Source organism: Dendrobates tinctorius, unplaced genomic scaffold (assembly GCF_039654945.1).
Source record: "Dendrobates tinctorius isolate UK_male_01 unplaced genomic scaffold, ASM3965494v1 ptg000347l, whole genome shotgun sequence".
NCBI classification, from domain to species: domain Eukaryota; kingdom Metazoa; phylum Chordata; class Amphibia; order Anura; family Dendrobatidae; genus Dendrobates; species Dendrobates tinctorius.
This window is the reverse complement of record NW_027362013.1, coordinates 792429-864517: the sequence shown is the minus strand read 5'-3', so window position 1 is coordinate 864517 and position 72089 is coordinate 792429. Positions and strand designations below refer to the sequence as shown.

Here is a 72089-nt window from a genome sequence, read left to right as displayed (position 1 = left end):
CCTTTCGGTGACAGCCCAGACTATGGCAAGGAACTCCAGCTTGAAATAATAATCTTAATAATAATCTTTATTTTTATATAGCGCTAACATATTCCGCAGCGCTTTACAGTTTGCACACATTTTCATCACTGTCCCCGATGGGGCTCACAATCTAAATTCCCTATCAGTATGTCTTTAGAATGTGGGAGGAAACCGGAGTGCCCGGAGGAAACCCATGCAAACACGGGGAGAACATACAAACTCCTTGCAGATGTTGTCCTTGGTGGGAAGAACTGAACTGTAGCTGTCAGGGTTCCTCTCGGTGGGACGCAGCTTCTTGCTGGCGCAGGAGATCACTCTTTCTTTTCCGTTCTGTACCTGCGACAGTACTGCTCCTACTCCCACATTGCTGGCATCAATGTACAGCACACAGGGTTTGTCATAATCTGGGTAGGCCAGAACTTCGTCACCTGTGAGAGGCATCTTCAATCTGGTGAAGTACCTCTCCAACTCCTCCGACCTTTCAAAGGTGGAATTCTTCTGTTTGGTTTTCTTGAACTGCCCCACCAGGAGATTTTGCATAGGGGTGGCTATTTCAGTAAAGCCTTTGATGAATCTTCGGTAGTAACCTACCAGTCCAAGGAATTGGCGTACTTCATGGAGGCTGCTGGGCTTTGGCCAGTCCCGGATGACTGTGACCTTGTCAGGATCTGGTGCCACACCTTCTGCACTGACCACATGACCGAGGTACTGTACCTTGGGCTTCAGGAGGTGGCATTTGGAAGGCTTCACCTTCCAAATGGACTCCAGTCACAGAACATCTTTCTTGCCAGTAGAGAAACAGAAATCGTTGAGGAGCAGAATGAGAGAGCTCCTGAAAGGTCACGTTTCCATCAGATCCGCAATGAGAGTTTTGGGCCTCATGATGACTTGTATCCCCTGTGTTCTTTGGGCATAGTTTCACTCGAGCCCTGCAGAGAGAGGTCCTGTCAGCCTGGGATCGACGACAGTCTACCCTTGACAGAAGAATATCCTTATCCCCGGCAGAAAGGAGGTCACTACTTTGGTGGATTCAGCCAGGAAACCTAAAAGTGGGCATTCATTGGATTGCCTCTTCATGGGTGGTAATTACCACGAACTCCAGCAAGTAGCGATGCGGAGCGCACCTGGTAGGAAGTATTCTCCAGGTAGAATGGCCATCGGACATGCGTTCCAGGTCTTCCAACTACAGAGAACTCTACGCTGTGTCGGAAGCCCTAAGATTTAATCGAGCACTGTTAAGGGGCCGGCACGTCAAGATTCTGTCGGACAATGTGACGGCGGTGTCCTTCCTGTGTCTCCAAGGGGGTCCCAGACATTGAATGCTCCAGGATCTGGCAAAAGATATTTTTTTCATGGGCATAGAAGACAGTCCGACAGCAGTTCATCTCGAAGGGTCTCAAAATGTTGTGGCGGACTACCTGAGCAGACGAAAGGTTTGGCAACGAAATGGGAGCTAAATGAGGTGTTCCAGTACTTCTGTCATCTCTGGGGAAGGCTTCAGAGAGATCTGTTCGTGACCAGGAAAAATGCAAAGACAGACGGATTATACTCGCTGAACTCATCATACAATCCAGAAGCCGTCGGCTCATTAAGTCAGAGATGGAGACGGTACCTGTCCTACGCTTTCCCACCCATAGCACTCATTCCAGCCATCCTCAAGAAGATACAGGAGGATCAGGCGAAGATACTTCTGATCACTACGTACTGGCCAAAAAGAAGTTGGTTTTTGCTGCTGCTAACTATGGCATTAGAAGACTTGGTTCTGCTTCCATGGAGTAAAGACCTCATCCATCCGAGCCCAGTCTTCCATCAGGATCCGGAAAGGCTTCATTTTTCAGCTTGGATCCTGAGCAGGACATCCTGAGAGCTTGGAGGCTGTCAGACCAGGTTATAACCACAATCCAGGCCAGTAGGAAGCCAGTTACTTCTGCAATATATTAGAAGATCTGGAAGAAGATCTGTTTTTAGAGTGGCAGTTCTGACTTTATTGCGGGAAGCCCGATATCCCAAGCGTCTTAGACTTCCTTCAGGCTGGTTTTAATAAGGGGCTTAGACCCAGTACCTTAAAAGTCGAGATAGCGATGTTAGGCCAGGGTCAGACTTGCGAGAAACTCGCACGAGTCTCGCATCTCAATACCCGGCACTGCTACCGGCACGTGGGACCAGAGTGCTCAGTTGCATGGAAATACATGCAGCTGAGCGCTCCGGTCCCGAGTACTGGTGGCAGTGCCGGATATTGAGATGTGAGACTCATGCAAGTTTCTCACAAGTCTGACCCCGACCTTAAGCACTTTCTTTGCCTACTCTCTGGCCACTCACCCATGGGTAATAAGGTTTGTCAGGGCAATCCAGTGTCTGTGCCCCACAATCAGGTGGTCAGTTCCCTCCTGGGATCTTGATTTGGTCCTTAGGTCCCCATGTTGAAAGCCTTATGTCCCTGGGGAAAAGATGTCCATTTCACAGCATACCGTAAAAACAGCATTTTTGGTAGCTGGTACTACAGGAAAACATGTAGGGGAGATTCAGGCCTTGTCCATTCCGGGACCCATATCTTCAGATTTGGGATGACCGTATAATCCTAAAATTAGAACGCCTTTTGTACCAACCAAGAAATTCTTCTACCCTCATTCTGCGAAAACCCCTCAAATGAGAAGGAGCGGGCCCTTCACAAGTTATATGTCAAACAGGTTGTCATCGATTATTATTATTTTTTTATTATTATTATTTATTTATATAGCACCATTGATTCCATAGTGCTGTACATGAGAAGGGGTTACATACAAATTAGAGATATCACTTACAGTAAACAAACTAACAATGACAGACTGATACAGAGGACCCTGCCCTTTCGGGCTTACATGCTACAGGATGGTGGGGAAGGAGACAGTAGGTTGGTGGGTTGCAGCAGTTTCGGTGTTGGTTGAGGTGAGATCACTGGTAGTGGTGAGAGAGAAGGAGGTAGCGGGGTCATTGCAGGCTGTAGGCTTTCTTGAAGAGGTGGGTTTTCAGGTTCCGTCTGAAGGATCCAAATGTGGTTGATAGTCGGACTTGTTGGGGCAAAGAATTCCAGAGAATAGGGGCTATTCGGGAGAAGTCTTGGAGGCGGTTGGGTGAGGAGCGAATAACTGTGGAGGAGAGAAGGAGGTCTTGGGAGGACTGGAGATTACATGAGGGAAGGTATTGGGAGATTAGTTCAGAGACATATGGGGGAGACAGGTTATAGATGGCCTTGTAGGTCAGTATTAGTAATTTGAACTGGATACGCTGAGGGAATGGGAGCCAGTGAAGAGATTTGCAGAGGGGAGAAGCGGAGGAGTAGTGAGGAGAGAGATGAATTAGTCGGGCGGCAGAGTTAAGGATAGACTGGAGAGGTGCGAGGGTGTTAGCAGGGAGACCACAGAAAAGGATGTTGCAGTAGTCGAGGAGGGAGATGATGAGGGCATGCACAAGCATTTTAGGAGACTGAGGGTTGAGGAAAGGACGGATTCTGGAAATATTTTTGAGCTGGAGGCGACAGGAGGTAGAAAGAGCTTGGATGTGCGGTTTGAAGGACAGGGCAGAGTCAAAGGTTACTCCGAGGCAGCGGACTTCTGGTATTGGGGAAAGTGTGATGTCATTAATTTTTATAGCTAGGTCAGGTAAGGAAGATCTGAGAGATGGAGGAAAGATGATGAGTTCAGATTTGTCCACATTGAGCTTGAGGAAGCGAGAGGAGAAGAAGGAGGATATGGCTGATAGACACTCTGGGATTCTGGACAGCAGAGAGGTGACGTCTGGGCCAGAGAGGTAAATCTGGGTGTCATCAGCATAAAGATGGTAGTGGAATCTGTGGGACTTTATGAGTTGCCCCAGACCAAGTGTATAGACTGAGAAGAGTAGGGGTCCTAAAACAGAGCCTTGGGGGACTCCAACAGAGAGAGGATGGGATGAGGAGGTGGTGTGGGAGTGGGAGACACTGAATGTGCGATTGGAAAGGTATGAGGAGATCCAGGATAGGGAAAGGCCTTTGATGCCAAAGGAGGAGAGGATCTGTATTAGGAGGCAGTGGTCAACTGTGTCAAATGCAGAGGACAGGTCTAGAAGCAGGAGTATAGAGTATTGTCCATTTGATTTGGCTGTAAGTAGGTCGTTAGTAATTTTGGTCAGGGCTGTCTCAGTGCAGTGATGGGGCGGAAACCAGATTGTAGATTGTCAAAGAGCAAGTTAGATGATAGGTGGGAGGAAAGTTCAGCATGGACGTGCTGCTCCAGGAATTTGGAAGCGAATGGGAGCAACGATATTGGGCGATAGCTGGACATAGCGGTTGGGTATAGGGTTGGCTTTTTAACCCCTTTCTGCCATAAGACGTACTATCCCATCCATGTGCCCTATGACTTTATTCCCAGGGACGGGATAGTACGTCTAGCGCGATCAGCAGCGCCCACGTGGTGAGCGCCGCTGATCGCGGCCGGGTGTCAGCTGATTATCACAGCTGACACCCGGCACAATGTGTCAGGGGCAGCCACGGACCGCCCCCAACACGTTAACCCCTTGTACACCGCGATCAAACACGATCGCGGTGTACCGGGGGTTAAAGGGAAGCATCGGCAGGGAGGGGGCTCCCTCCGTGCTTCCCTGAGCCCCCCACGGCAGCACAATGTGCAGCGCTGCTGCGGGGGGCTCTTTCCCTACAGGTCCCCGGATCCAAGATGGCGACGGGGACCTTCGGGGGCCTGTAGGGAGCTGACTTCCTCACTGCCTGCAAAGCGCAGGCATGAGGAAGTCTGCAGCAGTGCCTGTGACAGATCGCTGATCTGTCACAGTGATCTGTGATGTGACAGATCAGCGATCTGTCACACGACAGTGATGTCCCACCTGGGACAATGTAATAAAGTTAAAAAAAAAAGTGTAAAAATAATTTTAAAAAAATCGCTAAATAAATTAGTAAAAAAAAATATTCCCCAATAAATTCATTTTTTGAAAATAAAAAAAAAAACAATAAAAGTATACATATTTGGTATCGCCGCGTCCGTAACGACCCGCCCTATAAAACTGTCCCATTATTTAACCCCTTTAGTGAACCCCTTAAAAAATAAAAAAAAAAAATAATGATTTATTATCATACCGCCAAACAAAAAGTGCAATAACGCACGATCAAAATGATGCATATAAATATCCATGGTACCGCTGAAAACGTTATCTTGTCCCACAAAAAACGAGCCACCATACAGCATCATTAGCGAAAAAATAAAAAAGTTATAGCTCGCAGAATAAAGCGATGCAAAAATAATTATTTTTTATATAAAATTGTTTTCATTGCATAAAACCGCCAAAACATGAAAAAAGACCTAAATGAGGTATCGCTGTAATCGTACTGTCCCGAAGAATAAAACTGCTTTATCAATTTTACCGCACGCGGAACGGTGTAAACGCACCCCCCCAAAAGAAATTCATGAAACGCTGGTTTTTGTTCATTCTGCGTCCCAAAAATCGGAATAAAAAGCGATCAAAAAATGTCACATTCCCGAAAATGGTACCAATAAAAACGTCAACTCGTCCCGCAAAGAATATGACCTCACATGACTCGGTGGGTCAAAATACGGAAAAATTATAGCTCTCAATATATGGTGATGCAAAAACTATTTTTACAATAAAAAGCGTCTTTTAGCGTGTGACAGCTGCCAAACATAAAAACCACCATAAATAGTAAATCAAACCCCCCGTTATCACCCCCTTAGTAAGGGAAAAATAATAAAATAAAAAAAATGTATTTATTTCCATTTTCCCATTAGGGTTGGGGTTAGTGCTAGGGTTAGGGTTAGGGCTAGGGTTAGGGCTAGGGTTAGGGCTAGGGTTAGGGCTAGGGCTGAGATTAGGGTTAGGGGTGTGTTGGTGTTAGGGTTGGAGTTATAATTGGGGGGTTTCCACTGTTTGGGCACATCAGGGGCTCTCAAAATGCAACATGGCGTCTGATCTCAATTCCTGCCAATTCTGCGTTGAAAAAGTCAAATAGTGCTCCTACCCTTCCAAGCTCTGCCATGCACCCAAACAGTGTTTTACCCCCACATAGAGGGTATCAGCATACTCAGGACAAATTGCAAAACAACTTTTGGGGTCCAATTTCTCCTGTTACCCTTAGGAAAATAAAAAATTGGGGGCAAAAATATCATTTTTGCGGAAAAAAATGATTTTTTTATTTTCACGACCAGGCGTTATAAACTTCTGTGAAGCACTTGGGGGTTCAAAGTGCTCACCACAAATCTAGATAAGTTCCGTGGGGGGTCTAGTTTCCAAAATGGGGTCACTTGTGGGGAGTTTCAATAGTTTAGGTACATCAGGGGCTCTCCAAACGCGACATGGCATCCGATCTGAATTCCAGCCAATTTTGCATTGAAAAAGTCAAATGGCGCTCCTTCCATTCTGAGGTCTGCCATGCGCCGAAACAGTGGTTCCCCTCCACATATCAGGTATCAGCGTACTCGGGACAAATTTCACAATAGCTTTTGCAGCCCAATTTCTCCTGTTACCCTTGGTAAAATAAAAAAAATTGAACCTGAAGTATTTTTTCTGTGAAAAAAAGTTAAATGTTCATTTTTTTTTAAATATTCAAAAAATTCCTGTGACGCACCTAAAGGGTTAATAAACTTCTTGAATGTGGTTTTGAGCACCTTTAGGGGTGCAGTTTTTAGAATGGTGTCACTTTTGGGTATTTTCTATCATATAGACCCCTCAAAGTGGCTTCAAATGTGATGTGGTCCTAAAAATAAAATGGCGTTGTAAAAATGAGAAATCGCTGGTCAACTTTTAACCCTTATAACTTCTTAACAAAAAAAAATTTTGGTTCCAAAATTGTGCTGATGTAAAGTAAACATGTGGGAAATGTTACTTATCAAGTTTTTTGTGTGCCGTATCTCTGTCATTTAAGGGCATAAAAATTCAAAGTTGGAAAATTGCAAAATTTTCAAAATGTTCGCCAAATTTCCGTTTTTCTCACAAATAAACACAAGTTATTTGAATGAAATTTTACCACTAACATGAAGTACAATATGTCACGAGAAAACAATGTCAGAATCACCGGGATCCATGGAAGCGTTCCAGAGTTATGACCTCATAAAGGTACAGTGGTCAGAATTGTAAAAATTGGCCCGGTCATGAACGTGCAAACCACCCTTGGGGGTGAAGGGGTTAAACAAACTGCACAGTCTCTCTTTAAATTCACTCAGGGTATGTAACTCACCCGAGTACTGCGGTAGCCAGTCCGCTCCCGGTGTGTAGGGCATTGACAGCGGCATTATGGGGACCGCTGCGGCAGGCGCTCCTCCTTGCGGTGCTGCGGGGTTGGCAACGGCGTCCACCGCTGCATTGCCATCTGGTGCGGACATTCTCTTCCCCCCCTAGTTAACATTAGCCAGGGCCGAGGGTTGTGTGAGCTCACCGGCGGCCACTTCGCAGGCCCGACGCTCCGGGCTGTAGGCCTCAGCTCCCACTCTTCTTGCACCCTGTCCTCTCTTCCCGCGCGGCACTTCACTTCTTTGCACTCTGTGGCAGGCTCCGCCCACGAAGGCCTGCTCCTTTTTCTTCCCGCGCGCACCAAGCAGCGCGGCAATGGCGGCAATTGGCGCCAATTTCACACACAGGCTTTTTCTATGGCACACAGGACCCGGGGGGTACCGGGCTCCGTAATCCTGTTCATGAAGCCAAAATGGGTCGCCCTCCCAGGGCTGTGGTGTACTCGGTACCGGGCTGGTGTCAGCGGGATGAGTCACATCAGCGGTGACCCGGTCCATGGCCCTGGGCTCCCATGTAACAGGGGAGATTGAATGGTGGAATGTAGTTAGATGAATAGTTCATGACGCCACCTGTGGTACTCGGCAAGGGAGGTGTTGAGCTGACGCTGCATGCAGATCCGCTGGGACTGATGGTATGGTGCAGCAAAGATGTAAAAGCTCCTCACAGGTGAAGCTGTAGTCCCAGGGCAGTGTAGATGTGGTTGGCACGGGGATGTAGCGGTGCCCGAAAGGTAGGAAGCAGACAAGACACAGCGGGGTGCATTTTCTGTACCTTTACTTGATAACTGCAGTCCAGGGTCCTGATTACAGATGGTAACGGAGCAGGCTAGCCTGGAAGCAACTCAAGGATTCTCTTTCAGCAGGAGGGCTGTGCAGTCTCCTTTCCTAGCGCTTACTTAAGGGATCTCCAGTACTGAGTTACACTGAAGTTCCTCCTGTCAGATGTTCTCAAGAACCTTACTTGCATGGCAGACAGCTGTAGCCTATCTCGGGGACTCCTTTCTCCTGAGTCCCGGCTCACTATCCAAGCTGCTGTTGTGCCCTCAAGTCTTAGATGGGTATAGGGCATTTACAGCCTCCTACTCCTCTGGTGTCTGTTACAGGACTGTTAGTATCCATACAACCGTGGAGACCAGGCTCCAGTTCATGCGCTCACTCGAGATGAGCTCTTCCTCTCAGCTCTATCTCAGCGCTCCTTCCACACGTCTGCACACTTCACCCTCCACAGACTAACTGACTCCTCCTTCCTCTTGGCCCTCAGAGAGCACTCCCCTTAATTCCGGTTCAGAGTCCCCCCTGCTGGCCTAGAGTGGAAATGTGTTGCATGCATAGATTGCCGTCATTGCCTCCAAGCCTGGCATTACCCTCCCCTGGAAGAAGGCAAAGCCAGTGTGGCGGCCATACTCCTGAGGGTGCCACACAACCATCTGTCTCTTCACCACCTGCCAAATTGCCCAGGCAGTCAGAGAGCCCTGGACAGGAGCCATCTCATTCTCTACTTCTGTTCTCTGAATCTGTTGGCTTGGAAAGAGGGGGTAGAAATACAGCACAAAAGTGGATTAAATACCCACAAATTCTCACGATACAAAGTAGCAAATCAGCAATAGAGAAATAACATAAAACATAACTTTTAATAATAGATGTAAAAGCTACCAAAGATAGTAGTGCAAGTAAATCACTAAATCAAATGCCACAAATCATAATGGAGGTAACTGTATAAGTCTCTGTAACAGATTACTACCAATATATACATGTGGCTATTCCAAGTCCAAAATTTTGAGAGATTGGACCAAAAAGGTACTTGCACTAAACCAGTGCAAAAAAGTCCAAGTAAAAAATGAACAGTTTCCTTATCAGAGGAACTAAAGAGACCTCTACCCTGTAAAGGTTATCAAGGAATATGCCTATTCATGTATATAACAAAGACATCATAATAATAAGGCCATCAACATAATGTGAAAAGGAAAGATCTCACCACATGAAGATGGAGGATGTCCAGGATCAGATGTCCCATCAGAGTCATATCAGGTCAGGAAGAAAAGGGGGTTCACCCTATACAAGCCCTGTTTGAGCTACAAATACTGACACCCATGACTCCCGCCCTAACAAGGGCAGTCCACATCTAATCCCTATAAACCATAGCCCTACAAAGTCCCTGTGCATCCCGACGCGTTTCATCACTTAATGACTCTTCAGGGGACCTATTAGCACAAATTGGGCATCATCACAGAGTATACAGGCTGCCTCCTAAGATGACAATGGAGTGAGGCAGACTGATGAGGAGGGCACTTAAATGAACTGCCAATCAAATAGAACACATCCACCTGAGATGACTTGGAACGCACGCCGTCCACCATTACCCCTTGTGGGACGCAGGCACATGATGAGTGTGTTAATAAGAAACGCCCATCTCCTATACCAAGCAATAGTGTGTAAACGCCGGCGTATCCCGCGGCAAAGGCCGCCCTATTTCCGGTTGCGTCATACTGCCCAAAAGCAAAATGGCCGCCGCACTTCCGGTCATGCGCACTCATCGGTGCCAGCAAGAAAAATGGCCGCCACACTTCCGGTCATGCGCACTCATGTTTAAGCAGTGCCAGCAGGGCGGAAGTAAAGCATGCGACAAAGGTCGCAATACTGCTAGAAGGCAATATCGTCATACGCGCTTTAATCAGTCCGTGAGCCGATATTAAACAAGCGGATAGACAGATCATGCATCTCTAAAAGGCCTCAACCACCAAAATGATTGCGAAAAATAGTACCCAACAACCTAAAACATGGGATGGATATTGTCCCAATCAGAAGGCCTCAAGAGAGCATTGCCAGAATCAAAATAAATAAAAAGGTGGAAAATAACAAAAATTCAAACTCAGAATATAAAGGTAGCAAACACATATATAAAAAAGGGGGTATTTTACAGTATATACAAAGGAAATAATAAACAGCACACATATCAAACCCTAGATATAGCAGCCAAAATTGAGTTGGTCATTAAGCCCTCTTGGGGTCATGGTGTTCAAACAAAAGATCCACTTAGTCTCTTTTTGTAGAATGATGCGATCCCAATTACCACCCCTTGGTGGTTTTTTTACCCTTTCAATCCCCAGAAATTGGATGGAATTAACATTCCCTCCTTGACACTGATTAATGTGGCGTGAAATAGGGGTATCTCTCTTATGGATAATGTCTCCAATATGTTCCCCAATCCTACGTTTGAATTCCCTAATGGTTTTACCCACATATTCTTTGCCACATGTACATGAGGCCTTATAAATGACTCCCTTGCTGCTACAGTTAATAAATTCCCTAATTTGATATGCCTGTCCAGTAACATTACTGACAAAGCCAGCACCAGGGGAAATGTGGGAACAAGCAACGCAGTGGCCACATCTAAAGCAACCATTCACATTGGTGGGCAACCAAGTTGTACGGGAAGGTCTGGTGAAATGACTGTTGACCAGCCGATCTTTCAATGAACGGCCTTTCTTGTACGTTATTAGAGGTCGTATCGAAAGTTCTCCTCCAACATCCTTATCCATTAATAACACAGGCCAATGTTTGGCCAGGATAGCACGTACATCACTTGCTCCATTATCAAAAGTGGTAATCAACCTCATTTCACCTTTATTTTCAACTCTGGGTCTGGGTTTAAGGAGTTCCATTCTGTTTTTACCCTTAGCATGTTTGTAGGCACGTTTCAAAACATCAAGAGGATAACCCCTATCCAAAAATCTGTCTCTGAGTTCTCTCGCCTGTCTCTCAAAAGATTCATCTGTAGAGCAATTTCTACGTATCCTGAGGTATTGACCCTTGGGTACTCCACGTTTAAGATGTATAGGGTGACTGCTGTCCCACCTCAACAAAGAGTTAGTAGCCGTGGGTTTCCTGTAAGTGCAGGTGGTAATAGTGCCATCATTTTTCCTCTCAATCAATATATCAAGAAAGGACAACGAAAACGGGTCAATCACAGAAGTAAAAAATAGACCACACTCATTGTGATTCAGTGTATCTACAAATACAGAAAAACTATCCTTAGAACCCTTCCACAAAATCAGGATGTCATCAATATATCGAACCCACAGCTCGATTCGTCCCATGACATCCAAGCCACTCCTGAAGACCTGGGTCTCCTCCCACCAGCCCAGGAACAAATTTGCATATGCCGGGGCACATGGACTCCCCATAGCGGTGCCCCTGAGCTGGTGGTAGATCTTATGATCAAACAAGAAGAAATTCTTAGTGAGACAGAAACGAAGTAGTTTGATGACAAACTCGCTGTGGGCACGGTATTGACATCCTCTGGTGTTCAGGAAATATAACACAGCTTCAAGCCCCTTATCGTGCGGTATGGAAGTGTAAAGCGCCTCCACATCAATACTACCCAGATTAACCTCAGGATCAACACATAATCCCTCTATTCTCCGAAGAAGATCAGGGGTATCCTGCACGAAGGATCGTAAAGAGGCGACGAAGGGTTTCAGGACACGATCTAAATAAATGCCAATGTTGTGGCTAATACTGCCCATTCCTGACACAATAGGTCTCCCCTTTAAAGGGGAAAGACCCTTGTGTAATTTCGGTAGGCAGTAAAAGGTAGCAACTATTGAATCTTTAGGCATTAAAAAATCAAATTCAGATTTGTCAATAACTCTCATGGATAGACCTTCACCCAAGATGCTTTTAAGTTCAAACAAATAATCAGAGGTAGGGTTATGATCTAAAATCTCATAGCTCACTCTGTCCTCAAGGAGGGTCTCACACATTTTGGAATATTGTGTAGAGTCAAGGATGACCACATTGCCACCCTTATCTGAGGGTTTAATGACAATGCGGTCATCCTGCTCAAGCTTATTGATAACTGCCATTTCTGTTTTCGTACAATTATACCTGGAAAAGATCTTCTTTCCTTGTAAGGATTTCAAATCTTCTGTAACCAAGTTTTCAAAAATATCTATAGCAGACACATCTCCAATGGGAGGGGGCATTTTGGTGCTCCTGTTTTTTAAATCAGTAAAGGGACCCCTTCCAAGATCGTTGGGGTTCACTACACCAATACTAGATAACAGGCGTACGTCTGGCAACAAATCAACAGGAATCCCCATATCTATACAGGTACGGTTATCCTGTTGAAGAAAAAACTTTCTCCAACGTACCTTACGTAAAAACAAATTAAGATCTTTTATAGACCGAAACAGATCAAAGTCTGTACTGGGGACAAATGTAAGACCCTTTTGCAAGACCTGTAGTTCTTCACGGTTGAGCATCCTGGAGGACAGATTAACTACTTGTATACCGTTAGCGACCGATGAGGATGCTGAATTAGGGACACGACTGATAGGTAAAGTAATATTAGAATAGTTATCCTCAGGAATGATTCTTATTTCCGTACCGGATGTTGACGGTTCCTTAGAGGATAACTCTGATCTAAAAAATGCGATCCCGCAGTAGTGTCGGATCTATCCAGGGGACCACGATGACCACGGCCTCTAACTCTACCTCTATTCCTCCCCCTATTGCTTCTACCCCTTCCCTCAGTATCAGAGAAGTCAGTATCCGTAGAAGACAAATCAGTTTCAAGATCAATATTGTTAATACGATTACTAATAACTAGAGTTGAGCGACTTTTGGTTTTTTAGGGTCGCGTTTCGTTTCGTGAAACCCGACTTTTCCAAAAGTCGGGTCGAGCAAGATCGTCCGATTATAGGGAAAAGTCGGGGTCGTCCCGAAACACGAAACCCAATGTAAGTCAATGGGGAATAAAAGTCGGCAGTGAGAGGAGGACAGGAAACACACCTACAGTGCCCATTTGAATGCCAAAAGCATCAATTCTTCTTTCTTAAGCTTGTCAACCTTAATTAACTTCATAATACAAGTTACGCACTGAAAAATGGGGGTTATTTGGCTACAAACTGGGGGGGGGGAGGGCTGGCTCCAGGTTTTCATGTGCCCTGGGCGAAAGAGCGCCTCTTTAACACATACCACAACTCATCATGCTCCGATACGGCAGAGAAATAGCGGTATAGTACAATGAAAAATACCTCACTTTTTACATCTCATGACGAGGCCCATCTATTTCTCCATACAGAATCATTGGTCCCATATAATGTTTGAAACAGTATATGATGAGCTCCACATAATGCTACAGTATATGTTGGTCCCCATGGATGAAGCTCCACTGTCTTATGGGCCCAAATAATGCTCCAAACATAATGGGCCCCATTTCTAATGCTCTAGTGTATAATGGGCCCTGTAAATGCTGCTCCAGTGTCTGATGTCCACCTTTGGAATGTTCCAGTGTATGGTGGGCCCCATCTATCATTCTCCAGAGTATAGTGCTCCCCAAAAATTGCTGTCCCAACATTGAAAACAATCAAATAAGTCTCCTCGCTAGGGAATCCCTGTACTTGTCTGGACAGGTGCTGTAGCTTGCTTAACAGCTCGCCAGCCGTTCTCACGCCCAGTATGGATTACACGTGATTGCACAAAGGTGAGAAAGGGTACCGTATCCCCAGATAACATGTATGGATAGCGTACACATTCAAAATATATGTCTCAGGAGGCAGGCTCAGACGGTGTTAGGCCCAGTATGGATTGCACGTGATTGCACAAAGGTTAGAAAGGGTACCGTATCCCCGGATAACATGTATGGATAGCGTACACATTCAAAATATATGTCTATACAGCATGAGGCAGGCTCAGACGGTGTTAGGCCCAGTATGGATTGCACGTGATTGCACAAAGGTTAGAAAGGGTACCGTATCCCTGGATAACATGTATGGATAGCGTACACATTCAAAATATATGTCTATACAGCATGAGGCAGGCTCAGACGGTGTTAGGCCCAGTATGGATTGCACGTGATTGCACAAAGGTTAGAAAGGGTACCGTATCCCTGGATAACATGTATGGATAGCGTACACATTCAAAATATATGTCTCAGGAGGCAGGCTCAGACGGTGTCAGGCACAGTATGGATTTGACGGCCCAGATTACACAGCGGAGGAGCAGGGAGAGGTAAAGATTGCAAATGCTGGGGCCCTGCCCAAGCAAGGGGGGCCCACTCGTGGGCGTCGGTACTGGCACTGGGCCCCTCATAGTACAGCGGTGTGTCTGACGGCGGGTGTGCACCACCACCATCAGAGACACTTGATTGCACTATGAGGGACCCTGTGCCAGTGCCCGCGCCCAAGAGTTGGCCTACCCACCTGTCCAGGGCAACGGCACTCGCACGGTGTCATGCGGTAGGTGGTGACCCTGGCCATGGGGGGGGAGGCAGCACAGTTAGGGAGTTTTAGAAAGTGGCATATGTTGATGTTGGACATTCAGCTGATGCAAAAGGCGAAATAGGTGAAGTACCAGGAAGAGGTGGACCAAAGCAAGCCATTTTTCTGTCACCCTATGTGTCATCAGGGGAAGGTGGGACAAAATCCTTGGAAACCCATGCGTGGTTCATTTTAATGAAGGTTAGATCATCCACATTTTGGGTTGACAGACGGGTCCTTTTTTCTGTCAGGATTGATCCAGCTGCACTGAAGACTCTTTCCGATAGCACACTTGCAGCTGGGCAAGCGAGCTCCTGTAAGGCATATTGTGCCAATTCAGGCCAGGTGTCCAGTTTAGCGGCCCAATAGTCAAAGGGGAATGACCTGTGTGGGAGAACATCGATATGGGAGGAAAAGTAGTTTGTTACCATAGTTGACAACTGCTGTCTCCTGTCACTTTCCATCGATGCAGTATTACCAGTTGTGTGAGCGGTATTTGAAAAATCAGTCCACAACATTGTCATGAAACCCCTGTCTCCAACGCCACTTCTGCTGTGTGCACCACGAACACCTCTGCCAAGCTGCCCCCGGCCCGTACGGCTCGTGTGAGAACCATCACCGCTGCTGTGTGCTGGGAATGCCTCAAGCAACCGATTTACCAGAGTTGCTTGTTTATTAGCCAATATTAGGTCAAGGTTCTCCTGTGGCATGATGTTTTGTAATTTGCCTTTATAGCGTGGATCCAGGATGCTGGCCAACCAGTAGTCGTCATCGTTCATCATTTTGGCAATGCGGGGGTCCCTTTTTAGGATCTGCAAGGCATAATCTGACATGTGGGCCAATGTTCCCGGTGTCAATGATGCACTGCGAGTGCTGGGTGGAGGAGCACTTTCTGGCAAATCCACATCCCTCCAGTCACGCACAAACCCTGTACCAGACCTTGCCACGCCAACATTTTCACTTGCCCCACGAGATGCATCCTCCTCCCCTAAGTAATCATCCCCATCATCCTCCTCCTCCTCCTCTTCTTCCTCCACCTCGTCCAGGAGAGGTCCCTGAGCAGACAATGGCTGAATGTCATCAAGGATTCCCTCCTCCTCTTCCTCCTCATCAACATTGGCTGCAGACGCCTGCTCCTTAAGGTGCGTCAAAGTTTGCATGAGCAGACGCATAAGTGGGATGCTCATGCTTAGGATGGCGTTGTCTGCGCTTACCAGCCGTGTGCATTCCTCAAAACACTGAAGGACTTTACAAAGGTCTTTCAGCTTCGACCACTGCACACCTGTCAACTCCATGTCTGCTCTCAAAGTGCCTGGCTGTGTATCCTCCCACAAATGCATTATGGCCTGCCTCTGCTCGCACAGCCGCTCCACCATGTGCAGGGTGGAGTTCCACCTTGTTGCAATGTCGATAATGAGGCGGTGGTTGGGAAGGTGGAGCAATCGCTGCAGCTTCTGCATACGAACGGAGTGTACAGGCGACCGGCGGATGTGCGCGCACAGTCTTCGCACCTTCTGGAGCAGGGCTGTTAACTCTGGATAATTTTTGAGGAAGCACTGCACCACCAGGTTCAAGGTGTGAGCCAAGCAAGGTATGTGCCTGAGTTTTGAAAGGGCTATGGCTGCCACAAAATTACGGCTGTTATCACTAACTACCTTGCCTGCCTCAAGATGTACACTGCCCAGCCATGACTCAGTTTGTCGCTTCAAGTACTCGGCCAGCACCTCGGCGGTGTGTCTGTCGCCCAAACACATCATCTGCAACACAGCCTGCTGACGCTTTCCACTAGCTGCTCAATAGGGGGACACATCGTGTGCAACAGTGGCAGCTGCAGATGGAGTGCTCGTACGACTGCGCTCTGTGGACGAGCTTTCGCTTCTGGAGGAGGTGGAGGAGGAGGAGGGTCGAACGCCTACAGCCAACTGTTTCCTATACCGTGGGCTAGGCAGCACTGTCCCACCACCGCTGTCCCCTGTGGACCCTGCATCCACCACATTAACCCAGTGCGCAGTGATGGACACGTAACGGCCCTGGCCATGCCGACTGGACCATGCATCAGTTGTGAGGTGCACCTTTCCGCTCACTGACTGCTTGAGTGCATGGACAATGCGGTCTTTCACATGATGGTGGAGGGCTGGGATGGCTTTGCGAGAGAAGAAGTGGCGACTGGGTAGGTCATAGCGTGGTACTGCATAGGCCATGAGTTCGCGGAAAGCTGTGCTTTCCACCAACCGAAAGGGCATCATCTCAAACGAGATTAGTTTGGCAATGTGGGCGTTCAAACCCAGTGTACGCGGATGAGAGACTGAGTACTTTCTTGACCTACTCATAGTGTCTGGGAGGGTGAGCTGGACTTGAGAGCTGCATATGGTGGAAGTAGCGGTGGACAGGGCGGACTGAGAGAGGGTTGATGATGGTGATGGAGTTGGTGTTCTTTCTGATGGCCTAGAATCAGTCTTTCGTTGATATAACAGTGGGATTCCCTGACTGCTGTGGCCTTGCAACGACACCTCAACATTTGCTGCTGTGCTAACCGGTGGGCTTACAGTGGGGGAAACAATGTAGCGTTGCTGACTACCTTCGTTGTGATCAGTTGCACATGTGGCACTTGAGGTTTGGTGTTGTGTCCACGCTTGCAAGTGCATGCTGGTTAAATGTCTAAGCATGCAACTGGTATTCAAATTTTTCAGATTTTTCCGTCGGCTAAAGGTCTTTGCGCACTTCTTACAGATAACCTTGGCCTGATCATGAGGATTTTGTTCAAAAAAGTGCCACACTGCACTCTTCCTACTTTGGCAGACATTTTGCGGCCTAGCACGCTGTGATCTTTTGACCCTCTGGACAAGCTGTCCAGCAACTCTTTTGATGTTTGGAACCTGTCTTTGGAGTGCTCCGGGCCTGCCAGATAACAGCTGTTGCGATGTCGATGTCTGCTGTGGATGCTCCTCATCTGAGCTATTGGAAGCAGCACCCTCTTCCCCCAATGGATGCCAATCTGGGTCAACAACTGGGTCATCCATCACCTCCTCTTCTATGTCATGTGCACCTTCCTCTGTGTCACCGTGTATGGTGGTATAGTGTGCGGGAAGGGGCACCTGAGTCTCATCAGGGTCAGAATCTGGCTCTGTACACTGCGAGGACAATGTAGTGCTCTGAGTGAATGTACCAGCAGAATCATCCATCAGCGGCTGTGCATCAGTGCACTCCATGTCAGATTCATCTTGGCCTGGGTAATTCACCATTTCACTTGATAATCCAGGCATGGTATGTGAAAACAGCTCCATGGAGTAATCAGTAGTATGGCCTGCGTCATCCTTCAATCTTGGTTGGGGTGAAGGACACAAGGAAAGGTGTGGTTCATGAACATGAGCCTCCAATGACGACTCAGTGCTTTTACTTTTTACAATTGAAGAAGAGGAGGCGATAGAGCTGGAGGCTGAGTCAGCAATGTAAGACAAAACTTTTTCCTGATGCTCTGGCTTTAAAAGCGGTTTGCCAACTCCTAGAAAACTAAGCGTTCGAGGCCTTATGTAGCCAGACGATGACGCAGGCTCAACACCTCCTGCATTCGGTCCTATTTTGCTCTTGCCACTACCATCAGATCCACCACCAACACCATCATTACCAGCTGCCAACCCCCGCCCAATTCCACGGCCTCTTCCACCAGCCTTCCTCATTTTTGGTAGAAATGTAGACAAAATCCAACAAACTATATAGTATGTAAAACAAGGTGTCTATATGACAGGGGAGATTTTGAATTTCTGCACACACTTTTGGACACTGGACACTTTTGGATTGTGTGAGGCCCACTGATATCTGAGCGCTATGTGACAGGCTCGATGGCACAGCTGTGACCTAAGTGACTAGAGAATAAGTGAGATTTTGAATCTCTGCACACACTTTTGGACACTGGACACTTTTGGATTGTGTGAGGCCCACTGATATCTGAGCGCTATGTGACAGGCTCGATGGCACAGCTGTGACCTAAGTGACTAGAGAATAAGTGAGATTTTGAATCTCTGCACACACTTTTGGACACTGGACACTTTTGGATTGTGTGAGGCCCACTGATATCTGAGCGCTATGTGACAGGCTCGATGGCACAGCTGTGACCTAAGTGATTAGAGAATAAGTGAGATTTTGAATCTCTGCACACACTTTTGGACACTGGACACTTTTGGATTGTGTGAGGCCCAATGAATATCTGAGCGCTATGTGACAAGCTCGATGGCACAGCTGTGACCTAAGTGACTAGAGGATAAGTGAGAGTTTGAATCTCTGCACACACTTTTGGACACTGGACACTTTTGGATTGTGTGAGACCCAATGAATATCTGAGCGCTATGTGACAAGCTCGATGGCACAGCTGTGACCTAAGTGACTAGAGGATAAGTGAGAGTTTGAATCTCTGCACACACTTTTGGACACTGGACACTTTTGGATTGTGTGAGGCCCAATGAATATCTGAGCGCTATGTGACAAGCTCGATGGCACAGCTGTGACCTAAGTGACTAGAGAATAAGTGAGATTTTGAATCTCTGCACACACTTTTGGACACTGGACACTTTTGGATTGTGTGAGGCCCACTGATATCTGAGCGCTATGTGACAGGCTCGATGGCACAGCTGTGACCTAAGTGACTAGAGAATAAGTGAGATTTTGAATCTCTGCACACACTTTTGGACACTGGACACTTTTGGATTGTGTGAGGCCCAATGAATATCTGAGCGCTATGTGACAAGCTCGATGGCACAGCTGTGACCAAAGTGACTAGAGGATAAGTGAGAGTTTGAATCTCTGCACACACTTTTGGACACTGGACACTTTTGGATTGTGTGAGGCCCAATGAATATCTGAGCGCTATGTGACAAGCTCGATGGCACAGCTGTGACCTAAGTGACTAGAGGATAAGTGAGAGTTTGAATCTCTGCACACACTTTTGGACACTGGACACTTTTGGATTGTGTGAGGCCCAATGAATATCTGAGCGCTATGTGACAAGCTCGATGGCACAGCTGTGACCTAAGTGACTAGAGGATAAGTGAGAGTTTGAATCTCTGCACACACTTTTGGACACTGGACACTTTTGGATTGTGTGAGGCCCAATGAATATCTGAGCGCTATGTGACAAGCTCGATGGCACAGCTGTGACCTAAGTGACTAGAGGATAAGTGAGAGTTTGAATCTCTGCACACACTTTTGGACACTGGACACTTTTGGATTGTGTGAGGCCCAATGAATATCTGAGCGCTATGTGACAAGCTCGATGGCACAGCTGTGACCTAAGTGACTAGAGGATAAGTGAGAGTTTGAATCTCTGCACACACTTTTGGACACTGGACACTTTTGGATTGTGTGAGGCCCAATGAATATCTGAGCGCTATGTGACAAGCTCGATGGCACAGCTGTGACCTAAGTGACTAGAGTATAAGTGAGATTTTGAATCTCTGCACACACTTTTGGACACTGGACACTTTTGGATTGTGTGAGGCCCAATGAATATCTGAGCGCTATGTGACAAGCTCGATGGCACAGCTGTGACCTAAGTGACTAGAGAATAAGTGAGATTTTGAATCTCTGCACACACTTTTGGACACTGGACACTTTTGGATTGTGTGAGGCCCACTGATATCTGAGCGCTATGTGACAGGCTCGATGGCACTGCTGTGACAAAAGTGACTAGAGGATAAGGGAGATTTTGAATATCTGCACACACTTTTGGACACTGGACACTTTTGGATTGTGTGAGGCCCACTGATATCTGAGCGCTATGTGACAGGCTCGATGGCACTGCTGTGACAAAAGTGACTAGAGGATAAGGGAGATTTTGAATATCTGCACACACTTTTGGACACTGGACACTTTTGGATTGTATGAGGCCCACTGATATCTGAGCGCTATGTGACAGGCTCGATGGCACTGCTGTGACAAAAGTGACTAGAGGATAAGGGAGATTTTGAATATCTGCACACACTTTTGGACACTGGACACTTTTGGATTGTGTGAGGCCCACTGATATCTGAGCGCTATGTGACAGGCTCGATGGCACTGCTGTGACAAAAGTGACTAGAGGATAAGGGAGATTTTGAATATCTGCACACACTTTTGGACACTGGACACTTTTGGATTGTATGAGGCCCACTGATATCTGAGCGCTATGTGACAGGCTCGATGGCACTGCTGTGACAAAAGTGACTAGAGGATAAGGGAGATTTTGAATATCTGCACACACTTTTGGACACTGGACACTTTTGGATTGTGTGAGGCCCACTGATATCTGAGCGCTATGTGACAGGCTCGATGGCACTGCTGTGACAAAAGTGACTAGAGGATAAGGGAGATTTTGAATATCTGCACACACTTTTGGACACTGGACACTTTTGGATTGTGTGAGGCCCACTGATATCTGAGCGCTATGTGACAGGCTCGATGGCACTGCTGTGACAAAAGTGACTAGAGGATAAGGGAGATTTTGAATTTCTGCACACACTTGTGGACAGTGGACACTTTTGGATTGTGTGAGGCCCACTGATATCTGAGCGCTATGTGACAGGCTCGATGGCACAGCTGTGACAAAAGTGACTAGAGGATAAGGGAGATTTTGAATCTCTGCACACACTTTTGGACACTGGACACTTTTGGATTGTGTGAGGCCCAATGAATATCTGAGCGCTATGTGACAGGCTCGATGGCACAGCTGTGACAAAAGTGACTAGAGGATAAGGGAGATTGGATTGCTTTTAAAAAAGCAGTTTGCGGAGCAGTGGGTAAACAGCAATGCAGGAATGTCAGGAAGCCTTAGAAGGCAGCCCAACAACCAACACCACTGATACACCACTATATAGCCTCCCCTTGCACTGCACACACAGTGACTGGTGTGTTGTGCAGGCCAAATTGCTAGCAGCAGAAGCAGTTTTTTTTTCTTCTCAGCAGGACAAAAAAAAAAATTGGGATTGCTTTTAAAAAAGCAGTTTGCGAAGCAGTGGGTAAACAGCAATGCCAGCCTGTCAGGAAACCTTAAAAGGCAGCCCAACAACCAACACCACTGATACACCACTATATAGCCTCCCCTTGCACTGCACACACAGTGACTGGTGTGTTGTGCAGGCCAAATCGCTAGCAGCAGAAGCAGTTTTTTTGTCTTCTTCCCTGCCTAACGCTCTCCCTACAGAATCAGCAGCAACCTCTCCCTATACTAAGATCGGCAGAAGTAAGATGGCGGTCGGTGTGCACGCCCTTTTATACCCCCTGTGACGCCCACCAAAGCAAGCCAATCACTTGCATGCCCTTCTGAAAGATGGTGGTGACCCGTGCCTATGTCATCACGTTACCCACAGTGTCCGTGGATCCTGATTGGCTGAAAAAGAGCGCAAAACAAACTTTTGAAACGCGACTTTGGCGCGTAAGTCGCCGACCTCGTGGCCGACCTCATCCTAGGGTCGGGTTTCGTTTCATGAAACCCGACTTTGCCAAAAGTCGGCGACTTTTGAATTTTTTCGACCCGTTTCGCTCAACTCTAGTCTTTAGTGCCGCAGGTGGTGTACTAACAGACCGTCGCACGCGACTATCCTCCGATAACATTGACCGGCTTACTTTTCTGAAAATGAACAAGGCCTGGATCTCGCCGGAATTTGCCAGTCCTCTTCCAGAATAAATAATTGGTTGGCAACAGTATCCAGGTCTGCTGTTGTGTTCATGTTTCTGCCACCTGAACTGTAATCCCTGGGCTCCAACACCACCAGTTGCTGCTCAGAAGTGCCGTCTGCACAGAGAAAAACACACGCTCCAGTGTTAGTGGGGTTCAGTAACGCCAGCTGCTCCCCTGCTGTGTGTCCGGCAATGTCTCCTGCTCCCTCCACATTCACACTACATCAGATTTTACACTTGCTCCAAGTAGGCCTCAGCCTACTCCATGATTGATCCTGGGCTCCAACACCGCCAGTTGCCAGTTTTTTTGTTTTTTACATATCATGAAATCTAAATTCTGATGGAGCTTTTTAAGGACGTCAAAAACAACAAATTTTTCAAGTGGAACCGCTTCAGGAAAAACTCCTTTTTTGGGGAGGTTTTTATTATCCAGTATAGTGTGTGTATATATATATATATTATAATATGAAATGTTTTTTTTCAGCTGTTTTACTTGATGTGTAAAATTCGGAGTGGATTCCAGAAGATATTCGCCTCAGAGAGGTGACATGTAGCCGAAGAGGAAGAAAATGCTCAAAAACAAGATTTGAACAGCAGGGTGGCTTAACATTGATGGGTAAGCTCTGACCCAGTACAGTGATGGAGAGCGGTCTGCTTTTATTGTTTTTTATTCTTCACATATGAGAAAGGAAACAGACGTGAGACTGAGACCTCAGAACAGTTTGTAGATCTTCTTAGAGCCTTGCAGTATGATGTACCGCCACAAGGTGGCACCCATGAGCTGTGATAGGTTTCTGCTGCCTGTGGCTGACGTCAATGCAGGGAGGCCGGGCGTCGTGGCTCCGTGTGATGACGTCATCATCCTGGGTCTCTGTGCACATGTGCGGGGCACCAGCTGAGCCTCAGTGACAGCTACTGCCACTCCAGAGCGGAGATCATGCTGCAGCCCCTCAGAGCGGCGCTCCACAGCAGTGTGCACAAAAGCTGCTGCAGAGCGTTCTCCGTGTCTGCACGTTCCTACAACTCTGGGCGCAAGGTAAAACCCCGCTATAACGCGAGCCGCCCTCATCTCGCCCCTTGCTATCGGTTCCTTTAACCTGTTCACGTCTGCACACATCTGTGTCATGCCCTGGCTGTATCTGTGCTGTTCCTCTGTGCAGTATACGGTGGAGGATGGCGCTGCGGCTGGCGTATTAGGGCGCTCCGACTGCCGGCAGCTTTTTTTTTTTGCCCTCTTGATCTGACTGATCAAACTCAACCGTGGGTCTGTTATAAAAACACGAAAAACCTCTCGGCTGCCCCCCGACCATAGGTAATAATGGCAACAGAATTTATTTCCCATGGCTCATAAATGGCTGAGAATTGGATCCAATACACTGGTTACATTTTTGGCTCCCCGGATTTGCTGCTAGCGCCATGTTCTGAAGCCGTGTGCATGACCCACCGCACCTTCCACCATTTGTTACCTCTGTGATATAGATGTTTCCTTTCCCTCCCAGAAGCCGTGGTGGTGGGGGAGCATGAAGAAGCCTCGGAGTGGTATGGGGGCCATTATGGCGCCATATTACACATCGCGGAGCCGTACTGCGGCCTCAGCTATTTCCATCTTTCTGCTTTAGGGCCTTGTTCTCGGTGTATATGATAAGAATGAGGATGAAAGTCTCCCCCTGAGCCGGGCCGCAGACAGGTTCGACAATGCTGTTTCAGGAAAACTGCGACTTCAGCTGACAAGGTAGAAATCCAATGTTATCCGTGTATAACGCAGACTGTTCCCACCCCATCGCCCCCATAGTAATCCATGGTCTTCCTTTACAGGTCCGGGCCTGCACTGAAGAAGGGGAAGACGCGAGTGTTTTATGGTTTGCATGAGGCACGTTCTCATTATTACTATGTGATGTGTAATTATCTGGTAATATAGCGGGAAAGATGAATGAGTATTATGAGGGTCCCGCTGTTTTGTGTATAAAGCCTTTATGCAGCCCTATGTGTCGCCATGGCTACACCCTGTCCTATAGTTGTGTATTACCCCTGTCCATCTGCTGCCATTTTTTGTATATAGGTCAGGGGAAGGATGGGGTGTAGACAGCACTTATATGTGGGTTTACATTCTGCCGTATCATTACTATGTCAGGGTTGAGCAGGGTGGATTTGATTTAAATCTAACTGATTTAAATCACGATTTAAATCACTAGTCAGTAAGGCTTGATTTAAATCAGTGATTTAAATCAAAGTTTCTACCTAAACTAGTTCTTGCTACTTTAACATGCAAGTAGATGAAGATTTTTAGAATCACTTTTTATATTACTTTTTTCTCCCCAGTTTAATGGGTTAATCATTCATATTTGGACACCACTGTTCTGTTGTACTTAGGAAGGAGAAAAATAATCCTGACCTTAATAACAATTTAAATAGATTTATTCAACTGAAACAATAACAACATTACAGCATAAGTTATTTGCTTACACAAACATCCATGTTTGTTAACTAATTTGGCTAAACAAAATATATATATATTTTAAGAAACTTAGACTGTCAGCCCAGCTGACACATGAAAAACTTAAATACTACTGTCCCTGCTGTCCTCTGTAGCTCACTTGTCGTCATCTTCATCATCATCTTCTTCTTTGTTCCTATTCATAATCTGGAAAAGAAAAACAAGCTTTCCTGCTTTATTGGGTCCCAACTGATTTCTCAATTTAGAATGAATGAGTCCAAAGGAAGAGAATATTCTTTCAACGCCTGCAGAAGAAGCTACTGCTGTTAAAAGTGAAATCATTACTTGAACAGTCTCTAAATCCAAGCGCTTAAGTGACTTCCACCAGTTTACTGGTGTGACCTTCCTTAAAATATCTTCAGCAAACATATATTTCTTGAATGGTTCCCCCTTAGCTTTGAAGTTTATTATAGTTGGCATTAAAGATGGATGATTGCTGGATACCCATGTCATAGCTAACTCCTCTTCCTCAGCACTTAGGTTTTGACCCTGATATTGGATATTGACAATATTTGCCAAAAAATGAGCTGGAGTCAGTGCTTGTCCCATTCGTTTGTTTACTGCTTGTAATTTAATTCTGTCCATGTGTAGTTCTGTTTTTAAGTGTTCACTCAGTTCCTTCCAAATTTCAACAGCATCCGCAATAAAACAGCTATTTTTCTGTATTTTGTTTAAAGCTTGAGAGATGGGTTTCAGGAAGCTCAGCATATGTTCAACATTTCTCTTAAGCCCAATGTTGAGGATTTTGGCCGTGACAGTGCCATCTATTTTATCTCGATTTTCTTCACAAAGTGTCATCAGAATAGGCCAGTTTTTGATATACTGCTCAAAACAGTCCACCACAGAGTTCCATCTAACATCTTGTGGGAGCGTTAGCTTGGTTCCACCCATCCTTTTCAGAGCTGCTGCAGCAAAATGATTATTACGGAAGTATTTAGCAATTTCAACAACATTAGCCTTTATTTCTGGAACACTTAAGTCTTTGGCTAAGAGGTGCAGCAAATGAGCACTGCAACCATATGTTATTAGCAGCTTTGTATTCCCTCCCTGCTCTTCTAAATCTCTTCTCATCTTGGATACGTTTGCAGCATTGTCAGTGACCAAACTGCGTACTAGACATTTGAATTTTTGTTCACATGTCGTTATAGCTTTTACTGCCACTTCGTGTAAGTATTCTGCTGTGTGTGCATTTCCTGACTTATCAGTTGTTTGTGTAAGGAAGACTTTACCTTCTTCTGTTGTTATACAAGCACATACAATAGGATCATTGTGGACATTACTCCACCCATCAATACTTAGGTTAACAATTTTACCCTCCAGAGCTGTTGCACATTGCTCCATTTCTCTGTCATGCACTTGATCCAGCAGTTTCCCTGCAACATCAGCTCTGCTGGGTGGACTGTATCCTGGTCTCAGTGACTGAACCATATTAATGAAATGTGGGTTCTCAGTCAGACGGAAAGAAGAGTTCGTTGCATAAATAAACTGGGCAATTTTTTCATCAATCAACTCTTTTTCTAATCTGCTAGTTCTTATCACAAACCTATCTATGGTGGTTCCAGGAGGTAAAGGTTTTGTCTTCCTTTTGGGTGATGGTGATATGTGGCTGTGGGTGTCTGATGATGCTGCTGCTAATGAAGCACTATCCTGGATGGATAACTCTGAAACTGTAGAACAGGATGATGGTGATCTTGGAGGTGGATAGTTTCCAGAATCCATGAATTCCCCTAAACAAAAAAAGTCAATGCTGTTATTTTATTGTTTATACAATTTCTGCTTATTGTACACAACACATCACTGCCCCTGCCCCAAAAGGAATATTTGTTTTTCTTCATAACTGTACCAAATGACAGTAACATGCAGTAATAATAAGAAATATAATTTTTCTCACACATGACAGTTCAGTCTTTAGAAATAGGATTCAATAAAAATGTTTACCAACCTGAAGATCCTGTCTGTTCAGAAGTGTTTCTTTGGTCATCTTCATCACCGCACTTCTCATGATGTTGCCTCATTCGCGCCACCAGGCCTTGCATCTCTTTGTTGCATCGTTTGCATTTTGCACGCTTGCCTGCCTTACCGATTAAAATATTCCCAAACTGGGTCTCTTTTACGGCCTGCTGCCATTATAAGGAAAGAATGTAATAAACCTCAGATCGTACACACAAACAGTGGCTATGCTGCAGTATTGTGCTCAAAGTTTCACTTTCATTTTCTTGTCTGCTTGCCCTTCCTCCTCCTCACACTTAGATTCACATTCTTCTTGTGTTGTGCAGATCTATTCCACTCCAAACAATCAGAAACATATTGTCTAACTTCTTGGACTTGGCACTGAAGGGGTTGATTCTGTATTCATAGGTTTGTAGAACAATAGGATTAAGGTCTTTTTCTCAACTCTGTTCATGTTGTAACATTTTTGCCGTGAAGAAGAGGCTGGGACCTCTGCGGAGTCAAATTCAGTTTTGAGAACTGCGTAAGTAAAGCGAGCGTCTGTGATAATATAGGAGAGAAACTGCCCACTAATCCTACAGAAACCTCTGGAAGAGCATGGCATTGTGAATGTTACACATATACAGCCTTTATTCTACTGAGTTAAACAATTCAGCTTTATCTCATGATGGAAGAACCTTTGGATGGTAAAATATTTTCCTCAAAAAGCAGTTTATTGAAAAAAATCCGATTTAAATAAAAAAAAAATCCGATTTTTTTTTTTTATTTTTTTTTTAAATAAACATTGATTTTTATCCACCCTGGGGTTGAGTAACTTATCCCAAGCGGTGACATGAGACTGGCTGAGTAGGGCCGAACCAATAGACTAAAACTAATTCTGTTCAGTGTTAATATATTTTTGTTAATTTTATCATTTAATATTGAGCAGAATTAAGTATGTCTGGCTGTTACTGCTATTACATGTTAGGATTGGGATTACTGTAAGGTTTACGCTTATCAGTAACCACTAATCAAAACCATATACATCACTGTTTTCTATTATCATACATATCCGATTCAGCTTTTGTGCCATGATCAATAGCAACCCCCCGACGCTCAGTATGATGTGCCCCTCGCCACCATGCCCAACGCTCAGTATGATGTGCCCCTCGCCACCATGCCCAACGCTCAGTATGATGTGCCCCTCGCCACCATGCCCAACGCTCAGTATGATGTGCCCATCGCCACCATGCCCAACGCTCAGTATGATGTGCCCCTCGCCACCATGCCCAACGCTCAGTATGATGTGCCCCTCGCCACCATGCCCAACACTCAGTATGATGTGCCCCTCGCCACCATGCCCAACGCTCAGTATGATGTGCCCCTCGCCACCATGCCCAACGCTCAGTATGATGTGCCCCTCGCCACCATGCCCAACGCTCAGTATGATGTGCCCCTCGCCACCATGCCCGACGCTCAGTATGATGTGCCCCTCGCCACCATGCCCGACGCTCAGTATGATGTGCCCCTCGCCACCATGCCCGACGCTCAGTATGATGTGCCCCTCACCAACACGCTCAGTATGATGTGCCCCTCACCAACACGCTCAGTATGATGTGCCCCTCACCAACACGCTCAGTATGATGTGCCCCTCACCAACACGCTCAGTATGATGTGCCCCTCGCCACCATGCCCAACACGCTCAGTATGATGTGCCCCTCGCCACCATGCCCCTCTCCAACACGCACAGTATGATGTGCCCCTCACAGCTCTCCCCGACGCAGAGCATATGGGACCCCACAGCCCTTCCCCCCACAAGCAGTTTGATGGCCTCACACAGCATGATGGAGCCCTCCCTCCCACAGCATGGGGGATCCCACAAACCTTTTCAACACACAGCGAGAGGGACCCTAAAGCACTGTCCTCCAAACACCGTGTGATGGCTTCCTCATAGTACAGCATGATGGATCCCCCAACCCTCCCCCACACAAAGTATGATGCCTCCCAGACTTCCCTCACTCACAAGTGAATGACTACTCGCCTCGCCTTGTTTCTCCGATGTGCTTTGCTGTAAGTACTGAGGCTCAGTAACAGACATCTAGTAATGTCATCTTGCCCGCTGCGCTGTCTCATTCTGACTGGTGGAGGAGGGAGCTGACTCTTGCCTGTTCGACCGTTGTGTTCAGCAGTATCTACACTCTGAGGATGCAGATAGTGTTATACTGTACTTGTGATGCTATGCCATACCAGGCCCCTCACCCTGCCACCCCCAACTCCTGGGCGGTACTCCGCTGATTCCATGCCTTTGGCTGTTCCAGTCCACACGAAACCGCCAAAGGGCTGCATGTGACCCACAGGCCGGCCACAGTTTGTCCTAAGTGAACACTATGGCGGTGTCCTGACCACATTTTATCTCGGCATTTGATGGGTCTGACCTATTTCTACGTACAATTGTACCCATGAGCTGTGAACAGAATTTCACCCCGTCATTAACAGGTCTCTTTCAATGGCAGGATTTCCACAGTGTGGTGACGGTGGGGTTGGGGAAGCAGTCGCCAGGTGTCCACCAGCAGGAGCTCTGGAATGAAAGCAAGGAGAACATTAGGGCTGCGGTATCAGGTAACTTAGTGTGACCGGTCGTGGCTGTGGTTACCGCTGACCTTTGTATTTTTGGCAGTGATTCTCTTAATACTTCAGTAGTGAACTAAAAGGAAAATGTACATCAGCTTATTAGTTAAAGGGAATGGCTAGACTTAGTCTTGTCACATTCTTGACACGTTTTTTTTTTTTTTGGAAGTGCATTGAGCAGCAAGGTGGTGTGCTGGTAAAAGGGGGGGGGGGAAATCTTTTAAATCTTCTGCCTGAGCGAGTGTGAACGAGCAGAGTGTGACCTGAGCGTATGTGCGAACTGTGGTAAGTGTGTGACTTGAGATTCAGTGAAGAGGTGTTTGGAAAACCTATAACAAATACCTGTGTGAGTTGCTGAATTGTAGGTTGCTGAGTGCTTTCTACCTGTCCCAATTTTTGGGGGGCTTGGGGGCTTGTTTAACCTATTTTTTTTTTTTCTCTCTCTAATCTTTAATCTCTTATTTTACTATCTGTGTTTTTAAGGGTTAACTATATTGAATTTAAATCTTGAGGTGTAACTATATTCACAAGGGGTTAATTAAGAGTGGGAGTTCATACAGTAATTAAGGGTTTATAAGGGGCAGCTGGTTGGGGCTTAACTCCTTTTGGAAGTGCATTGAGCAGCAAGGTGGTGTGCTGGTAAAAGGGGGGAAAAAAAAAATTCTTTTAAATCTTCTGCCTGAGCGAGTGTGAACGAGCTGAGTGTGACATGAGCGTAAGTGCGAACTGTGGTAAGTGTGTGACTTGAGATTCAGTGACTTTGGATTCAGGGAGTTTCCAAGGGAGGTATTACTGAATTGCTGTTATATTTTATTAATACTTTTTATTTATTTTTGCTTATCGTATTGTCTTTTGCAATCCCCATTAGGATGTGCTCCACTATTGCCAATGCCATCCAGTGCACGTCTTGCCGCATGTATGAAATCCTTGAACAGCCGGTCGAGGGTGCATACTGCTGTGCGAGATGTGAGCACGTTGTGCATTTGGAAGCCCAGATTCTGGATCTAAATGTGCAGCTGGCAACACTGAGATCCATAGACAATATGGAAAGGAGTCTTCTGCTCACTGAGCAGACGCTCAATGGGATAGATGAGGGGGGATGCTAGGTTGGAGCTACAGGACAATGAAGCAGCTAGCTGGGTGACAGTTAGAAGGCAGGGTAGAGGGAAGAGCACCAGGGAGGCTAGTCCTGATCTGGCACACCCCAATAAGTTTGCTAAGTTGGCAGATGAGGGGAGTGTTAGTGCAGGAGTAGCACTGCTGCAGCAAGGCATGTCCTCTGAAAGCCGGAGGAGTGTCTGCTCCAGTAAGGGGGGAAATAGGAGAGCAGGGCAGGCCAGACAGGTTCTGGTAGTGGGAGACTCAATTATTAGGGGAACAGATAGGGCAATCTGTCACAAAGACAGGGATCGTCGAACGGTGTGCTGCCTACCTGGCGCTCGAGTCCGACACATCGCTGATCGGGTTGACAGATTACTGGGAGGGGCTGGTGAGGATCCAGCGGTCATGGTGCACATTGGCACAAATGACAAAGTTAGAGGTAGGTGGAAGGTCCTTAAAGATGATTTCAGGGAATTAGGCTGTAAGCTTAAAGCAAGGACCTCCAAGGTGGTATTTTCGGAAATACTTCCTGTACCACGTGCCACACCAGAGAGGCAACGGGAGATTAGGGAGGTTAATAAGTGGCTCAGGAATTGGTGTAGGAAGGAGGGGTTTGGGTTCCTGCAGAACTGGGCCGACTTCTCCGTTGGCTACAGGTTCTATGCTAGGGACGGGCTGCACCTCAATGGGGAGGGTGCAGCTGTGCTGGGGGAGAAAATGGCTAGAAGGTTGGAGGAGTGTTTAAACTATGGACGGGGGTGGAGGGTATTCCTTTTATAGGAGGGGAAGACAGTGCAGATAGAGACCTGGGCACAAATAATGAAATTGGGGGTGGGGGTGGCATGGGGGGTGGGGTTAGAACAGTTAATAATTTAAGAGAGAATAGAGGTACATAGAGATACATAAAGTGCATGTATACTAATGCCAGAAGCCTCGCCAACAAGATGGAGGAATTGGAGTTAATGTTGTTGGAGCATAATTATGACATGGCTGGATGAGAGCCATGACTGGGCGGTTAATGTACAGGGCTATAGTCTGTTCAGAAATGACCGTACTAATAAACGAGGGGGAGGCGTGTGTTTATATGTAAAATCATCCTTAAAACCCATCCTGCGTGATAATATATATGAATCTAATGAAAATGTAGAGTCCCTGTGGGTAGAGATAAGGGGAGGGGGGAAAAATAATAAATTACTCATAGGGGTTTGTTATAAGTCTCCAAAAATAATGGAAGCAACAGAGAATATCCTCATAAAGCAAATAGATGAAGCTGCGACTCAAGGAGAAGTCATTATTATGGGGGACTTCAACTACCCTGAAATACATTGGGGAACCGAAACCTGCAGTTCCAGCAAAGGGAATAGGTGTCTGATAACTATGAGAGACAATTACCTTTCACAACTGGTTCAGGACCCAACAAGAGGGGGGGCACTGCTAGACCTAATATTAACCAACAGGCCAGACCGCATATCAAATGTAAGGGTTGGGGGTCACTTGGGTAATAGTGATCACAAATTAATAAGTTTTCATGTATCCTTTAATAAGATGTGTAGTAGAGGGGTTACAAGGACACTAAACTTCAGGAAGGCAAATTTCCAACGGATGAGAGATGATCTTGGTGCAATTAACTGGGACGATATCCTGAGACATAAAAATACACCAAGAAAATGGGAGACGTTTATTAGCATCCTGAATAGGACCTGTGCACAATATATACCGTATGGGAATAAATATGCGAGAAATAGGAGGAAACCGCTATGGCTAAATAGAGCTGTAAGGGGCGCAATAAGAGATAAAAATAAAGCATTTAAAGAATTAAAGCAAATAGGTAGTGATAAGGCATTAAATAAATACAGAAGATTAAAAAAATTCTGTAAAAAGCAAATCAAAACAGCAAAGATTGAGACAGAGAGACTCATTGCCAGAGAAAGTATAAATAATCCCAAAATATTCTTTAACTACATAAATAGTAAGAAGCTAAAAAATGATAGTGTTGGTCCCCTTAAAAATAGTCTGGGTGAAATGGTGGATGAGGATGAGGAAAAAGCCAATATGCTAAATAACTTTTTTTCGACAGTGTTTACACAAGAAAATCCCATGACGGATAACATGATCAGGGATAAAAATTCTCCATTAAATGTCACCTGCTTAACCCAGCAGGAAGTACGGCGGCGTCTAAAAATCACTAAAATTGACAAATCCCCGGGCCCGGATGGGATACACCCCCGAGTACTGCAGGAATTAAGCACAGTCATAGACAGACCATTATTTTTAATCTTTAAAGATTCCATAATAACAGGGTCTGTACCACAGGACTGCCAATATTCAAAAAGGGGACAAAAACTGAACTTGGAGATTATAGGCCAGTAAGTTTAACCTCAACTGTGGGTAAAATCCTGGAGGGTTTTCTAAGAGATACTATACTGGAGTATCTGGAGAAGAATAAACTTATGACCCAATATCAACATGGGTTTACAAGGGACCGTTCCTGTCAGACTAATCTGATAAGCTTTTATGAAGAGGTAAGTTCCGGACTGGACCAAGGGAATGCAGTGGACGTGGTGTACATGGACTTTTCAAAAGCTTTTGATACGGTGACACACAAAAGGTTGATACATAAAATGAGAACAATGGGGATAGGGGAAAATATGTGTAGGTGGGTTAAGAGCTGGCTCAGGGATAGGAAACAAAGGGTGGTTATTAATGGAGCACACTCGGACTGGGTCACGGTTAGCAGTGGGGTACCACAGGGGTCAGTTTTGGGCCCGCTTCTTTTTAACATATTTATTAATGACCTTGTAAGGGGCATAGAGAGTAGAATTTCAATATTTGCAGATGACACTAAACTCTGCAGGGTAATCAATACAGAGGAGGACAATTTTATATTACAGGAGGATTTATGTAAACTAGAAGCTTGGGCTGATAAATGGCAAATGAGCTTTAATGGGGATAAATGTAAGGTCATGCACTTGGGTAGAACGAACAAGATGTATAATTATGTGCTTAATTGTAAAACACTGGGTAAAACAGTCACTGAAAAAGACCTAGGTGTATGGGTGGACGACAAACTCACATTTAGTGGCCAGTGTCAGGCAGCTGCTGCAAAGGCAAATAAAATAATGGGATGCATTAAAAGAGGCATAGATGCTCATGAGGAGAACATAATTGTACCTCTATATAAGTCACTAGTGCGACCACACTTAGAATACTGTGTACAATTCTGGTCTCCGGTGTATAAGAAAGACATAGCTGAACTGGAGCGGGTGCAGAGAAGAGCGACCAAGGTTATTAGGGAACTGGGGGGTCTGCAATACCAAGACAGGTTATTACACTTGGGGTTATTTAGTTTGGAGAATCGAAGGCTTAGGGGTGATCTTATTACAATGTATAAATATATGCGGGGACAATACTAAGACCTTTCTAATGATCTTTTTACTCTTAGACCTGTGACGGGGACAAGGGGGCATCCTCTACGTCTGGAGGAAAGAAGGTTTAAGCATACTCACAGACGCGGATTCTTTACTGTACGAGCAGTGAGACTGTGGAACTCTCTGCCATATGATGTTGTAATGAGTGATTCCCTACTAAAATTTAAGAGGGGACTGGATGCCTTTCTTGAAAAGTATAATATTACAGGGTATATACACTAGTTTCCTTAGTGTTGCGTTGATCCAGGGAGCTAGTCTGATTGCCGTATGTGGAGTCGGGAAGGAATTTTTTTCCCCAATATGAAGCTCACTGTTTGCCACATGGGGTTTTTTTGCCTTCCTCTGGATCAACATGTTAGGGCAAGTTAGGATAGGATATGGGTTGAACTAGATGGACTTAAAGTCTCCCTTCAACCTTAATTACTATGTTACATCTGACACCCAGCAAATATTCTGCTTGGTCCTCCTTTTCTAATTAAGGGCTATTCACCTTTTGGGAACTTTTTTTTCCCCTCTCACGTGAAAATATCTGGGGCTAAAAAATCATTTTGAAATAGGTTTCATTAAAAGTTTTTCACCCTTTGACTTCTGAAGCCTCGGAGTTGCACGGCCTATTGCTTGCAGCCGGATGAGTTAACTGAGAATCTATCAGTGAGCTTGGTCTGAATGAATTCTTTGAAAATTCTTGGAGAACAGGAGAAGTCCCAGAAGACTGGAGAAGAGCAAATGTTGTTCCTATCTTCAAAAAGGGGAAGAAGGTGGACCCAGGCAACTATAGGCCGGTGAGTCTGACTTCTATACCAGGAAAGATCTTTGAACAAATTATTAAACAACATGTATGTCAATACCTGGACAAGAATGAAGTGATTAAACAGAGTCAGCATGGGTTTGTAACTAATAAGTCATGTCAGACTAACTTAATTTCCTTCTATGATGGAATCACTGATTGGGTGGATCAAGGAAATACTGTAGATATAGTATATCTTGACTTCAGCAAAGCATTTGACAAAGTATCTCATACAATCCTTATTGAAAAAATGACTAAGTATGGAATGGACAAGGCAACTGTTAGGTGGATTCATAACTGGCTTAGTGATCGGACCCAAAGAGTGGTCGTAAATGGCTGCACATCCAGTTGGAAGAATGTCTCAAGTGGGGTACCACAGGGCTCTGTCCTGGGTCCTGTATTGTTCAACATCTTTATCAACGATTTAGATGAAGGAATTGAGGGTAAACTGATTAAATTTGCTGATGACACAAAGCTAGGAGGGATAGGTAATACTAGAGAAGAGAGAGAGGATTCAAAAAGATATAAATAAACTGGAGCAGTGGGCAGCAACTAACAGAATGGTTTTTAACAGGGAAAAATGCAAAGTACTACATCTGGGCAATAAAAATGAAAAAAGCATATACAGAATGGGAGGAATAGGGCTAAGCAACAGCACATGTGAAAAAGACTTGGGTATACTAATGATCACAGACTGAATATGAGTCAACAGTGTGATGCAGCAGCAAAAAAGGCAAATGCAATTCTAGGATGTATTAACAGAAGCATACAGTCTAGATCACGTGAAGTCATTATTGCCCTCTACTCCTCTTTGGTCAGACCTCATCTGGAATATTGTGTCCAGTTTTGGGCACCACATTTTAAAAAAGACATCAACAAACTGGAGCAAGTTCAGAAAAGAGCAACCAGAATGGTGACCGGTCTGCAAACCCTGTCTTATGAGGAAAGGTTGCAGGATTTGGGAATGTTTAGTTTGCAAAAGAGAAGACGGAGAGGAGACTTAATAGCTGTCTACAAATATCTCAAGGGCTGTCACATTGTAGAAGGATCAACTTTATCCTCATTTGCACAAGGAAAGACTAGAAGCAATGGGATGAAACTGAATGGGAGGAGACACAGATTAGATATTAGAAAAAACTTTTTGACAGAGTGATCAATGAGTGGAACAGGCTGCCACGAGAAGTGCTGAGTTCTCCTTCAATGGAAGTCTTCAAACAGAGGCTGGACAGACATCTGACTGGGATGATTTAGCGAATCCTGCTTTGAGCAGGGGGTTGGACCAGATGGCCCAGGAGGTCCCTTCCAACGCTACGAATCTATGATTCTATGAATTCGTAACTTTTCTGAGTTTCACTCATCTGATCTATAACCACAGACCACATCGAAATGTGAGAAAACCTAAGAGCCTGGAAAAGCTAAACTGTGCACAATGTTTAATTAAAAAAACGCAATGTAAAAAATTATATTTTCTGCTCCAAATACATGTTTCTAAGCAAAAAAAAAAAAATCCTATATCTGTTGCCGGTGTAAGCAGCCAGAATTGACTATTGTTGATGCTGTAAATGGACCCATTTCTCATCCTGCTGCTTTATTTTTCTGTGTTATTGTGATTAATTATGGCAAATAACTACAAATGTGAATAAAACCCCATTACACATTACTCTAAGGCTAATTTCACATTAGGCTACTTTCACACATCAGGTTTTCGGCGTCAGGCGCGATCCGGCGTTGTGCCGGAGCGCCGGATCCGGCAAATATTTCATAAAACCGGATGTGACGGATCCGTTTTTCTGCCGGATCCGTCTTGTTCTTGACAGACAAAACCGGATCCGTCTCATCCGGTTCATCCGTTTTTCGACGGATTACGCCGGATCCGGTTTTTAAAAACACCCCTTGTGGCCTTCCGAACGGGATTGGCTACTGGAAAACTATATATAGCGTGTTCCTACAGCCCTTCTTTGACAGGTTGTAGAGGAGAAAGTGCAGGTTGGAGAGAAAAGCAAGTTACTGGCGAAGATGGATGTTGTCATTGGAAATATTTTGAAGAATTTGGCGGATTTTATAGCGGAGGCGAATCGTTTGAGGGTGATTGTTCTGGAGAAGGAGAGAGCGAGACAGCAGCGCATCAGGCATCGTAGACGACGTTTGTGGATCCACCCCATCACAGCCAAGAGAATGACGCGTGGGGTCTATTCTACACTATGCATGGACCTTCGACGAAACCCGGATAAATTTTTTGGATATGTCTGGATGAAAATGGAGAATTTTGATTACTTGGTGGAGCGCATTGCACACCTCATAAGAAAAGCAGACACCTATTGCCGCTTCTCTGTTTCACCCGCAGAGCGTCTGATGGTGACTTTAAGGTAAGCCACATTTATTGGATGTGATCGCATCAGAGCACACTTTCACTGCAAACTTGTTGGTGGTAGTTTGTATCTCCAAGTGTTATAGCTGAGTTTTGGTATGTAATGCTGTGATTTAAAACTAATTGATTGTTTTTTAATTCTCCACAGATTTCTTGCAACTGGAGAATCCCTTTCGTCACTGCATTTCCAGTACAGACTCGGGATTTCCACCATATCTGGAATAGTGAAGTACACATGCCGTGCACTCTGGGACTCCTTAGCTGAAGAGTTTTTACCAGAGCCAACAACAGAGAGGTGGATTGAAATTTCAGAAAAGTTTCAACAGATATGTCAGTTTCCCAACTGCTTGGGCGCTGTGGACGGGAAACATATCCGCATTGTAAAGCCAGCCGGATCGGGATCGGAATATTTCAATTACAAGAAATATTTTTCAATTGTCCTCATGGCCATCGCTGACGCGGAATACAAATTTATTGCTGTTGATATTGGGGCCTATGGCCGCTCCAATGACTCTCAAGTTTTCAAACTGTCTGCCATGGGGCATAAACTGTATGGAAACACCTTCCAGTTCCCACCCCCTAGACCGCTGCCGCAAACATCTGGTCCACCTATGCCATTTGTCTGTGTAAGGGATGAAGCCTTCCAGCTGTAAGAACACCTTTTGAAACCGTACGGTAGCAGAGGATTGTCAAGAACAAAACGCATTTTTAATTACCGCCTCACAAGAGCAAGAAGAATGGTTGAATGTACCTTTGGTATTCTGACAGCCAAATGGCGGGTCCTATTGACTGCGATCAACCTCAAGACAGAAACTGTGGACGAGGTGATCAAAGCGTGCGTGGTACTCCACAATTTTGTTATCTGCAAGGAACCCATTTCCATTGAGGACACCTCTGAAGAAACCACCTTGCAAGATTACCATGACATTACCACTAGAAGTTCTGTGACGGTTTCAGTAATGAGGGACAATTTTGCACTATACTTTATGTCCCCTCAAGGCTGAGTACACTGGCAGGATGACAGAGTGTGAAAGATTTGTGCCCTTAACCAAAATTGTGTACCTTCTGTACCAACAGTATATACCTTTGCCAACCAAAGTTGGCTATCTTGTCATGGTCTTACTATTTTTAGCTTTAGGCCACAGGTGTGTACCTGGTTGTGTTTTATGCAAAGTATTTCACCTTTTAACAAAAGTTGTGTACATTGTTAGGAAATCACCAACAATAAACACAACTTTTCATAGAATCATAGAATCATAGAATCGTAGAGTTGGAAGGGACCTCCTGGGCCATCTGGTCCAACCCCCTGCTCAAAGCAGGATTCGCTAAATCATCCCAGTCAGATGTCTGTCCAGCCTCTGTTTGAAGACTTCCATTGAAGGAGAACTCACAACTTCTCGTGGCAGCCTGTTCCACTCATTGATCACTCTAACTGTCAAAAAGTTTTTTCTAATATCTAATCTGTGTCTCCTCCCATTCAGTTTCATCCCATTGCTTCTAGTCTTTCCTTGTGCAAATGAGAATAAAGTTGATCCTTCTACAATGTGACAGCCCTTTAGATATTTGTAGACAGCTATTAAGTCTCCTCTCAGGCTTCTCTTTTGCAAACTAAACATTCCCAAATCCTGCAACCTTTCCTCATAACACAGGGTTTGCAGACCGGTCACCATTCTGGTCGCTCTTTTCTGAACTTGCTCCAGTTTGTTGATGTCTTTTTTAAAATGTGGTGCCCAAAACTGGACACAATATTCCAGATGAGGTCTGACCAAAGAGGAGTAGAGGGAAATAATGACTTCACGTGATCTAGACTGTATGCTTCTGTTAATACATCCTAGAATTGCATTTGCCTTTTTTGCTGCTGCATCACACTGTTGACTCATATTCAGTCTGTGATCTATTAGTATACCCAAGTCTTTTTCACATGTGCTGTCACTTAGCCCTATTCCTCCCATTCTATATATGCTTTTTTCATTTTTATTGCCCAGATGTAGTACTTTGCATTTCTCCCTGTTAAAAACCATTCTGTTAGTTGCTGCCCACTTCTCCAGTTTATTTAAATCTTTTTGAATCCTCTCTCTCTCTTCTCTAGTATTAGCTATCCCTCCTAGCTTTGTGTCATCAGCAAATTTAATCAGTTTACCCTCAATTCCTTCATCTAAATCGTTGATAAAGATGTTGAACAATACAGGACCCAGGACAGAGCCCTGTGGTACCCCACTTGAGACATTCTTCCAACTGGATGTGCAGCCATTTACGACCACTCTTTGGGTCCGATCACTAAGCCAGTTATGAATCCACCTAACAGTTGCCTTGTCCATTCCATACTTAGTCATTTTTTCAATAAGGATTGTATGAGAGACTTTGTCAAATGCTTTGCTGAAGTCAAGATATACTATATCTACAGCATTTCCTTGATCCACCCAATCAGTGATACCATCATAGAAGGAAATTAAGTTAGTCTGACATGACTTATTAGTTACAAACCCATGCTGACTCTGTTTAATCACTTCATTCTTATCCAGGTATTGACATACATGTTGTTTAATAATTTGTTCAAAGATCTTTCCTGGTATAGAAGTCAGACTCACCGGCCTATAGTTGCCTGGGTTCACCTTCTTCCCCTTTTTGAAGATAGGAACAACATTTGCTCTTCTCCAGTCTTCTGGCACTTCTCCTTTTCTCCAAGAATTTTCAAAGATTATGGAGAGGAGTTCAAAAATTTCTTCTGCTATCTCCTTCAGTACTCTGGGGTGTAATTCATCTGGACCTGGAGACTTGAATTCATTTAGGTTAGCTAAGTGTTTCCTCACTATCATTCTGTTTATAGATATCCTGGATTCTTCTATTCCCTTAATAGGACAGTGAATAACAGTTGGTGTTACATTTCCTTTCTGAGAGAAAACAGATGCAAAATAGGAATTTAAAAGTTCAGCCTTCTCAACATCCTGTCTTACCATTTCATCATTTTCATCCTGTAAAAATCCTATAGCATCTTTGACTTTTCTTTTACTTTTGACATATCCCCAAAATCCTTTATTATTGCTTTTGACATCTCTTGCAAGCCTCAATTCATTGTCAGCTTTAAATAATCTGATTTGTGCCCTGCAGGTTCTGCAGACAGCATTATATTCTTCTTTAGATATGCCTCCCTCTTTCCATTTTATAAACATTTTTTTCTTCCTTTTTAGCATGTGCTCAAGTTCTGTGTTCATCCATCCTGGTTTCCTTAAATGCTTCCTATTTTTCCCTCTTTTCGGAATTGTTAACAACTGTGCTTTGAGAATTTCATTTTTCAAGATTTCCCATCCTTCCTGGACATTTTTGTCTTTAAGGATATCCAGCCATTGGATCCCTCCAATTATCTTTCTGAATCCCTTAAAATCTGCCTTTCTGAAATCTAACCTTGACGTCTGAGTCTTCACAGGTCTTCCTCCTCTAGTTATCCAAAATTCTAAAATAGCATGGTCGCTACCTCCTAGGGTTCCAGCCACTTTTACCTCCTCAACCATTTCCTCCCTGTTTATAAGGATTAGATCCAAGGTAGCAGTTCTCCTTGTTTTCTCCCCTACCTTTTGGAAGATAAAGTTGTCAGCAAGAGAGGATAAGAATTTCCTTGACCTGTTAGTTTTGCCTGAGAGAGATTCCCAACAAATGTCTGGATAGTTGAAATCTCCCATGACAACTATGTCATATTTTTTGGAGAACTTGGCCATTTGATGCATAAAGAGTTCATCCATATCTTCAGCTTGCACAGGCGGCCTGTAGTAAATGCCTACAATGGTGTCCTTTCCATTGTTCTGTCCTTGTATTCTTACCCAAACAGTTTCCACAGAACTCCCAGTCTCTGAAGCTTCAATCTCTGTGCAGATATACGCGTTTCTAACATACAATGCAACACCCCCTCCTCGTTTATCAAGTCTGTTTCTTGCAAATAAGTTGTATCCTTCTAGTCTTGTATTCCAATCATGTGTATTGTCCCACCAAGTTTCAGTGATTCCAATGACATCATATTTCTTTTCCTGTGTTAGTAGTTCCAATTCTCCTTGTTTGTTGCCCATGCTTTGTGCATTAGTATAGAAACATTTTAGTTTGTGATTGGTTTCTCTTTCTCCAATATTTTTATTAATTATATTCTTTCGTCTTTGTTCTTCCTTTCCACTTCTAATAGCAGAGTTCTCAATAGCATTTGTCAGGTGTATGGCTTTTTCTGGTCTTTTGCTTCCCTTCCCATGTTGTTCTAGTTTAAAGCTCTCCTTACAAGTGTAGCAAGGCGACTTCCAAATACATGCTTTCCAGTCTTCGTAAGGTGCACCCCATCTCTAGCAAGTAGTCCATCGTATAAGTAGTTCACTCCGTGATCCAGAAATCCAAATCGTTGCTGACGGCACCATCGACGTAGCCAGTTGTTCACCTGCAGAATCTTATTCCACCTCCTTGTTCCATGGCCATCCACTGGGAGGATGGAAGAGAAGACCACCTGCGCTCCCAGTTCTTTCACTTTCTTGCCTAAGTCTTCAAAGTCTCTGCAGATGGTTTCCAGGTCGTTTCTTGCGGTGTCATTTGTCCCCACATGTAGTAGCAGGAATGGGAAGTCATCTGTAGGTCTGAAGATTCCTGATATCCTGTCAGACACATCTTTAATTTTTTTAAAGATTTTTAGGTGAAATATTTTGCTTCAAACACAACCAGGAACACAATTGTGGCAAAAAGCTAAAATTTACCCACAGTTATATACCTAGTTTTGAATACCTTTTTACCTTTTAAATACCCTGTATTTAACCTTTTTGGCCGCAGAAAGAAATGACAGACAACCAGTGTAAAATAATTTAACTTTTATTGAAAAATGTTTTTTTTAGTAAACTGTTTTTAAATTTTAATAAACTTTTTTAATAAAGCTTTGAAACCATAAAACTGGTCATTTTTATTAAAATACACATATTATAAATCTGTGTAGTGTGGGGTGGAAATACTGCTGGAGGGGCTGCGGGACACTTCGACACTGGGAGTGTGGAGAGAGGACTGGGATCGTGGTGGGGAAGGAACAGTTAGAGGTGAAGGTGTGGAAAAAGCTACAGAATGGGTGGACATGTGGGAGGCAGAAGAGGTGGTGGGCGGTGGAGTGGAGGATTGGGCAGGGACTGTAGGAGCAGATGATGTTGATGGCAAGTTGTATGGGGAAGGAGTTTGGTATGGGGCAGGTTGCTGGAAGTGGGGAGGTTGCTGGTACTGGGGAGGTTGCTGGTACTGGGGAGGTGGATGGTATGTAATAGGAGGGGGAGGATGGAAAGTGGCTGGAGGGGGTGCAGGTGGAGGAACTACTGGGGTGGGAGGAGGAGGTTGGGAGGTAACGTGCTGGAGAGCACCGTGGCATGAATGCATTACATGCATCTGCTGGGTAGGAGATAGCGTTTCCATGCGCTCCACAACAGACCTGAAAAAGGTGTGGTTTGGCGAAGATCTTGCTTCTGAATGCATGGTTTGCAGAAGTGTCTTCACCTCCAGAATGCTGGAGTTGATCTGCTGAAAGCCTGAGGAGATTTGCTCTGACAAGACTTTTAGACAGTTCTGGAAAGATTCATTCAGATGCAAGAACTCTGGCGCATAAGTCTTTTCCTGACCCCTCTGCCGCTGCCGCCCAGTACCCGCAGGTGTACTAGAGGTGGCAGGGGCAGAAGGGTGGGGTAAAGGGAAAGCGATCTCCTCACCAGCAGCTTCATGTAATGTAGGCGGCCACGATGCTCCTGTGCTGGTGGATGGGACAGAGGGGTCGAATGTGTTGGAAGGCTGTGAAGGTGCAGATGTACCGGGGCGGTCGAAGTGTCCCTCGGTGCCGGTCTCCTCAGGGATCTCCTCAGTAGGGTCCAACCGTGCAGGCTCCCGAGTGCTGCTCACCGTGCTGTGGAATAAAGAGAAAAAAAAACAATTAAAATAGTGACATGGTATGGCCCTGGCTGAAAAAAAATTGTTACATCTAAACATTTTTTTTTCACATGTGGTGTGTAATATTTACCTTCTGGTGACCATTGTATCCTGGAGGAACGACAGGGCTTGTGCGTACTTGTACTTGCTCCTGCGTCCTCCAGATCCACTCGGGGCCCGCATCTCTTTATTGAACTCCTTCTTGAAACGATCCCTCACAGACCGCCACCGCTTCACAATTCTGTCCCCTGAAACGAGAAAGGACAAAGTGGTTAGTATACAACATCAGTGTTTCCCAAACTCCAGTCCTCATGGTCCCCAGGGGTCATGTTTTCAGGATTTCCATAGTAAATAGAAATCCTGAACACATGATCCGTGGGGACCACGAGGACTGTTGTTCGGGAAACACTGGTTTACATCAAGCAACCGGTACTGTATATACTTACGCTCTTTAATCTGGGCCCGAGCATCGAGGTCCTCCCAGCGGTCCACAAGGAGCGAACAGATTTCCTCCCAGAGTCGTCGGGTAACGATCAGGTCAGCGTGGCGTCGGTCAGCCATATTCCAGAGCGGCTCCCTTTCTCTGACGAGATCGATGAGGTGGTCCACATCGAGTCCTCCATCCTCACCGTCAGAGTCGGGACCACGCTGTGAAGGCTGTTAAAGAAAAAGACAAAAATAACATAATTGGCCTCCACAAAAGAAATGAAATAAAAAGTGCAAAAAAAAAAAAGCAAAAATATTTATACTTACACGCTGGTGACCGCCGCGTTGCTGTCGCCGACGACCCTGGGAGGCACTGCGAGAACCTCTTGACCGAGCACCAGATTGGGAAGACTAGAGAAGAAAACAAAAAATGTTATTTCTTAGGATGTAGGCATTTGTTTGCTGTGTGTGGTCTGCAGAACATTGTTTTCTATGTGTTGTGTGTAGTGTGATGTTGTGTTTCTGCGTTTGATGCCAAAAACTTACCAATTGTGAGCCCACTCCAGGTGTCTGTCCACCCCTTCCTTCTTTTTCTGGGAGCTCCTCTTCAGCTTGTGATTCCTGTTTTGAAATAAAAGGCAATGAATACACATATATTCCAGAGATGATGGATTTTGGAAATAAAAACTTACCGTCAAACGCTGACGATGAGAGGGAGGGCTCCCAGAAGAAGATGTGCTGTCTTCCTGCTGGCCAGACTCCATGGCTGTGGGTGGTGTTGCTGCTGCCAGTGCTGCTGCTGCAACTCTTGGGCGGCTGTTGAATAAAGAGAAACAAAGGGCCAATGAATATCTTGATATTCCATGGCCCTAGTTTGGAGGAATGGGGGATTTGATAATTACCGTCTCTCATCTGCTGCTGGACTCCCCTCCTCAGCATGTTCCATTTGCTGCTCCATTTGGCGTGGTGGTGGTGCTGATGGTGCTGCTGCAGTGGTCTCCTGCCTTCTCCTGCGCCTGGTTGCTGTCTTGGGTGGCATGTTGGGTGTGGCTGAGGGTCCCACTGTCTTGCTTTTATATATGTGTCTTGTGGGCAGAGCTACTGAGCATGCTCAGACCAAAAAAAACGGATCCGGCCACCGGATCCGGCTGTCGCCGAATCCGGCGCATTGCGGCGCTCATAGGCTTTCATTGTGTGAAAAAGCCGGACGCGCCGGATCCGGCGTGTCCGGCTTTTTCGCCGGAGACAAAAAACGTTACAGTAGCCGTTTTTCCAGACGCCGGATTGAGACACATTGCCAAATCCGGCGAAAACCGGATGAAACGCATGGCCATCCGGCGCGATCCGGCGCAAATGCAAGTCAATGGGGGGAAACCGGATCCGGCATTGCATTTCGCCGAATCCGGTTTTTGTCAAAAGCGCCGGATCGCGCCTGACAGCGAAAACCTGATGTGTGAAAGAGGCCTTAGTGTTTTTTTGTGCAGCGCATCGTGCCCAATACAAACGCATACAAAAAACGCATGATGTGTTTTTGCATGCGTTTGCGTTTTTTTTGCGCATTCGTTCTCTAGGGGTTAAAACCAGTTTCTACACATATTTACCCCAAAAACGCATGCGCACGAAAACACAGACGAACGCATGTCCATGCACACACCTGCATTCCCATAGACTGTAATGCGTTATTTTGTCACATTCTGTGCGCATGCGTGTTTTTACGCCTTTCAGCAGACCAAAAAATGCAACAGGTTGCGTCGGGCGCGCCTAGGCGCACACGGCGAAAAAACGCGTGTGCACGAAAATGCGTATGAACGCGTGCAAACGCAAGACCATGCGCGCGCCATGTTAAACATAGGTAGGCATGCCCATGGACACGCACGTTGTGCTGCGCAAAAAATGCTAATGTAAAACCAGCATAAAGTGGACTGACCCTGCCAATGTGTGAGAGGTCAGCAGTGAGTCCGTGTACGGGGGTCTATGACAGGTCAGACACCTGTTTAAAAGCATCAACCCTTTTGTTCTCCATGGAGATGAGCTGACGCTGGAGGAGTCCGACAGCGGCCCCCCCATAGAGAACACAGGAACACTCGGCCATGTAGTGAGGGGTCTGGTGCCTTAGCAGTCAGCCGGACATCTATTGCGTGTGGGGGCTTTACCTGCCCTGACTTCTGACTATTTGTTGCTTTCCCACCCAGCGGGCTGTAGGCACATGCAGGATTTGGAGATTGCACATGTTGACGTTGACCCCTGCAGAGACGCTCAGGCCGCGGCAGAAGGGGCCGTTCTGGGGTTATATGAATATGATGAGCTTAAGGCCAAAAAGAAGAAAAAAGTCTCAACAATGCCGTATGGAAGGTAGAGTTTATTTTATTCCACTATATAGCGCCATTAATTCCGCAGCACTTTACAGACATCATCCCTGTCCCCAATGGGGATCACAATCTAGATTCCATATCAGTCTGTCTTTGGAGTGTGGGAGGAAACCCACAAAAACACTGGGAGAACATGCAAGCTCCTTACAGATGTTATTGGCGGGATTCAACCCAGGACCCCAGTGCTGCAAAGCAAGTGTTACACACTGAGCCACAGAAACCTTTCCTGCAAAGGCTCAGTAAGCTCTTCACATCTACAGTGCCTTGCAAAAGTATTCGGCCCCCTGGAACTTTTCAACCTTTTCCCACATATCATGCTTCAAACATAAAGATATCAAATGTAAATTTTTGATGAAGAATCAACAACAAGTGGAACACAATTGTGAAGTTGAATGAAATTTATTGGTTATTTTGAATTTGTGGAAATTCAAAAACTGAAAAGTGGGGCGTGCAATATTATTCAGCCCCTTTACTTTCAGTGCAGCAAACTAACTCCAGAAGTTCATTGTGGATCTCTGAGTGATCCAATGTTGTCCTAAATGACTAATGATGATAAATATAATCCACCTGTGTGTAATCAAGTCTCCGTATAAATGCACCTGCTCTGTGATAGTCTCAGGGTTCTGTTTGAAGCACAGAGAGCATCATGAAGACCAAGGAACACAACAGGCAGGTCCGTGATACTGTTGTGGAGAAGTTTAAAGCCGGATTTGGATACAAAATGATTTTAAAAACTTTAAACATCCCAAGGAGCCCTGTGCAAGCGATCATATTGAAATGGAAGGAGTATCATACCACTGCAAATCTACCAAGACCCGACTGTCTCTCTAGACTTTCATCTCATACAAGGAGAAGACGGATCAGAGATGCAGCCAAGAGGCCCATGATCACTCTGGATGAACTGCAGAGATCTACAGCTGAGGTAGGACAGTCTGTCCATAGGACAACAGTCGTACACTGCATAAATCTGGCCTTTATGGACGAGTAGCAAGAAAGCCATTTATCAAAGATATCCATAAAGAGTGTCATTTAAAGTTTGCAACAAGCCACCTGGGAGACACACCAAACATGTGGAAGAAGGTGCTCTGGTCAGATGAAACCAAAATCGAACTTTTTTGCAACAATGGCAAACGATATGTTTGGCGTAAAGGCAACACAGCTCATCACCCTGAACACACCATCCCCACTGCCAAACATAGTGGTGGCAGCATCATGGTTTGGGCCTGCTTTTCTTCAGCAGGGACAGGGAGGAAGGTTAAAATTGATGGGAAGATGGATGGAGCCAAACACAGGACCATTCTTGAAGAAAACCTGTTTGAGTCTGCAAAAGACCTTAGACTGGGATGGGAGATTTGTCTTCCAACAAGACAATGATCCCAAACATAAAGCAAAATCTACAATGGAATGGTTCACAAATAATCGTATCCAGGTGTTAGAATGGCCAAGTCACAGTCCAGACCTGAATCCAATCGAGAATCTGTGGAAAGAGCTGAAAACTGCTGTTCACAAACGATCTCCATCAAACCTCACTGAGCTCGAGCTGTTTGCCAAGGAAGAATGGGCAAGAATTTCAGTCTTTCGATGTACAAAACTGATAGAGACATACCCCAAGCGAGTTGCAGCTGTAATCGCAGCAAAAGGTGGCGCAACAAAGTGTTACATTAAAGGGGCCGAATAATATTGCACGCCCCACTTTTCAGTTTTTGAATTTCCACAAAAATTTAAAATAACCAATACATTTCATTCAACTTCACAATTGTGTCCCACTTGTTGTTGTTTCTTCACCAAAAATTTACATTTGGTATCTTTATGTTTGAAGTATGATATGTGGGAAAAGGCTGAAAAGTTCCAGGGGGCCGAATACTTTCGCAAGGCACTGTATGTTCTCTGGGCACTCAACACTGCGAGTCAAGTGCAGGAACATCATAATTGTGCTGCAACGTCTGTGCCGCTATAGGAAAAGCACCGGATTAACTGTACCCCACATGGAATGACACTTTTATAGCATTTTGCATAATGTTTCCCAAGACGTTTGCAGTAAACGTGTTCCAGAATTAGCTGCATTGTCGAAAATCTATATATATTTATCACAGTATTAAAAGGGAATCCATCAGCAGGTTTTGGTATGTAATCTGAGAGCAGCATACTATAGGGACTGATTCCGGCGATGTGTCACTTGATCAGCTGCTTGCTGTAGTTTCAATACAATCATTGTTTTATCAGCAAAGAGATGATCATTGGGGGACTGGATGTAGCGTGCCAGGCAGTCCAGCTAATCTGTGTAATCTCCACCACTGATTGGCAGCTTTTTGCCTATACACAGTAAGTTGCCAGTCAGGGATGTGGGTGGGATTATACACAGCTCAGGGTTCACAGCGCTATTACATCTGCAGCAGAGACCAGGGATTTTATGAGGTAGTATGCTTATCATATCTTATAAATAAGATATCTAGTACTTCACACGCCTCCTGATGAAGTACTGGATGAAACGTACGTTGGGGCGGTGGGAACGCTTTAACAAGTAGGACCTTTTATGTAAGTAATGCTTCCATGCTGTAAGCTATTTGGCTTGAACTGTTGGATGTTTTGCCCCTTGTACCGTTGTCTATGCTGCTTTATAAGATACAGTTAGGTCCATATATATTTGGACAGAGACAATATTTTTCTAATTTTGGTTCTAGACATTACCACAATGAATTTCAAACAAAACAATTCAGATGCAGTTGAAGTTCAGACTTTCAGCTTTCATTTGAGGGTATCCACATTAAAATTGGATGAAGGGTTTAGGAGTTTCAGCTCCTTAACATGTGCCACCCTGTTTTTAAAGGGACCAAAAGTAATTGGACAGAATAAATAATTGTAAATAAAATGTTCATTTCTAGTACTTGGTTGAAAACCCTTTGATGGCAATGACTGCCTGAAGTCTTGAACTCATGGACATCACCAGACGCTGTGTTTCCTCCTCTTTGATGCTCTGCCAGGCCTTCACTGCGGTGGTTTTCAGTTGCTGTTTGTTTGTGGGCCTTTCTGTCTGAAGTTTAGTCTTTAACAAGTGAAATGCATGCTCAATTGGGTTGAGATCAGGTGACTGACTTGGCCATTCAAGAATATTTCACTTCTTTGCTTTAATAAACTCCTGGGTTGCTTTGGCTTTATGTTTTGGGTCATTGTCCATCTGTAGTATGAAACGACGACCAATCAGTTTGGCTGCATTTGGCTGGATCTGAGCACACAGTATGGCTCTGAATACCTCAGAATTCATTCGGCTGCTTCTGTCCTGTGTCACATCATCAATAAACACTAGTGACCCAGTGCCACTGGCAGCCATGCATGCCCAAGCCATCACACTGCCTCCGCCGTGTTTTACAGATGATGTGGCATGCTTTGGATCATGAGCTGTACCACGCCTTCGCCATACTTTTCTCTTTCCATCATTCTGGTAGAGGTTGATCTTGTTTTCATCTGTCCAAAGAATGTTCTTCCAGAACTGTGCTGGCTTTTTTAGATGTTTTTTTAGCAAAGTCCAGTCTAGCCTTTTTATTCTTGATGCTTATGAGTGGCTTGCACCGTGCAGTGAACCCTCTGTATTTACTTTCATGCAGTCTTCTCTTTATGGTAGATTTGGATATTGATACGCCTACCTCCTGGAGAGTGTTGGTCACTTGGTTGGCTGTTGTGAAGGGGTTTCTCTTCACCATGGAGATTATTCTGCGATCATCCACCACTGTTGTCTTCCATGGCGCCCAGGTCTTTTTGCATTGATGAGTTCACCAGTGCTTTCTTTCTTTCTCAGGATGTACCAAACTGTAGATTTTGCCACTCCTAATGTTGTAGCAATTTCTCGGATGGGTTTTTTCTGTTTTTGCAGCTTAAGGATGGCTTGTTTCACCTGCATGGAGAGCTCCTTTGACCGCTGTTTCCTTCACAGCAAAACCTTCCAAATGCAAGCACCACACCTCAAATCAACTCCAGGCCTTTTATCTGCTTAATTGAGAATGACATAATGAAGGGATTACCCACACCTGTCCAAGAAATAGCCTTGGAGTCAATTGTCCAATTTCTTTTGGTCCCTTTGAAAACAGGGTGGCACATGTTAAGGAGCTGAAACTCCTAAACCCTTCATCCAATTTTAATGTGGATACCCTCAAATGAAAGCTGAAAGTCTGAACTTCAACTGCATCTGAATTGTTTTGTTTAAAATTCATTATGGTAATGTCTAGAACCAAAACTAGAAAAATGTTGTCTCTGTCCAAATATATATGGACCTAACTGTATGATAAGCGTACTACCTCATGTCACCGGTACCTTATAGCGTCCCCACTATTGACTGTCCAGTAGTTCCTTTGTTCTTCTTTTGTTGTGTCAATTTTAACATGTATAATAATAATAATAATAATAATAATAATAATAGTAATAATAATAAATAATAAACATTTTAAGGCTGGGTGCCCACGTTGCATTTTTGTATGCGTTTCCGCAGCGTTTGTGCCGGCTCAGACGCTGCAGAAATGCTTACAAGATGCTTCTAATTCATTTGCATGCATTTTTGGCTTTTTGTGCCAATGCATGCGTTTTTAACCGCTCAGGAATCGCTTAGCAGCTAAAAACGCAGCATGCTCATTAATTCCCGCATTGCTCAGCGTTTTTAGCCATCCCCAATGATCCCAGAAATCGCGTGTCAAAAAAACACGTCAAAAACGCGTCAAATCGCGGAAAAAGACGCGCGTTTTCTGGGAAAGGGGATCCTTTTCCTGAGCGTTTAAAAACGCTAGCGTGGGCACATAGCCTAAAAGTATATACTCCTTGGTTATTTTCCCGTATTTTTGTTTTTTGTTTTTTGTGTGTGCGCAAATGTGATAACATTCAGCAAAATTGTCACATTATTGTACATATGGCACAAATATTGGGATAACAATATAATAAGTATACATTGGAAATCGTCCTAATGTAAAAATAAGGAAATATTGGTGGCAGATTAGTACTTCAGTTGTATAGTATTAGTGGTGATGTGGAGAATGCGGTTGCAATCTTACTCTTACACAGGTACATCTTTTGTTATTGTATCTTTTTTTTTTTTCTTCCCTTTTTTTGCGTATTTGCTGCATATTAGAAAATCTGTGGACGGCTTCCATAAAGTTGGAAAAAAAATCATCTTTGTATCTAGCCTGCAGTGTGTTTACCCAGAATGATTTGTTCTATTTAGTGAAGAACTAGATGCCTGGCAAAAAGGAGTTTCCTACGCGAAGGGGCAGAACTTGGCTCGTTACTTGATGGAATCTCCAGCGAATTATGTGACTCCGTCAAAGTTTGCTGAGATAATTCAACAAAAGACTGGAGCATTGGGGGACGGGGTTAAGGTGCTCACTAGGTAAGACTGCGGACATATCTGCTGTAAATATTGCAGAAAGGATGAGATGTGAGATGAAGTGTTTCGCAAGAAATGCTTCTTCCAGGGGATATTCTAAATGTATTAATACAACCACCCCATCATTCTCTGCAGTATACCTTTCTTGTATGTATTTCATGTTTTGAGTTTTTTCTTTTTTGGGCTTTTTTTGTGCAATTTAGAACTCTTGTAACTAGGACTGAATTTTGGTTATTTGAATACATACAATGTTGCATTTTTTTTAACCAGTAGACTATAGTTACAGCGACTGTATGCCATGCAGTGATATGCTTCCACTTTGGTTTCCTAGATCAAAGTCCTGGATAGAAGAGCAACAAATGGGAGCGTTTTTAAGTGTGGCCAAAGGATCTGATGAGCCGCCGGTGTTCCTGGAAATCCATTATACTGGCAGCCGTGATCCTAACGAGCCTCCTCTTGTGTTTGTGGGGAAAGGAGTTACTTTTGACAGGTCAGAGACACATCACGTACGGTATGACATTGGGTTGCACAACCTTTGAAAACACTTGCTGACTACTATTGGACAGTATGGAGGTTTTTTTACTTGTGTGTACCTAGATGATGGAAGCAATGTATTACTACTAGCACAGTCCCTGCCCCGGGCAGCAACTATCAGCTGGGCGCACATCCTCCTGATGAATATGTGCAGACTAAAACTACAGAGCATTTTGTGCCTTGTTGAAAGTACCACTGACCCCAAAATGTCTCTTTTTCTAAGTGGTGGGATTTCCTTGAAGCCATCATCTGGAATGGATGCAATGAGAGCGGATATGGGTGGTGCAGCGACGGTCTGTTCTGCCATCTTGACTGCTGCGACTCTCAAATTACCCATTAATCTCATTGGTAAGTAAGTGTGGTTATCCCCAAAAATTATCAGATGCACTTTTTAGTAAGAAAAACTTACTACTAAAAAGTGTGTGTCTTAAATTCCGGAGGAAGCTTCCTGTGATGGAGGAGAACGCAAACTCTAGTGGTTCACGAGCGACCCCGTACAAAGAACTGGCTCTGTGAACGAAGAGAGCCAGCATCCCAGTGAGGGCCACCTGAAGTCTCTGAATGGCTCTCACTGGGGGTAAAATTACAGTGTTTGGTGGCTGAAACCCTGCCAGCAGTTGTATTGGTTGGCTACACGTTTGCGGGGTTTCGGCAGTATAAAGTCCATTTTAAATGTGTGTATGTGTCCTCTAGAGTGATCTCACATTTAATTGGGATCCAAAGGAGCCCTGCTCTCTTTGAGCGAAGCCAAATTATCCAGGTCACCCGAAATAGTCAGACTGCCCATTACTAGACACCGCATCCTTTCCAATCACTGTGTGTCTATAAATGTGCAAATGTAGCGAGCAGTGTGCATCTATAAATGTGCAAATGTAGCAGAGCTGTGTGCATCTATAAATGTGCAAATGTAGCGAGCAGTGTGCATCTATAAATGTGCAAATGTAGCAGAGCTGTGTGCATCTATAAATGTGGAAATGTAGCAGAGCTGTGTGCATCTATAAATGTGCAAATGTAGCGAGCAGTGTGCATCTATAAATGTGCAAATGTAGCAGAGCTGTGTGCATCTATAAATGTGGAAATGTACACAGAGCTGTGTGCATCTATAAATGTGGAAATGTAGCAGAGCTGTGTGCATCTATAAATGTGCAAATGTAGCAGAGCTGTGTGCATCTATAAACGTGGAAATGTAGCAGAGCTGTGTGCATCTATAAATGTGGAAATGTAGCAGAGCTGTGTGCATCTATAAATGTGCAAATGTAGCAGAGCTGTGTGCATCTATAAATGTGCCCATGTAGCAGAGCTGTGTGCAACTATAAATGTGGAAATGTAGCAGAGCTGTGTGCAACTATAAATGTGCAAATGTAGTGAGCTGTGTGCATCTATAAATGTGCAAATGTAGCAGAGCTGTGTGCAACTATAAATGTGCAAATGTAGCAGAGCTGTGTGCAACTATAAATGTGCAAATGTAGCAGAGCTGTGTGCAACTATAAATGTGGAAATGTAGCAGAACTGTGTGCAACTATAAATGTGCAAATGTAGTGAGCTGTGTGCATCAATAAATGAGCAAATGTAGCAGAGCTGTGTGCAACTATAAATGTGGAAATGTAGCAGAGCTGTGTGCAACTATAAATGTGCAAATGTAGCGAGCTGTGTGCATCTATAAATGTGATACGGCACAGACTTGAAAATCCACCAATAATAGAAAACAGCAAAAGAGCAAAAAGGTTTACCCGTCCAGGCATCCAGACAAATGCAGTCAGGATGCAGTGGACCCATATAATTAAGATGGCCAAAATATCAGCTTAGGATTTAGTGTTGGGTACCCGTAAACGTGGAGATTTTTGACGCAGGTTACGGGCTCGCGTATTTTGGCCAAAATGTCAGCCAATGCTCCACATTTTTTAATGTGTTTTTTGCACTTTTTATTCAGGGTGCACTTGGGCCCATTTGGTCTTGTAAACTGCGGTGTCTGTTCACATGGCATGCATTTTGATAGCGCTTGGCCAGCCCGCCTGAGCTCATAGAAGGGTGTCTCTACTAGGCTGGCCTGGATGCTGTGCATGGCCATAGTGTGAACAGCGCCGCATACAAGTGTTTTGTTGTGCATTAACATACCAGGCAACCGCCCCCTCCATGTATTGGTAGGCTGCGAGCGGTTGTTTCATCGGTATTCTTGCACCTGTGTTGCCATCTTAACCCGTTCACGACCCATGACGCCTACGTAGGCGTCATGAAAAGTCGTGCCCAAACGACCTATGACGCCTACGTATGCGTCATGCTATAAATAGCCCCCCTGCGGGTCGGGTGACCGGGGTCACTGAAAGGTCACCCGACCCGCACACAGAGGACACTCTACGGTTAATCCCAGGGGGCGTGGCTTAACCCCCACGTGCCTACGATCGCTCTGATTGGCTGTTAAAAGTGAAACAGCCAATCAGCGATTTGTAATATTTCACCAATGAAATTTGGTGAAATATTACAATCCAGCCATGGCCGATGCTGCAATAGCATCGGACATGGCTAGACACCGACACCCGACCCCCCCCACACCGACTGACCCCGGTCACCCGACCCGCAGGGGGGCTATTTATAGCATGACGCCTACGTAGGCATCATAGGTCGTTTGGGCACGACTTTTCATGACGCCTACGTAGGCGTCATGGGTCGTGAAGGGGTTAAGATGGCAACACAGGTGCAAGAATACCGATGAAACAACCGGTTGCCGCCGCCGTCATCATCTGCTCCCCCTCCCCTTCCTATCGCTCCCTCCCACCTTCCGATCCCCCCTGGGACCTCCGATGGTGCTCCCGGTGTCCCGCCGTGGCTCCCAGCGGCCCGCCATCTTGGAAAATGGCGGGCGCATGCGCAGTGCGCCTGCCATTGTCCAAGATGGCGGCGCCCATGAATTTGCCGGCTGCCCGTTCATTTTTCATTTTGATCACTGTGATACACTCTCACAGTGATCAAAATGAAAAAAAAGTAAATACACCCCCCTTTTATCACCCCCATAGCCAGGCGCAAATAATAAAATAAAAAAAATATTTTTTTTTTCCATTTAGGGTTCGAACTAGGGTTAGGGTTGTAATTAGGGTTATAGTTAGGGCTAGAATTAGGGTTAGGGCTAGAATTAGGGTTAGGGTTGGAATTAGGGTTATGGTTAGGACTAGGGTTAGGGTTGGAATTAGGGTTAAAATTAGGGTTAGGGTTGGAATTAGGGTTAGGGCTGGGATTAGGATTAGGCTTGTAGTTAGGGTTAGAGTTGGGATTAGGGTTAGGGGTGTGTTGGCGTTAGGGTTGTGGTTAGGGTTATGGTTGGGATTAGGGTTAGGGGTGTGTTGGGGTTAGAGTTGGAGTTAGAATTGAGGGGTTTCCACTGTTTAGGCACATCACGGGGTCTCCGAACGCGACATGGCGCCACGATTTATTCCAGCCAATTTTGCGTTCAAAATGTCAAACAGCGCTCTCTCCATTCCGAGCCCCGACGTGTGCCCAAACAGTTGTTTACCCCCCACATATGGGTATCAGCGTACTCAGGAAAAATTGCACAACAACTTTGGGGGTCTAATTTCTCCTGTTACCCTTGGGAAAATAAGAAATTGGGGGCTAAAAAAATGATTTTTATTTTCACGGCTCTGAGTTATAAACTTCAGTGAAGCATTTGGGGGTTCAAAGTGCTCACCACACATCTAGATAAGTTCCTTGGGTGGTCTAGTTTCCAAAATGGGGTCACTTGTGGGGGGTTTCCACTGTTTAGGCACATCAGAGGCTCTGCAAACGTAACATGATGCCCGCAGACTATTCCATCAAGTCAGTATTTCAAAACGTCACTACTTCCCTTCCAAGCCCCGACATGTGCCCAAACAGTGGTCCCTCCCCACATATTGGGTACCAGCGTACTCAGGACAAACCGGACAACAACTTTTGGTGTCCAATTTCTCCTGTTACTATTGTGAAAATAAAAAATAGCGGGCTAAAAAATCAAATCAAAAAATCAAAAAATTTTTGAGGAAAAAAAAATATTTTTATTTACACAGCTCTGCGTTATACACTTCTGTAAAGCACCTGGGGGGTTCAAAGTGCTCACTATGCATCTAGATAACTTCCTTAGGGGGTCTAGTTTCCAAAATGGGGTGATTTGTGGGGGAGCTCCAAAGTGTAGGCAGACAGGGCCTCTCCAAACACGACATGGTGTCCGCTAACGATTGGAGCTAATTTTCCATTCAAAAAGTCAAATGGCGCTCCTTCCCTTCTGAGCCCTGCCATGCGCCCAAACAGTGGTTCCCCCCCCCACATATGGGGTGCCAGCGTACTCAGGACAAACTGAACAGCAACTTTAGGGGTCCAATTTATCCTGTTACCCTTGTGAAAATAAAAAATATCGGGCTAAAAAAATCATTTTGAGGAAAAAAAATGATTTTTTATTTTCATGGCTCTGCGTTTATAAACTTCTGTGAAGCACTTGGGGGTTCAAAGTGCTCACTACACATCTAGATAAGCTCCTTGGGGGTCTAGTTTCCAAAAGGGGGCATAATAGATGGCCATCTTGACTGGGGGCATAATAGATGGCAAACAGAAAAATATGATATCTAACATAGTATTTGACCAAAAAAGAGCGCCAAATGTTTTACCAGTATCTAGTGCATCACATAGCGACTATATTAGGCACCATGGATAAGTATCCAATAGCATAGGTGGATAAGGTAACCGCACATGCGCAAATGACCATAAAAAATTTATATACGGCCATCAAAGATGGAAACACACCTAATAGTAAGCGTAAAAAATACCAATGTATTTATATGAAAATTTATAGATTGTTACAAAGCATAAAAAATGATTAAACACAAGGGTTATAAGGATATAGGGTAACCCAACGTATTCCAGTCCTATACAGGTTTATGACAATATATATACCCCATGCATTAGTTTAGTCAAAAATTATAGCCATAAAAATGTACATAGTCCTATTATAATCTAAATGGAATAAGTTAGCCCAAAAATAATGCTATTACAATGAAATATAAAGAATAATCTCTATCAGCCGCATTATTATGCATTGCCCCCATATATATAACTACATATGCTTGTAAATAGAGGTGTATACAGCCATATATCAATGATCACCACATAGAAGTCCACCCATAAAAAATGGAAAAAAAATGGGCAACAAAGAGAACACATCTTCATCTTCTTGTACAGGAGAATGTTGATATATTCATAGAAGAGACGATCATATTTATCCAAAGCCTCCAGAAGATATTTCGGACCCAGACAACCCAACCAAAAAGATGCCAAATCTAAAAGACTAAAATAAAACAAAGTTAAAAAAGACACAACAAATGTCACTCCAGAAGTGTAACAGTACCACAACGGGGGAATAGGTGGAGGAGAAGAGGGAAAGATAAATGGAAAACTCACAAAAATGGAACGAATGAAAGACATTCGTTAAGGCCATATGGATGGACTGTTTTCAATTTCCAAATCCATTTAGCTTCTAATTGACTCAATCTTTTAGAGAGACCCCCACCTCGAATATCAATTTTCAGGGCCTCAATGCCCCATACCATAAGTGAGGTGGAATCACAGCCATGGTGCTCCTTGAAATGTCTAGGTATAGTCCTCAGTGTGGAAGCATCCGTGTGGCCACGAGCCGCCTGAATCCCCAACACGTGCTCCCTGACTCGGACCTTGAATTGTCGCGTAGTAAGGCCTACATAAATAAGGCCACAGGGACACGTAGCATAGTATACGACATACCTAGTCGTACAGGTAATGCGTTGTCTAATACTGAAGACCTGATCTCCACTCGAATTGTTAAATTCAGTACACCGCATAATGTTGGGGCAGGCGAGACAGTGGCCACACGGATAACAACCAACCCCGGGAATGTGACCATCCAGAAAGGTAGTTTTAGAGCCCACACCGTAGTGGCTCATAACCAGATGATCCCTTAAGTTTCTAGACCGTCGGAACGCCATGGCTGGTCTCTCTGTTGTGATCCTGTTAATGACCGGGTCAATGCGGAGGATAGGCCATGCTTTATCAAGGGCAGAACGAACAGCCTCTGATCTAGAGCTAAAAGTAGTAATAAACCTAACAGTTTGGTTACCCCTAGATGTATTGGACATCCCTGATCTATATAATAAATCCTGCCTAGTAGCATGCTTAGCTCGATTGAAAGCAATTTTGATGGATCTCCGGCTATATCCACGTTCTAGAAATCGTTGACGAAGCTCATCCGCCCGATGAAAGAATGTCTCATCTGTAGAACAGATACGGCGCAGTCGTAAAAATTGACCAATGGGTACCGCCTTAATGACATGTCTTGGATGTGCGGATGAGGCGTGCAGCAAGGAATTTGTCGCGGTAATCTTTCTAAATATGTCTGTTTGCACCATCCCATAGGGGTCCCTCCTTACGGTAACGTCCAAAAAGTCCAATTCATTAGCATCAGATGTGAACGTAAGTATAATATTACGGTCATTGCTGTTCAATTTTGAGATAAGCTGCGCAAGGTCGACGGAGCTGCCTTGCCAGATGAAGAATATATCATCAATGTACCGCGTCCAAAGGGGGACACGGCACATTGACGCATCCTCATCTGACAAAAAGAGGTCCCTCTCCCACAGCCCCAGGAATAGGCCAGCATAGGTGGGCGCAAAGGCCGCACCCATGGCGGTCCCCTGGAGCTGGAGGTAGAAGGACCCCTTGAACACAAAAAAATTGTGCGTGAGGGTGAACTCTAATAGTTCCAGCAGAAGGTCCCTAAGCCTGGGAGCCAAAGGAGAAGTCTCCAAAAAGAATTTCACGGCTCTCAGGCCATCCGAATGTCTGATGTTAGTATATAGGGACTCCACATCTGCTGAAACTAGAAGAGTGTCACCCTCAAGGCAGAGTCTGTTGACCCTGCGCAGCAGATCCCCAGTGTCACGGAGGAAGGAAGGGAGGCTCATAACAAGAGGTTGCAGGTGGTAATCTATCCATTTGTTTATATTTTCCAGAAAGTTGCCACGTCCCGACACTATAGGTCGTCCGGGTGGCACCGAGGAGCTCTTATGTATCTTAGGGAGCAGATACAGAGTTGGGATCGTGGGTTCAGGAACCATTAATGCTGAAAATAATGGTTTGGTGATAACGCCATCCCGTAGAGATCTTTTCAGAATTGTTTCCAGCTGAGATAAGTATGAGAGGGGGTTATAGGTCAATTTTCTATAACAGGTCTACCTCCAGCTCCAGGGGACCGCCATGGGTGCGGCCTTTGCGCCCACCTATGCTGGTCTATTCCTGGGGCTGTGGGAGAGGGACCTCTTTTTGTCAGATGAGGATGTGTCAATGTGCCGTGTCCCCCTTTGGACGCGGTACATTGATGATATATTCTTCATCTGGCAAGGCAGCTCCGTCGACCTTGCGCAGCTTATCTCAAAATTGAACAACAATGACCGTAATATTATACTTACGTTCACATCTGATGCTAATGAATTGGACTTTTTGGACGTTACCGTAAGGAGGGACCCCTATGGGATGGTGCAAACAGACATATTTAGAAAGATTACCGCGACAAATTCCTTGCTGCACGCCTCATCCGCACATCCGAGACATGTCATTAAGGTGGTACCCATCGGTCAATTTTTACGACTGCGCTGTATCTGTTCTACAGATGAGACATTCTTTCATCGGGCGGATGAGCTTCATCAACGATTTCTAGAACGTGGATATAGCCGGAGATCCATCAAAATTGCTTTCAATCGAGCTAAGCATGCTACTAGGCAGGATTTATTATATAGATCAGGGATGTCCAATACATCTAGGGGTAACCAAACTGTTAGGTTTATTACTACTTTTAGCTCTAGATCAGAGGCTGTTCGTTCTGCCCTTGATAAAGCATGGCCTATCCTCCGCATTGACCCGGTCATTAACAGGATCACAACAGAGAGACCAGCCATGGCGTTCCGACGGTCTAGAAACTTAAGGGATCATCTGGTTATGAGCCACTACGCTGTGGGCTCTAAAACTACCTTTCTGGATGGTCACATTCCCGGGGTTGGTTGTTATCCGTGTGGCCACTGTGTCGCCTGCCCCAACATTATGCGGTGTACTGAATTTAACAATTCGAGTGGAGATCAGGTCTTCAGTATTAGACAACGCATTACCTGTACGACTAGGTATGTCATATACTATGCTACGTGTCCCTGTGGCCTTATTTATGTAGGCCTTACTACGCGACAATTCAAGGTCCAAGTCAGGGAGCACGTGTTGGGGATTCAGGCGGCTCGTGGCCACACGGATGCTTCCACCCTGAGGACTATACCTAGACATTTCAAGGAGCACCATGGCTGTGATTCCACCTCACTTATGGTATGGGGCATTGAGGCCCTGAAAATTGATATTCGAGGTGGGGGTCTCTCTAAAAGATTGAGTCAATTAGAAGCTAAATGGATTTGGAAATTGAAAACAGTCTATCCATATGGCCTTAACGAATGTCTTTCATTCGTTCCATTTTTGTGAGTTTTCCTTTTATCTTTCCCTCTTCTCCTCCACCTATTCCCCCGTTGTGGTACTGTTACACTTCTGGAGTGACATTTGTTGTGTCTTTTTTAACTTTGTTTTATTTTAGTCTTTTAGATTTGGCATCTTTTTGGTTGGGTTGTCTGGGTCCGAAATATCTTCTGGAGGCTTTGGATAAATATGATCGTCTCTTCTATGAATATATCAACATTCTCCTATACAAGAAGATGAAGATGTGTTCTCTTTGTTGCCCATTTTTTTTCCATTTTTTATGGGTGGACTTCTATGTGGTGATCATTGATATATGGCTGTATACACCTCTATTTACAAGCATATGTAGTTATATATATGGGGGCAATGCATAATAATGCGGTTGATAGAGATTATTCTTTATATTTCATTGTAATAGCATTATTTTTGGGCTAACTTATTCCATTTAGATTATAATAGGACTATGTACATTTTTATGGCTATAATTTTTGACTAAACTAATGCATGGGGTATATATATTGTTGTCATAAACCTGTATAGGACTGGAATACGTTGGTTTACCCTATATCCTTATAACCCTCGTGTTTAATCATTTTTGATGCTTTGTAACAATCTATAAATTTTCATATAAATACATTGGTATTTTTTACGCTTACTATTAGGTGTGTTTCCATCTTTGATGGCCGTATATAAATTTTTTATGGTCATTTGCGCATGTGCGGTTACCTTATCCACCTATGCTATTGGATACTTATCCATGGTGCCTAATATAGTCGCTATGTGATGCACTAGATACTGGTAAAACATTTGGCGCTCTTTTTTGGTCAAATACTATGTTAGATATCATATTTTTCTGTTTGCCATCTATTATGCCCCCAGTCAAGATGGCCGCGACCATTTTGTGGCCGTCTGCGCATGCGCGGGTGACGCGCGCCTAACTCCACCCCCATCCGCCCGTGGTCTGGCGTCTGACGTCACGGGGCCCCGTGTATTGTCAGCGCCAGCCCGAACGTGTTGGTGGGTGGGTGGTTGGTCGCTCCCCTGATTGGCGCTCAGGTTTATTTGGACCCCTATTTATAGTACACCCGGTGGCCTTTTATGACACACCCCCTGAGGAAGGAAGCGGTGTAGCTTCCGAAACATACGTTGGGCTGTCTTCCTTGCGCCGGTGGTCCAGTGCCCCCTTAGGTATGAGTATTATGTTTGTATTTTGATCTCTCATAACCCCCTTCTTTGGGGTTGCCTGACGGTCTGGGGATTTTACCCTTTATTTCACTATGACTAGTCGGCTTGTATATACCACTAATGGAGATACATTATACCATATTGATATACCTTAGGGAATCTCTGTACCTCTGTGCGTTCTGCTTGTGTCACTTCTGTCATGCCAATTTTTATCTGTGTCCTTAATAAAGATTCATGTTATTTCTGCCTATTTTGGATGTTTATGCACTGTTTTTTCAGTTGCTTCTTTATAAGAGGTACAGGGAGTGGACTGCTGAGGACTGGGGTAAAGTCATTTTCTCTGATGAATCCCCTTTTCGATTGTTTGGGACATCTGGAAAACGGCTTATTCGGAGAAGACCAGGTGAGCGCTACCACCAGTCTTGTCTCATGCCAACTGTCAAGCATCCTGAAACCATTCATGTGTGGGGTTGCTTCTCAGCCAAGGGAATGGGCTCTCTCTCAGTCTTGCCTAAAAACACAGCCATGAATAAAGAATGGTACCAGAATGTCCTCCAAGAGCAACTTCTCCCAACCGTCCAAGAGCAGTTTGGCGATCAACAATGCCTTTTTCAACATGATGGAGTACCTTGCCATAAAGCAAAGGTGATAACTAAATGACTCAGAGAACAAAACATAGAGATTTTGGGACCATGGCCTAGAAACTCCCCAGATCTTAATCCCATTGAGAACTTGTGGTCAATCAACAAGAGACGGGTGGACAAACAAAAACCTTCAAATTCAGACAAAATAAAAGCATTGATTTTGCAAGAATGGACTGCTCAGTCAGGATTTGATCCAGAAGTTGATTGAGAGCATGCCAGGGAGAATTGCTGAGGTCCTGAAGAAGGGTCAACACTGCAAATATTGACTTGCTGCATTAACTCATTCTAACTGTCAATATAACCTTTTGCTACTCATAATATGACTGTAATTATATTTCTGTATGTGATAAAAACATCTGACAAACACACATAAAAACCAGAGGGCAGCAGATAATGTGAAAATATAATATTTGTGTCATTCTCAAAACTTTTGGCCATGACTGTAGATAAGTTCCTTGGGTGGTCTAGTTTCCAAAATGGGGTCACTTGTGGGGGAGCTCCAATGTTTAGGTACACAGGGGTTCTCCAAACACGACATGGTGTCCACTAACGATTGGAGCTAATTTTCCATTCAAAAAGTCAAATGGCGCTCCTTCCCTTCCGGACCCTGCCGTGCACCGAAACAGTGGTTTATGACCACATGTGAGGTATCCTTGTACTCAGGAGAAATTGCACAACAAATTTTAGGATCCAGTTTATCCCATTGCCCATGTGAAAATGAAAAAACTGAGGCTAAAATAAAATTTTTGTGAAAAGAAAAGTCTTTTTTCTTTTTTTTTTACGGATCAATTTGTGAAGCACCTGGCGGTTCAAAGTGCTCACTATGCATCTAGATAAGTTCCTTGGAGGGTCTAGTTTCCAAAATGGGGTCACTTGTGGGGGAGCTCCAGTGTTTAGGCACACAGGGACACGCCAAACGCGACATGGCAACCGCTAAATATTACAGTATATTTTCCATTCAAAAAGTCAAATGGCGCTCCTTCCTTTCTGAGCCCTGCCATGCGCCCAAACAGTGGTTTATGACCACATATGAGGTATCGGTGTACTCAGGAGAAATTGCCCAACAAATTTTAGGATCCATTTTATCCTGTTGCCCTTGTGAAAATGAAAAAATTGATGCTAAAAGAAAATTTTTGTTGGAAAAATTAAAATGTTCATTTTTTCCTTCCACATTGCTTTAGTTGCTGTGAAGCACCTGAAGGGTTAATAATCTTCTTGAATGTAGTTTTGAGTAGCTTGAGGGGTGCAGTTTTTAGAATGGTGTCACTTTTGGGTATTTTCTGCCATATAAACCCCTCAAAGTGACTTCAAATGTGAGGTGGTCCCTAAAAAAAATGATTTTGTTGTAAAAATGAGAAATCGCTGGTCAACTTTTAACCCTTATAACTTCCCAACAAAAAAAAAATTTGTTTCCGAAATTGTGCTGATGTAAAGTAGACATGTGGGAAATGTTATTTATTAACTATTTTGTGTCACATAACTCTCTGGTTTAACAGAATAAAAATTCAAAATGTGAAAATTGCAAAATTTTCAAAGTTTTCGCCAAATTTCCGTTTTTTTCACAAATAAATGCAAACATTATCGACCTAAGTTTACCACTAACATGAAGCCCAATATGTCACGAAAAAACATTCTCAGAATCGCTAGGATCCGTTGAAGCGTTCCTGAGTTATTACCTCATAAAGGGACACTGGTCAATATTGTCAAAAATGGCCAGGTCGCTAAGGTCAAAATAGGCTGGGTCATGAAGGGGTTAATTGTATGGGTCCACTGCATCCTGATGGTGCATTTGTCTGGAGGCCTGTACCGGTAAACCTTTTTGCTCTTTTGCTGTTTTCCATCTATAAATGTGGAAATGTAGCAGAGCTGTGTGCATCTATAAATGAGCAAATGTTTCAGAGCTGTGTCTATACGTAGCAGATCTGTGTGTGTATAATACACATTAACAATTGATCTATTACATTCCTATTCTACCCTAGTGCATTAAAATTAGTGATCATGACCTCTCCATTTTACCCGGGAAGTTTTAGTTAGTAGGAAAAATGTTTTTCCTATTTTGTGCTCTCTAAACCTAGAGTGTAGTGCAAAATAATACAGTATTTATCTTTCAATTTTAGTTATATAAAGGCTATATGAAAATGACAGTTTTATTCACTTTTACTTTTATGCCACCAATTGAACCACATACCGTGGTATGAGCTGTGTACACAAATTTGTGGAATATTTGAAAATTAATTTTGTTTTAAATGCAGTGGAACAATTTTTAAAAATCTGGCTGTAAATGTTTTCCCCTCCCAATTTAAGTACGGTAACTTCCGACACATCAACTGTTTTGATTAATGGTGTCGGAGTGCTGAAACCTTCGCAGACCACTTATATACTTTTGTGAGCATATACAATGCTAACCCTGCCCCTCCAAAAATGAGCTAAAAGGGCACAATTCTGATTATAGTGCCCCTGACCTTTTTGTTTTATGGATCAGTGGGGGGGTGCTAAACTCGCATACCCTCACTGATCAAAACTTAAAGCGTTTAAGTGTGACATATAAAAAGTTCTCTAAAATTGCTTTTTGTCTTCCATGGAGGGGGGGAGAATTGCCCAGAATTGTGGCACTTTTTTTTGTGAAGTTTCTCTAAAAGAAAAAAAAAACTGAAGAGGGAGATTGGAGTAGATAGCTGACCTGCATTTTTTTCTTTTTAAATCCATTGATGAATCGGACAAAAACTCCACGAAACCACCCAAACTCTGGCAACAATGGCGGGGACAGCAAAAACAGAAAAATAGACACGTAAACACACAAAAATAAACTTTAAAACAGGCAAAATGCGATAATGGATTACTTTCTTGTCCCATCCCATGGACCACTTTTTAGGACATTTTTTTTATATTTGATTATTCTGCAGTAAATTACTTAAAAAAATCAATTTGGTACAAAGTAAAACACCCGTCACGCAGCGGCTTATCAGAACAGTAGGAAGTCGGCCAAGTCTTTGATCCTGTTGCCAAGAGGCTCCCAAACAGCGGCCATTGTAGTTACTCAGCATTGGTCCTAGGTTTTCTATGGCATCTCTACTCCTGTCTGATACTTTTTATCTTGTATGTAATATGTTTCTGTAAAACTAATGATGGTGTTAATCTCGTCCTGTAAGGTTTGGCTCCACTGTGTGAAAATATGCCCAGCGGCAGAGCTAATAAGCCTGGGGATGTGGTGAAGGCCAAGAACGGGGAAGACCATCCAGGTAATCTTCACCCATTGCCGGCTGTGGTGACGGCCATTATCCTGACTAGTAGGAGTTTAGTAGGGTGACGAATACAAATATCAGCTTTGCCCTAGGTTTCCTCAGCTTTTGGCTCCCTAGTAAACATGATATAAATGGAGATCTGGCCCCTGGGTTTATGCTCTTATCTCATTGTAACCCAAGGCAATGTGTAGCGGGGCCTGTGATGGGTTGGACCATTAGATGTACATGGTCAGTGTGAAGCTGGAAAGTGTTCTGTACCAACACCACCAAACAATGGAGAACCAGCTCAAAACTCGCCACCCTGAGCCATTGTTAGTAGTGCTATCCAGTTCAAAGTGGCACTGAGGAGTGGCCATACATTTGTCATGTATAGTCAATGGCGTAGCGTGTGTTGGGGGCCCCGGTAAGGCAAGTGTTTTCATTGTGCTGTGTAGTATTAGTATAGAGTCCCTTACACTAATCCAGTACTGAACCCCCAAACATATTATTGTTTTTGTTTTTTAACCCCTTACTGATATCTGTCGGCACCCTGTCTTTGATGCGAGCTCAGGAACTGAGATTGCATCTTTCCCAGCAGATGATGGCTGTGTTATTCAGCCATCATCTGCCTCTAACATCCTTGTGTAGAGCGGAGCTCTGTCCACAGGTGTTAACCTGTTAAACTTAGCTGCCAGTCTTTTGACAGCGGCATTCACAGCTCACGTCCTGAGGAGCGCGCTGTTCTAATTGGCTGTTGGCTCCAATGCGAGGTGCTCGCGGTCTCACAATGGGTTGTCATGACAGCTGGGGGTCTGCTGAAGACTCCTTATGGCTGTCATGGTGGTGCTCCAATGAGAGCGGGATTTTTTCCTATATAAAGCAACACTGGTATTGCTGAATCCTATATATCCAAGGAGGATAATGGTAGACACTTCACTATTCAATACACCACCTATATCTGTTCCTGCAATAGTCAGTAGCTGTCAGATAGGAAGAGATTCCAGCTTCATAATTAAAATATTGACTTTTTCGATGGATATATAAAAACAAATTACAATTGAAAAGACAAGGCAAGAAGCCTCCACAGAAGGGGGACACAAGCAAAATATAAACCCATCCCACAATAGTGGATAAATTGCTGTATTCAGTCCTTCAGGGTTTAGATTTATTACAGTGCAGGATCTTTCTAGAATAGACCACGATAGAGCCGGATTGTTCTCTAATGCCACCAGTTTTGTGACTATTATAGATAAAGTGCGAGTCCTATATTTCAATAGAATACAGATATCTAACCGCAAGATGAAGGGTTCTCCTCTAATAAGTATTGATCCCTTGCCCTGTACTGATCAGATCTGAACAGCAATTTAGTTTGTTTTATTTTATAGATGGCAAAGTAGTAAATCCATGACTGCTGCTGTTTCCTCACAGGTAGATAACACTGACGCGGAGGGACGGCTGCTGTTGGCGGACGCTCTGTGTTACGCACACAACTTTAATGCAAGAGCGATCGTAAATGCAGCGACATTAACAGGTATGGGAGCTGCGTACACATGATGGAAGGGGCTGGAAGAATGTACACATGGGCTCCGATTCATTAAGTGTGGGGTCTCAACGTGAGAGGCGCGCGCCACTTAGGATGCCCCAAACTCGTTATCACTGCTGTGCGGATCCATGCACCTCGCAAGAAACAGGACTGGAGTAACACTTGTAGAGTAAGAATCACCCCCCACTTTTGATGAATTTAATGGGCGGGTGTAGCCAGGCCCCATCCCCCTTCACCAGCTCAGAATAGATGATCCGTTACTGATCGGTGAGGGTCTGACCAGGGAATAACTGTCCCTGATTGAGCTTTTTTTTTTAATTCAAGTTACAAAATTGAGTGGCAGATTGGATACTTGATTACTGCTCCATACCTCCTCTTACAGGGCTGCCAGAAAAAGCCGAGTGCAGCACTGGGCAGCCCCCCATAGGATGAGCAGAGCAGCGGTCAGGTATCTGCATTGCCGCTCTATTTAACCAGAGATAAAAGTTCCAATTTTGCCGATCAATACGGTTACCGATCAGTAAGATTTCACCAGTAGACTTGGGCGACTTTGCAGAGGGAACCCGGGTTCCTGGATCACGCCTGCCCATCAGCTGATCGCCGCCGCAGCTGCATATGTCACATGCTGTGACTGACACAGGCGCGACACATGCAGCTGCAGAGCCGTTCAGCCGGTGTGATCCAGGAAGCCGGGTTCCCTCTGCAGCTTATTTGGTAAGCGCTTATAGCTTGCCGAATAAGAGGGAACCCGAACAAATTTGCTCAACTCTAATCACCAGTCCTATGGATGGGTAATAACTGGAGAACCCTTTTAATTTGGATTTCAAAAAAATATAATTAATGTATGTCGTAGAGAAATAATGTTTGTTTTTTCTTTAGCTGTATATTTTATTAGTTTTGCATTGTCTGTCTGGTGGTCTGTGCTTTATGGCGGCTGCAATTGGGTGGAATGTGAATGGTGGAAGAAGTGTCAGTAGACACAACCAGCTACCAGGATGTGATTGGTGCAGATGGAGCCGGCTTTATCCGTTTCACTTTGTGGGATTGTACTGCAGCTGTATGCAGTTATTGTATGTAGATGTCTGCCTGTGTCTTCTCACGAGGAGCGCGGCTCACCGGGAATTGTTGTGTAGGTGCAATGGACGTAGCCCTGGGATCTGCAGCCACTGGAGTCTTCACCAATTCTTCTTGGCTTTGGAATCACCTTCAAGAGGTCGGAAACATTTTACTTTCTATCTTCTTGTCATAACATGCTCTTCTGTCTGAATCATTGTTCATTTCACTTTATTCCCCCCCTTTCCTTATTCCAGTAGCTCTTTATTTGTCCACTAACATAACTGTACGAGAGATTTTTTTTTTTTTTTTTTTTGGGTTGGGAGGAGGGTGTGTTCTAGTTTTGAAAGACACCATTCACTTTTTGTACTATATTTGTCTTTTTTTTTTTATTTTTTTTTTTATAGCGCTCATTGTGCAGTAAATGACCTGGAACACAATTATTCAGGTCAGTGCAATTACAACAGTGCCAAAGCTGCATAGGTTTGGGCTCCCCCCTTTGTTTGGTCTTAAAGAAAACATTTGGAACTTTTGTAATAAATAAAAAGAATAAAAAAAATTTCTTCCATTCATATAGCTGTGCAAGAGCTTGTTTTTCACATGGCGAGATTTTTTTTTCTCTCTTTTCCTTGACCCAATTATGGGGTCCATGCAACGTTTTGATTTTTCACTGCATTTTTTGGAGGTTATGTTGACCAAAAAAATGTTCAGTTTGGCTTTATTTTTTGTCTTTTCCAGTATTGTAATTCTTAACATTTTTCATTGTTTTTCCTTCATTTTGCAGCAATGCCAAATAGATTCAGATCAGGAAAAGGAATTCAATTCATACTGTCAGGGTGTGTTTTTCTTTACTTGAACTTGTTCTGTATACTGCAGCAATATATAGTAAAAATTACCAGTCGCCTATTAAGATAGGGCAAGGCTGCGTAGGAGCACAAAGATGGAGGCAATGAGGGCCTTCAGAAGGTGTCTGGCTGCCAACAAAACCATCAGCGCCTTCCCATTCAGCACTATTTCAGCTGTCATACAGCGATCTGAGCTAGCTCCAGTTGTTGCTACTAGAGGCAGTTGCCAGCTGTGTAACACTGCCAGCATCTGTTCTGTATGGGGGCGGCTCAGCTCCTGAGAGAACTCCGTACACCTGCACCTTTTGTGGGAAGGCACCAAGTATGTATTCTAGACCTGTGGGATGTCCTCCACATTGCTGAATTTACTGCTGATGTTTCATGTTCCTTCCAGGCCAGCGTTGTGACTGGGGATCGTGTATGGAGAATGCCTCTCTTTGATCATTACACTAAACAAGTGACTGAGTCGGCCCTCGCACTCGCAGACCTTAATAATGTCGGGAAGTACAGCAGGTAATGGATGTAAATATGGTGGTTGTAGTAGGTTTCTAAAGTATCTCATAGAGCGACCCCCGCCTCTGAGACCTCCATCCATCACCAAAACGGAGATCCAGATTTGCTCATCTGTTGGAATTCCTATAGAAATGATTGGTGAGATCCTAACCACATGGGTGCACCCCTACAGGATATGTCATCAATTTCTATCATGGGAATATTATTATTATTGGGGTTTTTTTTTTCCTTTTTATGTGGATTTTATTAAAAAATAAACCTACAATTTCCACATCAGTAGTATACATGAGGTAATGTATCTTGCTCCACAGAAACTAATGAAAGGTTTTCTTCTCGCAGATCTGGGGGTGCGTGTACGGCCGCGGCTTTCTTGAAGGAGTTTGTCACGTCCCCGCACTGGGCTCACCTGGATATAGCCGGAGTCATGTCCAACTAGGATGAGGTCCCTTATCTGCGCAAGGGCATGTCCGGCCGCCCCACAAGGACTCTGGTAGAATTCGCCGATCGGCTGAGTAAGGACAAGAAGCCCAAATAATCCGGACATCAGTTACCGGATCTGCTTCGTCCTATGTGGACTTAATGAACTAAAGCGCAATGACCTTGCTATGCACTTATTTTTTTACTAACACGACCAAAGCAAATCTAGAATCTGCGCCTCCATCTTCAGATGATTCTGCAATTTTAATACATCTATGTGCTGAGTGGAGAAATGTCTGAAAATAAAGAAAAAATCAAAAATTTTATCTGCCAGTCATATCTCACACATTTGTTTTATAGGTGTTGAACGCTTTAGGCACGATTCATCATTGCATTTTGGACGTGACAAATTAATCAAACTATTTGTACTTTTTTTTTTTCCTCCAAGCGGTTTCTGATTTTTATGTCAGTGTGACTTTCCAGATGAATTAAACAGATTCATTAACTGCGACTATTTAAAAAAAAAAAGTTGCAAAATTTGGCACAATTCTACTCTTCTAGTCCTCCCTGGAGTGAATATATCAGTTATTTGGCTGCAACTTTTCCCATTTAAGCACTCGCAGAACCAGTTAGGAAAAAGACAGCTTGAGGTTATGCTCAAAACTCGAGTCTCATGTGCCATTTTGATGAATCTAGTGCAACAAAGTCAGCAAAAACCACAAGTTGAAAGACTTAAAGGGTTCAATTCATCATAAGCTGGGTATATTTTACTATCTGCCGTACATGTACTGTGCAAGTCATATGTGTATGGAGCTGGGCCGCAAAGTGTAAATGATTAAGTCACGGGTTTCCCTGAATCTTCTATATATCAATCTGCTCAGCTCCTGGTCACGCTACAAAGCAGTTGTGGAGTTTCTCACTCAGGATGCTGTTTTCTCTGTAGATGTAGATTTACTGAATATATTAGTGGAAGGGATCTTCCTGGCATTTGTTCTCAGTAGATTCCTTTTGTATAGTTAATGGGGACCTGTCTCCTTGGAAAACGCCACCTTCAAGTCCACACTCACTGCAGCAAAACAAATCTGCTTCTCATATCTTATATCCTCCCTGTCTCGCAACCCTAATCAGCTATTCAGTAGTTTCAGTTGTCTCTTCCATCCCCCAGCACCCCCTCTCTCTCCTCTCATATCAGCTGCAGACTTTGCTTAATTCTTCAAGCAGAAAATTAACATCTGAGAAAGCTCAGGCCTACAGCCCTTCCTCATAACTCAGCCCTCCTCCTCCAAAACCAGTGTCTCTGCCATTATAGAAGACCAACTTTCCTCTCTACTCTCCAGATCACATCTCGCCACCTGTGCACTTGACTGATCCTGTCCCACCTCATACTAAACCTCACCAGTCTTCATCCCACCTCTTCAACCTCTCACTAACAACTGGGGTCTTCCCCCTTATGCTTTATATGTACCTTGATCACGCCCACCCTTGACCCATCCTCTGTATCTAGCTATCGACTCGTATCACTTCTCCCCTATGCCTCAAAACTACTGGAACAACACGTCCATCTTGAACTGTCCTCCCACCTCTCTTCCTGCTCCCTCTTTGACCACTTATAATCTGGCTTCCAGCTGCATCACTCCACTGAAACTGCCCTGACTAAGGTCACCAATGACCTACTAACTGCCTAAGCCAAGGGACACGACTGTCCTCCTCCTAGACCTGTCCTCTGCCTTCGACACAGTGGACCACTCCCCCTTACTACAGATTCGCTCATCTCTTGGCATCACAGACTTGGCCCTATCTTGGATCTTGTCATACCTAACAGACCGGACATTGTCTCCCTCTTGCACACCACCTCATCACCCCCTATCTATAGATGTCCCCAAAGGTTCAGTTCTAGGACCCATGCTCTTCTCAATCTACACCTTTGGTTTTCAGTATCACCTCTATGCCGATGACACACAGATCTACCTCTTTGGACCTGATGTCACCTTCTTGCTTACCAGAATCCCAACATCTGTCTATTTCATCTTTCTTCTTAGCTAAATTTCTAAAACTTAACATGAACAAAATAGAATTTGTCACCTTTCCCCCATCTCTCTCAACCCGCCTCCCAACCGACCTGGCCATCAAAGTCAACGCCTGTTCACTCTCCCTAATCTCACTTGCTCGCTGCCTTGGGGTTATCCTTGACTCTCATCTCTCTTTCAAACAACATATCCAAGCCCTTTCCACTTCTTGCCAATTCCAACTCAAAAATATTTCCTGGATTCATGCATTCTTGGTTCAGGAATCTGCAAAAACAATAGTGCATGCCCCCATCATCTCCCATCTCAAAGACTACAATCTCCTGCTCTGTGACCTCCCTTCTAACACACTTTCATCCCTCAATACTATCCTAAACTCTGCTGCCCGACTAATACACCTATTCCCCCACCTCTTCTCCCTGTCAATCCCTTCACTGGCTCCTCATTGATTGACCAGAGACTCCAGTTCAAAACCACAATCATGGCATACAAAGCCATCCACAACCTGTCTCCTCCATACAGCTGTGAGTTAGTCTCCCAACATCTATTCTCACCCACCATGGGAACCTTCATAAGAAACCTAAAGACTCACCTCTTCAGAC

The 72089-nt window shown here is 44.5% G+C and overlaps 1 pseudogene; it reads left to right on the top strand.

Annotated features, from left to right (window-relative positions):
- Positions 1 to 23027: 23027 nt before the first annotated feature.
- LOC141074999 (cytosol aminopeptidase-like) lies at positions 23028 to 69787 on the top strand (annotated as a pseudogene).
- The last annotated feature ends 2302 nt before the right edge of the window (positions 69788 to 72089 follow it).